The sequence below is a fragment of the Cherax quadricarinatus genome, chromosome 54 (assembly GCF_038502225.1).
Source record: "Cherax quadricarinatus isolate ZL_2023a chromosome 54, ASM3850222v1, whole genome shotgun sequence".
NCBI lineage: Eukaryota > Metazoa > Arthropoda > Malacostraca > Decapoda > Parastacidae > Cherax > Cherax quadricarinatus.
In genome coordinates, this window is record NC_091345.1 from 945,476 (window position 1) to 1,012,975 (window position 67,500).

The following is a 67,500-nucleotide window of genomic DNA, read 5'->3' on the forward strand; positions in this document are numbered from 1 at the left end:
GGATCACTTGGACAACGAAATATGGATCCCAGGTTACAACCTATACAGATGCGACAGTGAAAACAGGCAAAAAAAGGGGGGTGGGGCGGTTGGCCTGTACATTGCAGAGTCACTTGTTTGCACAGAACTGCTTAATGCCTCAAATGATGAAGTGGAAGTTTTAGCAGTAAAGATCGAGAACCAAAACCTAGTAATTGTGGTAGTCTACAAGCCTCCGGATGCAAAGTCCCAGCAATTCTAGGAACAGCTGTTAAAAATTGACCACTGTCTGGAAAATCTGCCAGCCCCTGCCCCCAACATCTTGCTCCTGGGGGATTTCAACTTAAGGCACCTAAAATGGAGGAATATAGCAAATAATGTTGTTGCAGTAATAACACCAGGAGGCAACTCTGACGAGAACTCACACACACACACGAGCTTTTAAATCTCTGCACAAAATTCAATTTAAACCAGCAAATAATAGAGCCTACTAGAATGGAGAATACACTAGACCTCATCTTCACTAACAATGATGATCTGATACGAAATGTCACAATATCAAAAACAATATACTCAGATCACAACATAATTGAGGCTCAGACATGTATACCCGGAGCCCCAGACCGACATAATGAGATTAGTCACGAGGAAGCATTCACCAAATTCAACTTCAATAACAAAAATATAAAGTGGGACCAAGTAAACCAAGTCCTAACCAACATAAGCTGGGAAGATAGACTAAGCAACACAGACCCCAACTTATGCCTAGAACAGATTAACTTGGTGGCACTCGATGTATGCACAAGGCTTATTCCTCTAAGAAAAAGGAGGAGTAGATGTAAAATAGAAAGAGACAGGCGCTCCCTTTACAGGCGACGGAAAAGAATAACAGAGCGGCTAAATGAGGCCAATATATCTGAAATGCGTAGGGAGCCACTGGTCAGAGAAATAGCAAGCATCAAACTTCAGCTAAAGGAATCTTACAGGAGTCAGGAATCGCGGGAAGAACTAAAAGCCATAAATGAAATAGAAAGAAACCCAAAGTATTTCTTTTCCTATGCCAAATCAAAGTTGAAAACAACGTCCAGTATTGGGCCCCTACTTAAACAAGATGGGTCCTACACAGATGACAGCAAGGAAATGAGTGAGCTACTCAAGTCCCAATATGACTCAGTTTTTAGCAAGCCACTAACGAGACTGAGAGTCGAAGATCAAAATGAATTTTTTATGAGAGAGCCACAGAATTTGGTTAACACAAGCCTATCTGATGTTATACTGACGCCAAATGACTTCGAATAGGCGATAAATGACATGCCCATGCACTCTGCCCCAGGGCCAGACTCATGGAACTCCGTGTTCATCAAGAACTGCAAGAAGCCCCTGTAACCAGCTTTTACCATCCTATGAAGAGGGAGCATGGACACGGGGGTCGTCCCACAGTTACTAAAAACAACAGACATAGCCCCACTCCACAAAGGGGGCAATAAAGCAATAGGAAAGAACTACAGACCGATAGCACTAACATCCCATATCATAAAAATCTTTGAAAGGGTCCTAAGAAGCAAGATCACCACCCATCTAGAAACACATCAATTACACAACCCAGAGCAACATGGGTTTAGAACAGGTCGCTCCTGTCTGTCTCAACTATTGGATCACTACGACAAAGTCGCAGATGCAAAAAAGACAAAAATAATGCAGATGTAATATATACAGACTTTGCAAAAGCCTTCGACAAGTGTGACGATGGCGTAACAGCGCACAAAATGCGTGCTAAAGGAATAACAGGAAAAGTTGGTCGATGGATCTATAATTTCCTCACAAACAGAACACAAAGAGTAGTAGTCAAGAAAGTAAAGTCTGAGGCGGCTACGGTGAAAAGCTCTGTTCCACAAGGCACAGTACTTGCTCCCATCTTGTTCCTCATCCTCATATCTAACATAGACAAGGATGTCAGCCACAGCACCGTGTCTTCCTTTGCAGATGACATCCGAATCTGCATGACAGTGTCTTCCATTGCAGACACTGCAAGGCTCCAGGCGGACATCAACCAAATCTTTCAGTGGGCTGCAGAAAACAATATGAAGTTCAACGATGAGAAATTTCAATTACTCAGATATGGTAAACACGAGGAAATTAAATCTTCATCAGAGCACAAAACAAATTCTGGCCACAAAATAGAGCGAAACACCAACGTCAAAGACCTGGGAGTGATCATGTCGGAGGATCTCACCTTCAAGGACCGTAACATTGTATCGATCGCATCTGCTAGAAAAATGACAGGATGGATAATGAGAACCTTCAAAACTAGGGATGCCAAGCCTATGATGACACTCTTCAGGTCACTTGTTCTATCTAGGCTGGAATATTGCTGCACACTAACAGCACCTTTCAAGGCAGGTGAAATTGCTGACCTAGAAAATGTACAGAGAACCTTCACGGCGCGCATAACGGAGATAAAACACCTCAATTACTGGGAGCGCTTGAGGTTCCTGAAGCTGTATTCCCTTTAACGCAGGCGGGAGAGATACATGATTATATACACCTGGAAAATCCTAGAGGGACTAGTACCGAACTTGCACACGAAAATCACTCACTACGAAAGCAAAAGACTTGGCAGACGATGCAACATCCCCCCAATGAAAAGCAGGGGTGTCACTAGCACATTAAGAGACCATACAATAAGTGTCAGGGGCCCGAGACTGTTCAACTGCCTCCCAGCATAATAATAATAATAATAATAATAATAATAATAATAATAATAATAATAATAATAATAATAATATCTTTATTTACTACAAGTGCATGTACAAGGTATACAGTCCTAGCTGACAACAATGGTGGCTAAAGCTCCCGCTTCACGCACGGAGGGCCCGGGTTCGATTCCCGCCGGGTGGAAACATTCGACACGTTTCCTTACACCTGTTGTCCTGTTCACCTAGCAGCAAATAGGTACCTGGGTGTTAGTCGACTGGTGTGGGTCGCATCCTGGGGGACAAGATTAAGGACCCCAATGGAAATAAGTTAGACAGTCCTCGATGACGCACTGACTTTCTTGGGTTATCCTGGGTGGCTAACCCTCCGGGGTTAAAAATCCGAACGAAATCTTATCTTATCTTATCTTATAGAAACTCCCTTGTTATGCTCCGCATTTCGGGCAAATTAGGTCAGTGTCCCAGGATGCGACCCACACCAGTCGACTAACACCCAGGTACCCATTTTACTGATGGGGAACATAGACAACAGGTGGAAAGAAACACGTCCAATGTTTCTACTCTGGCTGGGAATCGAACCCAGGCCGTCGCCGTGTGAAGCAAGAGCGTTAGCCACCAGGCCACCAGAGCATACATAAGGGGGATTACCAATAGACCCCTGGCAGTCTTCAAGCTGGCACTGGACAAGCACCTAAAGTCGGTACCTGACCAGCCGGGCTGTGGCTCGTACGTTGGTTTGCGTGCAGCCAGCAGTAACACCCTGGTTGATCAGGCTGTGATCCACCAGGAGGCCTGGTCACAGACCGGGCCGCGGGGGCGTTGATCCCCGGAACTCTCTCCAGGTAAACTCCAGGTAAACTCCAGATAGAAATGAGTAGGGAAAATTAGGTACACAGAGACACCTAGCGGTCCTCCAGTGCACTAGCCTAGAGAGCGAAGGACGCTGGTAGCCATCTTTTGGACAAGGAGTTAGTAAGTAAGTAAGTTTCTTCAGGTATACACAAATACAGTTACATAGAATTATTATACATAGCAGCATATGTGTAGATTTAGATTTTGCCACCGAAGTGGCAAGTTTATTGTGCACCCCATATGCATCCTGCGGACGGTAGCGCGAGAGCATATGGATACACAAAAGGCCTAGGAACTAGGCCCCAAAGGGTTAACTGGAATACATATGGATTTATATCTACATATCTATAGTTCACTTATCTGTTACAAGCAAATTTAGGAAATTTGCTTAGTATATCTGGTATCTTATTTACATTAATAAGATATCTTGACATGTCACGTAGGTTATTATACTGTCTGTCTCTGTATTCCTCAATAAGTGGACAATTAAGCACATAGTGCTCAAGAGAGTGACCATATACCTGATCACATAATTTACATTTAGTTTGATCATCATCTGTGTGTCTCCCAAACTGCCAGAAGTACTTGTAACCAAGCCTAAGCCTGGCCACTACAACAGTTTTAGTTAATATGTTTATTATGCACCCCATACCCATCCTGTGGGCGGTAGTCAAAAGATTACAGAGGTACATCCCCTACAACATCAGTCAGTCTGTTCACATTGCACGTTGCTCCATAAACATATCTACGTTCATGTTATCATAGTGGGTTATAGATCTACTCAGGCTTCTAACTGCATTCCTATAACAATCATTTTCATTATTTACTTCTCTCCTAATATTATTCCTAATGCCAAAGTTATATTCTACATTCTCCTTCTGTGTACTCTTCTTGGCTAACATATCAACTTTATCATGAAGGAGTAATCCAATGTGTGATGGGATCCATAGCAATTGTACATTAATTCCTTTGTCCCTAATTTTTGAGTATCTATTCCTGGTTTCTCCAATGAGCATGTTGTTGGAGTCATTACATGAGTCAAGAGCCTTCAATGATGACATAGAATCAGTAATGATGATAGAGTCAAGCTCAGTGTCATAGGTTAGCTTTAGCGCCATTAGGATTGCAAACAATTCAGTTTGCAGTGTAGACACCCAGTTGTTAATTCCTATGCCTAACTCAACAAATTTATTATCGTTTTTAACAAGGGAGGTGGCAACAAGAGCAGATGCAGCCCTGCCAGAAGACTCCTGTTTAGATCCATCAGTGTATATAACTTGTGATAATTTATTACTACCAGCTAGGTGAGAAATTTCTTCTTGAGCAGTTGCTCTAACAAGAGATTTAAGGAAGGGATTACTAGCAATAAGCTTCTTGGGAGGGACTTGCAGATATGTGATATTAAATGAACATATCTTCCACGGAGGGGTGAAATGCTCTTGTTGCCTACAGTGATACAGTTCATGCAGGTTATAAAACTGCATATATGTAGAGAACCTGGGATAACCCAAAAAAGTCAGACAGTGACTTCTATCTCTTGAGTCTCACACGGTTTCCCAACGTTACCTGACAATTAACAACGTGCTTCAGAGGCCTTACAACGAATCGTGGATTCAGATCTCTGATCCAAATCCGTTGGAGACAATTTCTTAATTTAACCCCCAAGTCACGTGGCCACAAAACTGGGTGGGGAAATTCATGGATAGTTAACTTACGGTTAATAAGCGTGCTCATGACCAACCATTAGGTAATTTGTAATCGATATTTACTACCATTTACAGTTTTTACTCCTGAAAGTGTTTTTCAAGCCTCTTGTGAGACAGATGTTAGGAGTCTTGGTGACGGTGTCAATAGTCCTTGCTAGTGAGAGCTTCTCATAAGGAAGCAGATGTTACACACATTTTTATACGTGTGTACCAGTGTCTTATTACCATACTGGTAAGTATATTCTACTGTTGATATAATGATATACATAAAATATTCATGACTGGTGGTCAACAGGAGAAGAAATGAAACCTTAATTAATGACACGTCGAGACTCCTTTAGTGTTTTGCAAGCTATTAAAAAAATTGACTCGCCTCATCCCCTAGTTCTTCGCATACAACTTTGGTTACGTCACATTACTAGCAAAAATAAAGAAACCGTTTTTTGTTGGGTTCCTGGTCATGTTGATGTTCAGGGCAATGAGCTGGCAGACTCTGCTGTGCGATCTGCAGTACATGACCTACCAGTTTCATATAGAGGTTGTTAGGTAAGACACATATGCAACAGTTAGACAACTTTATTCCGAAACGTTTCGCCTACACAGTAGGCTTCTTCAGTCGAATACAGAAAGTAGGCAGGAACAGTAGAGATGTGAAGACGATGTAATCAGTCCATCACCCTTAAAGTCGTAGAATTTGAGGTTGTCAGTCCCTCGGCCTGGAGAAGTTCAGTTCCATAGTCAGGAACTATCTGAAGATCAAGCGACAGTGCGGAGACTTAAATACTGTCGGAAGGAGAGGTGCAGGGTAGTAGTAGTAGTAGTAGTAGTAGTAGTAGTAGTAGTAGTAGTAGTAGTAGTAGTAGTAGTAGTGAGAGGCCACTGAGAGGTCATGTCCCTCTCAGATCCAACACTTCTCACTTGAAAAGCTTGTCCAAGGTGTTTTCTGTACCAAGATGCCACGTGTTGCAGTGTCTGACAAGATGAACATCAAAATGGTATACAATACCGACAGGTTGTTAGGTAAGACATATGCAACAGTTAGACAACTTTATTCCGAAACGTTTCGCCTACACAGTAGGCTTCTTCAGTCGAATACAGAAAGTAGGCAGGAACAGTAGAGATGTGAAGACGATGTAATCAGTCCATCACCCTTAAAGTCGTAGAATTTGAGGTTGTCAGTCCCTCGGCCTGGAGAAGTTCAGTTCCATAGTCAGGAACTATCTGAAGATCAAGCGTCAGTGCGGAGACTTAAATACTGTCGGAAGGAGAGGTGCAGGGTAGTAGTAGTAGTAGTAGTAGTAGTAGTAGTAGTAGTAGTGAGAGGCCACTGAGAGGTCATGTCCCTCTCAGATCCAACACTTCTCACTTGAAAAGCTTGTCCAAGGTGTTTTCTGTACCAAGATGCCACGTGTTGCAGTGTCTGACAAGATGAACATCAAAATGGTATACAATACCGACAGGTTGTTAGGTAAGACACATATGCAACAGTTAGACAACTTTATTCCGAAACGTTTCGCCTACACAGTAGGCTTCTTCAGTCGAATACAGAAAGTAGGCAGGAACAGTAGAGATGTGAAGATGTAATCAGTCCATCACCCTTAAAGTCGTAGAATTTGAGGTTGTCAGTCCCTCGGCCTGGAGAAGTTCAGTTCCATAGTCAGGAACTATCTGAAGATCAAGACAGTGCGGAGACTTAAATACTGTCGGAAGGAGAGGTGCAGGGTAGTAGTAGTAGTAGTAGTAGTAGTAGTAGTAGTAGTAGTGAGAGGCCACTGAGAGGTCATGTCCCTCTCAGATCCAACACTTCTCACTTGAAAAGCTTGTCCAAGGTGTTTTCTGTACCAAGATGCCACGTGTTGCAGTGTCTGACAAGATGAACATCAAAATGGTATACAATACCGACAGGTTGTTAGGTAAGACACATATGCAACAGTTAGACAACTTTATTCCGAAACGTTTCGCCTACACAGTAGGCTTCTTCAGTCGAATACAGAAAGTAGGCAGGAACAGTAGAGATGTGAAGACGATGTAATCAGTCCATCACCCTTAAAGTCGTAGAATTTGAGGTTGTCAGTCCCTCGGCCTGGAGAAGTTCAGTTCCATAGTCAGGAACTATCTGAAGATCAAGCAAGCAAGCGAGCAACTGTATGAAGATCAAGCGACAGTGGGGAGACTTAAATACTGTCGGAAGGAGAGGTGCAGGGTAGTAGTAGTAGTAGTAGTAGTGAGAGGCCACTGAGAGGTCATGTCCCTCTCAGATCCAACACTTCTCACTTGAAAAGCTTGTCCAAGGTGTTTTCTGTACCAAGATGCCACGTGTTGCAGTGTCTGACAAGATGAACATCAAAATGGTATACAATACCGACAGGTTGTTAGGTAAGACACATATGCAACAGTTAGACAGCTTTATTCCGAAACGTTTCGCCTACACAGTAGGCTTCTTCAGTCGAATACAGAAAGTAGGCAGGAACAGTAGAGATGTGAAGACGATGTAATCAGTCCATCACCCTTAAAGTCGTAGAATTTGAGGTTGTCAGTCCCTCGGCCTGGAGAAGTTCAGTTCCATAGTCAGGAACTATCTGAAGATAAAGTTGTCTAACTGTTGCATATGTGTCTTACCTAATAACCTGTCGGTATTGTATACCATTTTGATGTTCATCTTGTCAGACACTGCAACACGTGGCATCTTGGTACAGAAAACACCTTGGACAAGCTTTTCAAGTGAGAAGTTTTGGATCTGAGAGGGACATGACCTCTCAGTGGCCTCTCACTACTACTACTACTACTACTACTACTACTACTACTACTACCCTGCACCTCTCCTTCCGACAGTATTTAAGTCTCCGCACTGTCGCTTGATATTCAGATAGTTCCTGACTATGGAACTGAACTTCTCCAGGCCGAGGGACTGACAACCTCAAATTCTACGACTTTAAGGGTGATGGACTGATTACATCGTCTTCACATCTCTACTGTTCCTGCCTACTTTCTGTATTCGACTGAAGAAGCCTACTGTGTAGGCGAAACGTTTCGGAATAAAGTTGTCTAACTGTTGCATATGTGTCTTACCTAACAACCTGTCGGTATTGTATACCATTTTGATGTTCATCTTGTCAGACACTGCAACACGTGGCATCTTGGTACAGAAAACACCTTGGACAAGCTTTTCAAGTGAGAAGTGTTGGATCTGAGAGGGACATGACCTCTCAGTGGCCTCTCACTACTACTACTACTACTACCCTGCACCTCTCCTTCCGACAGTACTTAAGTCTCCGCACTGTCGCTTGATCTTCAGATAGTTCCTGACTATGGAACTGAACTTCTCCAGGCCGAGGGACTGACAACCTCAAATTCTACGACTTTAAGGGTGATGGACTGATTACATCGTCTTCACATCTCTACTGTTCCTGCCTACTTTCTGTATTCGACTGAAGAAGCCTACTGTGTAGGCGAAACGTTTCGGAATAAAGTTGTCTAACTGTTGCATATGTGTCTTACCTAACAACCTGTCGGTATTGTATACCATTTTGATGTTCATCTTGTCAGACACTGCAACACGTGGCATCTTGGTACAGAAAACACCTTGGACAAGCTTTTCAAGTGAGAAGTGTTGGATCTGAGAGGGACATGACCTCTCAGTGGCCTCTCACTACTACTACTACTACTACTACTACTACTACTACTACTACCCTGCACCTCTCCTTCCGACAGTATTTAAGTCTCCGCACTGTCGCTTGATCTTCAGATAGTTCCTGACTATGGAACTGAACTTCTCCAGGCCGAGGGACTGACAATCTCAAATTCTACGACTTTAAGGGTGATGGACTGATTACATCGTCTTCACATCTCTACTGTTCCTGCCTACTTTCTGTATTCGACTGAAGAAGCCTACTGTGTAGGCGAAACGTTTCGGAATAAAGTTGTCTAACTGTTGCATATGTGTCTTACCTAACAACCTGTCGGTATTGTATACCATTTTGATGTTCATATAGAGGTATTCCATTCTCTGACTATTTTGTTATAATCTCTACCCACCTTTGCAACCGTTGGCAGCAATGTTGGTCTGATATGACTCCTAGCAAATTACATTCTATCAAACCAAGTTTGGGTTTCTGGCCTTCTTGTCATCGATACCGAGGTTGAGAGACAACACTCTTTGGTCTTCGCATCGGACACACTTGTCTAACTAATGGGTATCTCCTGTTTCACTTTGTGAGAATTGTCTAGTTCCTGTTTCAATTTCCCATATTCTACTGGTTTGTCTTGTCTATCAACGAAAACAGAATTTTCCACCGACGGCATCACCGCTCTAACACCCTCACTTTATTTTCCCTCCTCGCTGACGGCCCCACCTTTGACACAGACTCCGTCGTCGACTTTTTGACAGCAAATGATTTGTTATACAAACGTTGATAATCCTTCCTTTAGCACTCTTCACAGCCCCTCCTAACTTTACCTTTATTGTCATCTCCACCCTTATTTGTCCTTAGAACCTGCATCAGTTCCTACCCTGCAGCGCTGTATGACCCTGGTAGGTTTAGCGCTTCCTTTTGATTATAATAATAATGCTTCAAAATCCCAGGACAAACAAGGCCACTAGGAAGCCTGGGCCTTGACCTGGCATACTAAGATCATTGTAGCAAGATGACACTTACCATTGTCTTTTAGAAAGGTGGTATTAAGTGACACTTACCATAAAGTCATCTTTTAGTAAGTAGTGTGAGGAAAACACTTATTATTAAGCCTTCTCTCACTAAGTTGCTCTGAAGATAACTTACCATAAGGTCATCTCTTAGTAAAGTGGAGTTAGTGAAGTAAGGGTCGAGGTCGTTGTGAGTGAGGAGGAAGGTCAGTCTGGTGACTCCCCAGTAGTAACCAGAGAAAGTGAGGCTCTTGTTGACTTCTTCACACACTTCCTCCGCAGTGAAGTTGACATTGGTATCCACAAAGTCCAGCTTCCATTCTTTGTCAGGCACCACCGTCACCACCAGCTGCGCCTCCTTCAGGTCACTTCCATGATCACAAATAACCTCAGTGGCGTTGAAGCCGAGAGACAGTGTAAGGTTGTGGAGTGTGTCCTCTGGCACCTTCCACACACCACTTTGGAAGGTCTCCAGGTAAACTCCTCCCTTTGCAACTGCGCCAGTGACCAGGTGCGCACACCACCACCACAACAACAACAACCAACACTGCATTTGGGAATAAGTTAAGAGGAGAAATTTCGTCGCACTACACAACGATGTCAAACACTTTACCCTGTGTGTCGGGCTGACAACTATGAACAAAGGAAGTTCTGTCAACTTATTTTAAAATTCATATGGAAGTATCAGTATTTCAGTGCGTGAGCTCATTTGTGCATTATTCACCTGCGGCAATCCAATGCTATTTCTCAATAAAACTTGATATATTACTGCCACTAAACTTACAATAATAATAAAACACTGCAGCCCAGCGAAGCTTACAATTTAACAGAGCACCACACGTCACCAACAGTAACTGATGTGCTCTCCTTGCAACGAATAACCTGGAGTGTACTGGTGTGTCCCTGGTTGAGTAACTCGCTTACGTCTTGATAAAAAAATCCCATGGTAAGGTTGTTGAAGAAAGTTTATGTTATCGCTACGAAGATAAACCAAGTGAGATCTGCAGATAATGTCATATATTTACAACCGAAGTACGTACTTGATATTAAAGCATCATTGTAAAGATAACGGTATATTTTTTTTTTTCGGTAGGAGGCTGGGATTTACATTCCACGAAGAGCATCATTATTACCATATTGGCTGTATTTCTTTGTTTACTGAATGATATTAAAAGGTTATAAAAGTCGCCATACAACTGGTATACGTGGCCCGGTGGCCTGGTGGCTAAAGCTCCCGGTTCACACACGGAGGGCCCGGGTTCGATTCCCGGCGGGTGGAAACATTTCGACACGTTTCCTTACACCTGTTGTCCTGTTCACCTAGCAGCAAATAGGTACCTGGGTGTTAGTCGACTGGTGTGGGTCGCATCCTGGGGGACAAGATTAAGGACCCCAATGGAAATAAGTTAGACAGTCCTCGATGACGCACTGACTTTCTTGGGTTATCCTGGGTGGCTAACCCTCCGGGGTTAAAAATCCGAACGAAATGTTATCTTATCTTACGTTTGCCTCATTGTAGTTGAGAACATAAGAAGAGAGGCACTGCAGTAGATCTACCAACCCAGTGTGGGAATAATACACATTTCATTATCAAGGCATTTACTGAAGATGACGTTTCGTCAGTGGTGGTTTTATTAATTGTAATATATCATATTACAGGTGGTACATAATATCTGTTGGGAAGGGAGGGTGTGAGGCTCTCCCGTAGCGCTAAGATGAGGATACCGTGTATGTATCCTTTCATGAAATCAGAATAATTGTGCCTGGGATTCAGGGAAATAACGTCAGTATGTTGGCCTGGTTTTTGGATTCCTGTGGAAAATTTGAAGGGGGCTGTAGAGCAATTTTCCGCGCGCTCTCAAAAAATCGAAAAAATATGGAAATTGAGTTATTTATACCGAAAAATAGCTTAACTCTTTGGCAACACAATGGTTCATTACCTCTGTAACTTGCTCAGCTATCAAAACTTTGGAGTCCAGTCCCTGGACCAATTATGTACCTCTGTAATCTTTTGACTACCGCCCACAGGATGGGTATGGGGTGCATAATAAACATATTAAACTAACTAACAATGGTACCAGAATTAATGTTCTACGACGTTTCTACAAGAAATTATAGTCATTTATATCAGGTATGGTGACGGTGATGTGGGTAGCGAGTCTGCTCACAGCTCATATATTTTTTGGAATTTTTTCCTTGTTTTTTATCTCTTTTTCTTGCATTATTCTTTCTAATATAATAACTGACTATTTGGCATCATAAAACAGTAGGCAGAGCTTATCCATAGACTTAGAGCCAACCAGGCACAATATGGGAACACTCGGCAGTGTTCCCGCTCCAGAGAGTGCCAGGAGAAATCACTTCATTATTACGCTTATATCAGCTTATATATCAACTCTACGGCTTATTTATCTATCAGAATTGATCTAATATGATGTAATAAACACTATAAATAACATACAAACATGCTATATACTCTAGACTGAATAAAATAAGCCATAATATGGCGAGAGACTATCGGGAATATTTCGATATAAATGAGTGAATCCTCTCATGTCGTATTCTTTGGTCTTTAAGTAAGAGAAAACGGTGTTTTGAAGAGGATAACTACACTAGAACATCAGTTTACTAAGAAATACACCCAATCAAACGCGATCTTCGCGAATTTTTTTTTTTCGAGACGGTGGGCCGGCCGGCGTTCCAGGAAAATATCTTGGAAGTAACTTATTCACCTAAATTCCATAATTCTTCCTTTATTACTTAATTAAATGGAATAATATTCACAGAAATTGTAAAATAATGATTTCTCTATTCACTAAAGTTTTTTTTTTTTTTTTTCCTCAAGGAAGGTTCCTTGATGTTGGTGAGGGGCTCTTGACTTAGGGAATTGGATCTGTGCTCCAGTTCCCCGAATTAAGCCTGAATGCCTTCCACCCCCCCCCCTCCCCTAGGCGCTGTATAATCCTCCGGGTTTAGCGCTTCCCCATTGATTATAAATAATAATAAGTTATTTTGGGGGAAATATTCCAATTATTTTGGGATTTATGTGGGAGTAAAGGGCAGATATTTTGCAACATTCCAAGAACAAACAAACTTTATTTTTTTGTGAAATAAAGATAAGACATTTAGAGGACATTATAGCTTTAGAAAGTCGTATTAACATTGTTCTCTCGGCACCAAGTGTCCAAACAACCTTACGTCGTCCCATATAGGATTAAATTTGGCTACAAGGGCATTTTCGGTAAGTTAGTCCTTTTTCAGTCTTTTCTCAGTTGTTGTTTGAAGTATATTTTTGATAAATATTTTTAACAAAGAGTGAAAACACTTTGTCTTGCGCACCAAAACTGGAGGAAATCGGACGGTAAACAAAAGAGCTACAATTTTTTGACCGATGACCCCCCTGAAGTTCCTGAATCTGCATTCCCTGGAACACAGGCGGGAGAGATACATGATTATATACACCTGGAAAATCCTAAAGGGACTAGTACACGAAAATCACTCACTACGAAAGCAAAAGACTTGGCAGACGATGCAACATCCCCCCAATGAAAAGCAGGGGTGTCACTAGCACGTTAAGAGACAATACAATAAGTGTCAGGGGCCCGAGACTGTTCAACTGCCTCCCAGCATACATAAGCGGGATTACCAATAGATCCCTGGCAGTCTTCAAGCTGGCACTGGACAAGCACCTAAAGTCGGTACCTGACCAGCAGGACTGTGGCTCGTACGTTGGTTTGCGTGCAGCCAGCAGCAACAGCCTGGTTGATCAGGCTCTGATCCACCAGGAGGCCTGGTCACAGACCGGGCCGCGGGGGCGTTGACCCCCGGAACTCTCTCCAGGTAAACTCCAGGTACATGGTATACAGTCCTAGCTGACAACAATGACATACTACTACATAGAAAGCCACTTGTTATGCTGAGCATCTCGGGCAAATAAGGTCAGTGTCCCAAGATGCGACCCACACCAGTCGACTAACACCCAGGTACCCATTTTTTACTGATGGGGAACATAGACAACAGGTGGAAATAAACACGCCCAATGTTTCTACTCTGGCTGGGAATCGAACCCGGACCCTCGCCGTGTGAAGCGAGAGCGTTAACCACCAGGCCACCAGAGCCCTAATTGTCTTCAGTAATCCATGCAGCAGGTAAGATAAGATAAGATTTCGTTAGGATTTTTAACCCCGGAGGGTTAGCCACCCAGGATAACCCAGGAAAGTCAGTGCGTCATCGAGGACTGTCTAACTTATTTCCATTGGGCAGTGAAACCAAGACTTAATCTGTTTTTGGAGATGACTGACATAACAGCAGCAGCTCTTTCTGATCTTCGCTTTAAGTAGGATTGATTTCCGTCGGAAGACAAATGGGGAAAAGATGCTTTGAGAGATCAGGACCTTTGTTGCAGTCAAATCGTAGAATGAGGAAACAGAGTGTACAAGGGTCCAAAAGAAGAAACAATCAAGAGTTAACATGTTAGGTAAAAAGACACAAGTGCAACTTTTATGACATTTTACTGTGGCAACGTTTCGCCCTCCAGGAGCGAAACGGTTTGACAAAGCTCCTGGATTCCCTGTATTCCCTGGAACGCAGGAGGGAGAGATACATGATTATATACACCTGGAAAATCCTAGAGGGACTAGTACCGAACTTGCACACGAAAATCACTCACTACGAAAGCAAAAGACTTGGCAGACGATGCACCATCCCCCCAATGAAAAGCAGGGGTGTCACTAGCACGTTAAGAGACCATACAATAAGTGTCAGGGGCCCGAGACTGTTCAACTGCCTCCCAGCACACATAAGGGGGATTACCAACAGACCCCTGGCAGTCTTCAAGCTGGCACTGGACAAGCACCTAAAGTTCCGGATCAGCCGGGCTGTGGCTCGTACGTTGGTTTGCGTGCAGCCAGCAGCAACAGCCTGGTTGATCAGGCTCTGATCCACCAGGAGGCCTGGTCACAGACCGGGCCGCGGGGGCGTTGACCCCCGGAACTCTCTCCAGGTAAACTCCAGGTAAAATAAGAAATAATGTAAATACAATTAATCCGTTTCTGACACTCAGAAGTATTAAAACAAAATTTTTTTACATGAAATATACATGTAGTACATAAACAATACAATGGGAAATGATGAATGAAACATTAACAGCATAACACTTACCTTTATTGGAGATTCTTCTTAGTGTATGGGAGACTGGAGGAGCAGAGAGATTGGATTGTTTACAGTTTGGAAGGGGAATCCCCTTCTAGCAACACCTCAGGTACCAATTGCTTCTCTGGGGTTGCTTCTCTTCTGTTTCTTAATGCCACTAGGACCACCTTGAGAGTCACTCTAGTCCTGTCTCGCAAAGTAACTGTGGAGAGAGCTCTGTTTCTGGCGTCTCTTTAACACTTCCCTAAAATGGTACAAGACTTTGTCACTGTACATATTTCTCACCTTCTTTACCACAGGCTTGGCACTAGGAGCTTTCTTTGGAGCCATGGTAGCTTATTTAGTACTTGCAAGCACTAAAATGAGTGGAATATTATGAAATATTTCGTAGGAGCACTTGAGGGGACCTTCACTCACTGGTAAACAATGCTAGACTGGCTGGGTAGGGAGGCCTTCCCTGCTGACACCGTGCATAAGCGTCCTGGACGAACTACTATTCGCGAGTCAACCTATGAAAAGCGAGTCCATGTTTATACAAAAATACCCCTATGATTGGCGAAATTTACGATTGCCGAGAACTACGAAAGGCGAGGGACCACTGTATATATATAATATATATATATATATATATATATATATATATATATATATATATATATATATATATATATATATATATATATATATATATATGCAATAAGATCACAGTAAACAGGTGATTTCAAAATATGCAAAACAACCACTCTGAAAGAATAGAGAAATTCCAAGCGCTTTCGTGACTACTCACATTATCAAGGAACTATGAAAGTGAAGCATCCAAGGAAGCTATATATCTATATATATATATATATATATATATATATAGATATTTATATATATATATATATATATATATATATATACATATATATATATAGATAGATAGATAGATAGCATGAGAAGTTAGGTAAATAAATACTACCTGACACTAAGTTAGATTGACATCCATCCTACACACACGCACACACCTCTAAACCACTCTAATTCACTTCCTTCTGTTTAGCTCATTAACAGAGCTATGTTTGGGCTTTAAAACCAGGTTCTTCCTAGATATGGTTAAATTGGTTATTTTTCCAAAAAGTTGCCTAATAAACTGGTCTCAAAAATAGCGAATAACTACATGAACCTTCTGTATAACAAAGTCATTCTCTGGTTATTGCATAGAAACTGACGTAATAAAACAAATCAACATAGCACTAAACATCTCGCCCTGGCAGACATAACTACCCATCAAGGTAAGGAAATTTCTAGCTAGAGTTTATCATTTGTTTTATTTGCTAATGCCATGTAGTTACACTATTTATATATTAATTATACTATAATTTACACATGTTCGTTGTACGTGTAGTCCAGGTTATGGCGCATACTACACATTGTAATATTAATACACTAGTTATACAGTGGCTTGATTTCAGTCACATTTTCCAGCACTGAGTTAGTTTAATATGTTTATTATGCATCTCATACCCATCCTGTGGGTGGTAGTCAAAAGATTACAGAGGTACATAATGGTCTAGGGACTGGGCCCCGAAGTTTTGATAGCTGAACAAGTTACAAAGGTAATAACTCAGGTAGATCTGGTCACAATCATGACAAGTTACAAAGGTATTTATAGATTACAGAGGTACATAATTTGTCCAGGGACTGGGCCCCAAAGTTTTGATAGCTGAACAAGGTACAAAGGTAATGAACTCACAAACACTGACAAAGATGGTTCGCAACTATCCACAACAGAACAATCCACTCAACTTTCTGTTACGGTCACATAGTAATTACCATCGGTTTCCATTAGTTTCTTCTTAGTCATTCCTAGCAAAATGATGGCGTAGGGATCTTTCTCCTTTTGTTTGATGACTGGTGTGGCAAGTCCATCAGCGGCATCGGGAAGTAGTTTAACGATTTCCTGCGGAGTGTCACTGAGTGTCTCCTGAGGGAGGGTCACTGTCTGGACCTCAGGAGTGACGGGGCAGCAACCACAGAAGCGGTGGAGCAGGGCATACACTATGTAAACAAGAATTATTGGTGGGCCTGTCATCATCATGGTAGCCATGGCTGGTAGTGCTGCAAGGTCACTGCAATAAACAGTTTGTTAAAAAATTAGAATTATGTATTTTTTACATCATTTACGCAGACTTTGCTGCTTACTGTCAGCTTTGAATTAATCCATGAGACGGATAACAATTAAAATATATAGATCATAATTTTTAGGGATAATAATACACCTTTACACATATTAAAATCTATACTTACAATCATTATCTCAAAATATGATATTTAATCATTAAACTGCCGTTGACATAAATTTATGCCAAAATTCTAGATCCTCCAAAATAGTCCCAGTTAGCCTGATGTGGAGAAAACAAGTGCTAGGCATTATGGGAGCTAATAAATGCTATTTACATTTGTTGACGTATGTTTAGTGTGACTGAACAGTTAATATAAGTGAAATATGATACGAAAACATAAATATAGGTGTTAAAAATATGGCCAATGAAAATTGAAGAGAGTACCTTCCTCCAGGCGGAAGCACTCATTCTGCCATAAAACAAGTCACAAGCGTCACCTTAAAACCTTCATAACTCCGTAAGTAATATTCAGATTTTACTCATTCTTATAAGATTTGTTGGGATTTTTAACTCGGAGGGTTAGTCACCTAGAATATTCCAATTAAGTCAGTGTGTCATTAGGGTCTGTCTGTCTTATTTCTACTGCAATTCTTTAATCTTGTCCCCACCAGTCGACTAACACCCAGGTACCTACTTACTGCTAGGTGAACAAGGACAACAGGTGTACGGAAACATGCTCAACGTTTCTACCCTTGCCGGGGATTGAACCACCGGTTGCCAACCGAACCACGGGACGCTTCTAAAATCAGGGAGAAATTTCCGATAAGATTGTTTATTTTTTTGTCAAAATCGATCAGACTGAGTAACCCTTGATCTGCCGAAGAGCACTTTCATAGTCACTCGTTCTATCTCTGGAGAGCATCAGACACCCACTACTTCTCCAAATGGTTCCCAAGTGTAAATATTTAACACTGAGGAGTCTATGGTGGGTAAGAAATCCAAGAGTTCATAGTGATGATACAGGTTGGCAAAACATTCGGCATAAAACTTGTAGGTTTGTAAGAACCCCAATGTAAATAAATCACTCTGACTTTTTGGGTTATCTTAGATAATGTACACTTGTTATTGTTAATGCACTACGCAGAAACAAGCGGAGGTATATACAGAGAAAGACTGCAGTCAGCAGGATTGAAACCCACCTGAGGGGAGTGGCATAGATCCCTAATGTGACCCTTTAGACTCAGGGCCGGATTACCGCATAGGCAAACTGGGCATTTGCCTAGGGCCCCGCGCATTTGGGGGCCTCGCTGTCCAAGGGGTTTAGGGGCTCATCCAAGACTGCGCACATGGCGCAAGTGCAAAGGGGTCCCTACCTAAAAAGTTCAAGTGTTTGGAGAGTAAAATGCATGATTTAACAAGATAGTTATAATGGCTGTTGGTAAATGGTTTTGGTTGTCTTGATGTACTTTCCCTATTAAATTTAATCTAAATAGCCAGAATGTATTTAATTAGACCTTAAACAGGCTCACACCGACCCCCCCCCCCACCCCCAAGCTGGAAGGGGTCACTTCGCTTACCCGTAACTCAAAGGGGCCCCGCCAATTTGAATAGCCTAGGGCCCGGAGACTTCTTAATCTGGCCCTGTTTAGACTACTACTCGGCTACAGTGTGACTGACTGGTCTAAAACGCCACACTGGGGTATGTGTCACTCCCCTCACGTTGGTTTGAATCATGGTGACTCCGATCTTTCTCAGTATATCTTACTATGTATGATAATTGTACTTACGTGGATTTGTACCTAAATAAACTTACTAGGCAATGGCTGAATTGCCAACGGAAAGATTATTTAAGCTGAGGGATGATGAAGACAAAGAGGAAAAACCTTCACCCTAGCAATATGGCAAATGCCAGAGTGAAGAACTTAATATGTGAATAGAGACAAATTAGAACATATAGGACATTAATGGAGTACGGGAAAAAAACTATAAATGGAAACGTTTCAGTTGGTTGACAAGGTTTTTAAGTCATCAACAAAAGAACAAAAATAAATTTACATACAAGAGAAAAGTGGAAGAGAGTGGAGACTGGTCAGTTATATCATGTTTATTTTCACAATGTCTGCTACAAAGGTGAGGTACGAAGGAGTTTTTCTATTTGGAAGTTATCTCGAGTGTGGAAAGTGTTGTTGATATGCTGATCAGAGTCGATTCTAGGCACTTTCTAATGTATTTTCCTCCCTTGTTTTAGCTTTTCTTAGCTTTTGCTCAGTTATAGGTGCCTAGGATAAGAAAACAAAAGTATTTTTGTGCTGTGAGTTCTGCTTGCGTATTTGAATTCCTTGATGCTTGTGTTGATGTCCAGTGATGCTTCTATCACGAAAATTGTGTTGCAGACTTTACTCGAAGAAGTACAACCCAGTTTTCTTTTGATATTAGTGATTGTGTTTGATTCATCTGAGCTTGTTGATAGTGACAGACCTAACGACAGCGATGATGTTCCTGCTCTTTTTAACTGGAAAGATTAATGGGAATACTGCATGTTGGGAAAATAATGAGTCAGTCACTGATTTTCTTAGTTGTCGGTGCAGATGCTCTTAAATGTTCTATTTCTATAACCTCGAGCGACGTGTGTGAGTAAATGAAGCTTGGAGAAAAAATATTTAATAATTTGTCATTCTTGTTCAAGAAACTCTGAGCTTCAAATCCTGTAAGTTCTGAGAAAGAACCCTGGTAGTATCCCTCTCTAGGTTCAAGTGTGATCTAAATAGAACATGGTCGTGTTGGTTGTCGTGTTTGCAGTAGTCCTTTAGTTTTAAAGGAGTGTCTAATTTGCATAGTAATGAATTTAAGAAATAGGGAGTGTTATTAACTTCTTTCCAAATTCATTGTTTTGATGATTCTTTCGACATTAAGTTTCTCTAAAAGGCTTCGAGATTGAAAATTTTCAGAGCACTGATCCAAATTCCATCGCCGTTCATCATCCAGGACACGTTAGTAGAGGCGTTGTTGCAAGGCATTCTTCTTGTTATTAATAAAGTTCTCCACACTTTATCAGTCTCATTGGTTTCAGCTTGTCGGAATTCACATTCTGTTTCAGTTACTCAGTGGCGGTCACCTGAAATCAGTTATACGTAGGACCTCAACCCCGTTGTGATATTCCACTGTACCACTGAGAGTCACAAGAATTCACCACCAGACTCCAGGATAAGTTAGTAATAGACACTAACCGGACCCGATTACGAGCTTTTTAGAAAAACCTAAACCCAAAATTGCAACTACTGACTAGTTGTCATTTTTAACATTCGTAATGTGCAAAATATAGAATTTATTTTCCGGAGAGGAGTTAGAGTACAGTAACAACTAGATGACTGAACTAAAAGAAATATTACACAATGAAGGTAGGAATCAGACATATAGAGGTTGCAGGGCAGGTGGCCCATGATGAACTGACAGACTTTATGAAGAAGATGAGAGTCGATAAAAGCATATAACAGCGACAAGAAACTGGAGTGGCAATAAACGGACGTCTGCTTTTTCGGCAAAGTCGACCCTTGCCAAATAGGTCAAACTGTACGATTCGGCTTATTAGGAAATAATGAAGCATTTACCAGTAGCTACAGAACTGTGGGTGCTGTCTTTAACGAGAATGAAACAGTGATGTGTCAACAGCGTGAACTATATGGGAATATAAGAACTGCAGCAGCAGGCAGACACACATGTTCCAGAAAATTTATGACCAGAATATACCATCCTGGAGTGTTTAGTCCATCCCCACAAGGCGTGAAGATGGGTTAGTAGTGTCCGGGCCATGTTGGTGTCCCAGCAAATGAACGGGAAGATGCTGAGGTGAAGGCTGCTGTAAAGAGTTCACTATATACCAAACTTCTTCCTCACAGTGACTTCATGGACCATATACTATTATGCAGGTTAGATACGTCACTGGAAAGTGGCGTGTCCTGTGGGTGTAACAGGCAAACTAGCAAGTTATGAAAGACACAGCAGGAAGCAGGTGACAGGGTCTCATTATTCAGAAAGAATGGTTACCCTTTCGGTCGTTTTAGGACTAGTCACACGCATCTCAGCCACACTCACCCTCCCTGCAGCTTCTCCAGCCCTCATCTGTGTGGCTCGTGGCATGCAACACATTTTAACTGTTTCCTCCCGACTTAGACCTTCATCCTTTCGTCTTAAGTTTTATCACTACGAAAAAATCACCACATGTTCGTGGTTTTCTTTTGTGTTGAACAATATTTTATTACACGTAAACTACATCTTGTATACTGCAGAAAGAAATAAAGTTTGTTCGTTTCGGTTGTTTACGGTGCTTGTAGAAACGTTGGGAATAATTTTAGGAGAGTTATTTATCAGTGACTATTTAATGGCAATTATAACTAATGCTAGTTATTCTAGATTAGTGTGATAGTATTTATTTGTATTATATATTTCATTAATTCCAGAAGCTTTTCGTTATTCATTTTACCTTTGATTTCCGTAAGTGTGATGGATTTATTTTTTATTGCTAAGAATGCTCAGCTGTCTACCCAGTCATATCTCAGAATTATCTGTTTACAGGTAAAAGAGATATGTAATGTTCACATTCAGAGCTCTGCAAAACACGATCTCTGACTGAGAACCAAGTTTATAGATCGCTTTATCGTTTTTTTTTTTTTTAGAAAAGTGTTTTTCTTTTCATTAGTTATTAAGTATACTCATTCCTTACCATCATGAATATCCCACCTTGAATATCATACTCTTCATGACCCAAAGCACTTTAAAAGGGAGGTCACCTGTCTGGGCTGGGAAGAGAGAGCTTGAGAAGGATGAAGGCGACTCCGGGGTTCTGGAGAGCTGTCTCGATGCTGATAGCGATGACCTTGTCGGTGGAGAGGCACCAGAGCTTAGCGAAGATGGCACCGAAGCTGTAGCCGCAGAGAGCAACTAGGGATCCCGCCACCACCATCTGCCAGGTCATCATGGTAAACACCTTGTACGAATTCAAGGTGCCCAGCTGTGAGACAACAACATGTTTGATGAATTAGACACATGTGCAACATTAGTAGACGCTTCGCCATCCAGTGGTTCTATCAATACATGGACATAATATGGAGACTAGAAATATATACAGAAGACCGTGGAGGACGACCGTGTTTATATGTTAGTTTTGTCGTTTTAGGAAGACTCGGGTAATTTCTAGGCACTTGCTTCGTACATAATGAATTATATATATTTTTGGAGGTTGTTATTACTGTATGAGAAGCTTAAAGGATTTATAATGGCTTCACATATTATAAAGAGATTGCAGTCACGTGACGCGAGCTACTATCTCCGCCATTTTGGCGGTCAAATACGCTGTATTAGAGAGTGACTAAGCTACAAAATCAAAACTTACAAATTATTATGTCACACGGATGTTATTAGTGTATATACAAATGTAACACAAACACTTAATTTAGTACAGCAGTAACTAAGTCTACGTACATGCAATTACAGCTAGTTTAGTTGTTTCTAACTCCCTGACGTCATTACTTGCCTTAAACAACCTAAGTTCTGAACCTAAAATGTACATGTATAACGCAAGACACGTACACTGCACAAATAAATGACTTGAATTAAAGTTATAATTACGAATCTTCCCTCTCACACAGGCCTCCAGAAACGTGGTCAAAAGTGTTAGAAAAAGATTGAGACAACGAGTAAGAAGTAGAAGAGTACAGATGAGAACTCTCAGATCCATTGGTCCCTAGTAACCAACTGTATCAAGTAAAACAAGTTTATGGAGAAAGTAACAAGATCAGCAGACTACAGGAGGTACTCGCTGCTAAACCAAATATCTCTGGCAGTTCAGTTTACATGGAGCTGGCGATCACATAAACGTCAAATGTGTGCACGGAGACAGGGGCTACACACCAGAATATTATGTTTTCTGTATCCAAACATCAAATTATTTAATAAGACGTCCGAGCAAACCCTGTGGGTCGCGGTATATCACTGACTCTATTAATAAGAAAATGTCAAATCCATCACTTTCTAACTAAACTTTGCTACAGCTAGATGAAGGAATCTCTTATTGGATGGGATTGTAACCTAGTGAGTAACCAGTGCTTATATTAGTAATGATAATGTGAGAAACAATCAGGCTGCGGCATAAGGGTTAAAAACAGCAGTTATTACCGGGATACCTCAGGGATATGTTTAAATGACAATATGCAATATAAAGTTGCTAGTCAACATGACTCTATGACCGCGGGTTCAATCCCGGCCGGGGGTATGGTTTTAAAGTTGCTAGTAATGGCAAATCAATTGATCAACAAACAAACAAAGATAGTATTGGGCAACGAGTGACTAGCTCCCTTAAGGTTTACTATACAAATAGTAGGAGTCTAAGAAATAAGATAGATGAGCTAAGATTACTTGCAAGTGTAGGTAATATAGATATTATTGGTATAACAGAGACCTGGTTCAACCTGAAAGATAGAGAAATGCCTTCTGAATGCAACATACAGGGTTATAAACTATTCCACACTGATAGGGTCAACAGGAAGGGTGGTGGAGTGGCGATGTATGTCAGAGAAAAATTAAATTGTTGTCTTAGACATGATATAAGATTAGAAACATCGAACACAGAATCTGTTTGGCTACAGTTTCTCGAGGGACGTGAAAAATTAATTTTGGGTGTGATTTATAGGCCCCCAAACCTTGATAGGGAGGGCAGTAAGCTGTTATGGTACGAAATGCATAAGGCATCTAGATATGAAAATGTTGTGATAAGAGGAGATTTTAACTTTAGACAAATTGATTGGAACAATATGACAGGAAATCTTGAGTCTAGTGACTTTCTTGATACGGTTCAGGATTGCTTTTTAGAACAGGTTGTGACAGAACCAACTAGAGGAAACAATCTGCTTGACTTGGTTCTTGCCAACAAAGATTCACTAATTAATAATCTTGAGGTTAATGATGAGCTTGGAGAAAGTGATCACAAATCACTTAGTTTCAATATATCATGGAATTACCCAGATAACTGCAATCAAATCTCTGTCCCAGATTTTCGCTTGGCCGACTTCATGGGACTGAAAAATTACCTGGGTGGGCTTAATTGGGATGTCCTGATTATGGGTCAGGTAGGTGATCTTGGTTGCCAATATGACGTTTTTCAGAGCATAGTTCTAGCTGCCCAGACAACTTTTGTTCCGAGTAGGGAAATTAGATCTAACAAAAATGATCCCAAATGGATGAACAATAGATTAAAACATCTCATTGGCCAAAAGAAAGGCATATATAGGCGTATCAAAAGAGGGGATGGGCAGTTAAGAAATCAATATATTCAATTAAAGAGAGAAGTAAAGAAAGGAATAAGAAAAGCAAAAAGGGATTATGAGGCTAACGTCACAAGGGATTCAAAGACTAACCCAAAAGGGTTCTTTTAGGTATACAGAAGTAAGATTAGGGACAAGATTGGCCCAGTTAAGAATAACTCTGGTCAGATCACTGACAGTGATAAGGATATGTGTGAAATTCTCAGTACCTACTTCCTCTCAGTTTTCACCCAGGAAAATACTAGCGATTTTCCTGAAATAATAGATTATATAGAACAGGATAATAAACTATGTACGATTGCAGTAACTAGTGACATGGTCCTCAGACAAATAGTATCTTAGAGAAGGCTGTCATTATTTACCCTCTCCAAAGTCCTGGTTACTCTTGCAAGTTGTTAAGGCTTGCATTACCCCACTGGCGTAATTATAATGAATGAATGTAATGTATGATTAAGAAACCATATCCAGTGGGATGTCACAAAGACCCATTTTATGATCTATTTGTTTCCTTGGTGCCGCTCCTCACAGGGTGAACACAATCCTTCCTCCACTAGTCACACAAACTTTCTTATGTACGACAATGTAAACACAAGCTACAATAAAAATAAATTTTGCAGTACTTTAAAATTCTTACATAAACAGTAAATTTGTACATATTTCTATTATTATTATTTTAATTATTATTATTAATTAGGAGTAGTAGTAGTTACTTTATTTCTCGACAAATAAACATTTATGTTCCAACTCTCTAGAGGTAAACTTCATCGCTATTACACGTTTGACCGCCAATATGGCGGAAACTTACCCTGTGACAAACTCACTATAGCCACCGAGAAGTGAGGTGTGACACAGATTTTACCTGGAATCTTAAAGAATGGATCTCGAAGCATTCAAAGTGCAAACCGTGATAGTTCTGGTTTCCCAGTTAAGTCTCAGGATTGTTAGATGATAGAAAATAATTAGTTGTCGGATTTCCAAGAGACAAAATGAAAGAGGAAATTGACTACTTACGACCATGAAGAATAATATAACGATGAAGGTGAAGGGTTTGATGATGCGTGCTCCCTTCTCTGCCCAACTGGGTCGCTTGTACCTGCAACAGGTCACACCATGACAGGTCACTCTCCGCTTCACAAGCAGGTAGTCATGAAACTCTCTCAGCTCTTATTTGAGTGAGATGAAATTAGGTAATTTTGGATTTGGAATATATGTTTCGTTTGAGATTCCCTTAAATGGGAGACATCATCACATCAATGCCATCATCAATGTCATCATAACATCAATAGCATCATAACATCAATGACATCGTAACATCAATGACATCGTAACATCAATGGCACCATAACATTAATGGCATCATAACATCAATGGCATCATAACATCAATGGCATCATCATATCCATGGTATCATAACAGCAATGGCATAATAACATTAATGGCATCATAATATCAATGGCATCATAACATCAATGGCATCATAACATCCACGGTATCATAACATCAATGACATCAATGACATTATAACATCAATGGTATCATAATGTCAATGGTATAATAACATTAATGGCATCAAAATATCAATGGCATCATAACTTCACTGGCATCATAACATCAATGGTATCATAACATCAATGACATCATAACATCAATGGTATCATAACATCAATGGTATAGTAACATTAATGGCATCAAAATATCAATGGCATCATAACTTCACTGGCATCATAACATCAATGGTATCATAACATTAATGACATCGTAACATCAATGGCATCATAACATCCACGGTATCATAACATCAATGACATCATAACATCAATGGTATCATAACATCAATGGTATAGTAACATTAATGGCATCAAAATATCAATGGCATCATAACTTCACTGGCATCATAACAACAATGTCGTCACAACATCCATTATATCATAACATCAATGGTAACATAACATTACTGGCATCATAATATCACTGGCATCGTACGATTGCAGTAACTAGTGACATGGTCCTCAGACAAACAGAGAAACTAAAACCTAACAAATCCCCAGGTCCTGATGAACTGTTTGCAAGGGTGTTAAACCCATCTGTTTACTGGTGATTATTTCATTGCTTCCCAGTACTAGTAGCAATAGTATTAATAGCAGCAGCAGTAGTATTACTATTAGTAATAGCAGTAGTAGTAGTAGTAGTAGTAGTAAAAGCACTTTAGTGGTGGTAGTAGTAGTAGTAGTAGTGTTACTAATAGTAGTAGTAGTAGTAGTAGTGTTACTAATAGTAGTAGTAGTAGCAGTAGTATTAATATAAACAGTAGTAGCATCAGTAAGAACTATGAACAATAACGGGAACACAAGAATAATGAATACTTAGATGATGACCTTATGAAGATGCCGACAGCGACGGGCAATGTGAGGCTGATGAGCGATCCTGCCAGGTTACCATAGGGAATCTTAAGATTAGCGTTCTCCTCCAGCAGCTTCCCTCCCAGGGTGTACATCCATAGTGGCATCATCCCTGACGAAGAGGAAAATGAGTAACTAGGGTATCATTTCATTTTTTTTTTCTCGGCGTTATTGGAAAGTGGAATTTATCTGGCTGACTTTGTGGAGGTAAACTATATCAGTGGTTCACAGTCTTGGGTCCATGGAAAACAAGGGGCCAATGACAGTTTTTTGAAGGATGGGGGGTTGTGTTGAAGTTATGAAGATATTTAAAAAAAAATCAAGAAAAACTGAGAAATTAAAAAAAAAAATGTGAAAATATGAGGCATTGAAAATCAGCAACGTGAAAGTCTCAAACTTAAGTTTTGATAAATTCAGCTTGAAGGCTCTAACTCTATTTTTGGTGAGGCAAAGGTAAGCAAGGATGGTGTCTGAGACAGTGACACTCACTGGCTCACACCAGGCACAACACCAGTGACACTGACTGGCTCACACCAGGCACAACACCAGTGACGCTCACTGCCTCACACCAGGCACAACACCAGTGACACTGACTGACTCACACCAGGCACAACACCAGCGATCATTCCATTACTTACTCAGATCTCTCTTCTATTTTATTTTATTTTAAGGCATCCTTGTGTCACTACAAGATGAGTGGCTGTTGCTACTGTTGAAATAGCGGAATTTTACAGTTCGTGGGACGGCAGGATAAAAATATTATTACAACCGAGCATTTTAGCAAACTTGTAGACACTCAAAATATAAAAGTAATTAAACACCAAGCCAGCACCATATACTACCTGGTAAGATATGGCAGCCATTTCGATAAAGAAGTCTCTCTTCTGTAAGTTCATTATATACTCAAATGGTGAGGAGTGCATGTGGATGCTATTCAGATAATAAGTGTCCAAACAGGCCTAAGGAATAGCTAATCATTTGAATTTGTCTGATTTGACATGAGATATCGACGAAAGCCGGGTATCTAGTGGTGGGTGGCTGGTACTAGACTGTACAAGAATGGTATACAATACCGACAAGATGAAATTAAGACACATGTGCAACATCTGGGTATCTTTATTGTTGGCGTTTCGCCATCCATGAGCTTTATTATGCCTCTTCTTAAAGCTATGTATGGAGCCTGCCTCCATTACATTATTTCCCAGACTGTTCCACTTCCTGACAACTCTGTGACTAAAGAAATACTTCCTAACATCCCTGCGATTCATCTGAGTCTTCAACTTCCAACTATGACCCCTCGTTGCCTTGTCCCATGTCTGGAACATCCTATCTTCGTCCACTTTGTCGCTTCCTCTCAGTATTTTAAATGTCGTTATCATATCCCCCCTATCTCTCCTTTCCTCCAGTGTCGTCAGGTCGATTTCCCTTAACCTCTCCTCGTAGGACATACCCCATAGCTCTGGGACTAGTCTTGTTGCAAACCTTTGCAATTCTCTACTTTCCTCACGTACTTGGCTAGGTGTGGGTTTCAAACTGGTGCTGCATACTCCAATATAGGTCTAACGTGTGTGCTCACCTACTCACTTATTTGTGGTTGCAGGGGTCCATTCATAGTTCCTGGCCCCGCCTCTTTACTGATTGCTACTGGGTTCTCTCTCTCTCCCTGTTCCATGAGCTTTATCAAACCTCGTCTTAAAACTATGTATGGTTCCCGTATCCACTACGTCACTTTCTAGGCTATTCCACTGCCTGACAACTCTATGACTGAAGAAATGCTTCCTAACATCCCTTTGACTCATCCGGGTCCTCAACATCCAATTGTGACCCCTTGTTTCTGTGTTTCCTCTTGGGAGCATCCTGTCTCTGTCCACCTTGTATATTCCACGCAGTATTTTGTATGTCGTTATCATGTCTCCCCTAACCCTCCTGTCCTCCAGTGTCGTCAGGCCGATTTCCCTTAACCTTTCTTCATAGGACATTCCCCTTATCTCTGGAATTAACCTTGTTGCAAACCTTTGCACTTTCTCTAATTTCTTGACGTGCTTGATCAAGTGTGGGTTCCAAACTGCCGCTGCATACTCAGGTATGGGCCTGACGTACACGGTGCACAGTGTCTTGAACGATTCCTTACTAAGGTATCGGAACGCTGTCCTAAGGTTTGCCAGGCGCCCATATGCTGCAGCAGTTATCTGGCTGATGTGTGCTTCCGGAGACGTACTCGGTGTTATATTCACCCCAAGATCTTTCTCCTTGAGCGAGGTTTGCAGTCTTTAGCCACCTAGCCTATACTCTGTCTGCGGTCTTCTTTGCCCTTCCCCGATCTTCATGCCTTTGCATTTGGCGGGGTTAAATTCGAGAAGCCAGTTGCTGGACCAGGTGTCCAGTCTGTCCAGGTCTCTTTGAAGTCCTGCCTGATCCTCATCTGATTTAATTCTCCTCATTAACTTCACATCATCTGTAAACAGTGACACTTCTGACTCTAACCCTTCCATCATGTCCTTCACATATGCCGAAAATAGCACTGGTCCTAGGACCGGCCCCTGTGGGACCCTGCTCGTCACAGGTGCCTACTGTGATACCTCATCACGTACCATGACTCGTTGTTGCCTCCCTGTCAGGTATTCTCTAATCCATTGCAGTGCCCTTCCTGTTATACGCGCCTGATCCTCTAGCTTCTGCACTATTCTCTTGTGAGGAACTATGTCAAAGGCCTTCTTGCAGTCCAAGAAGATGCAATCAACCCACACCTCTCTCTCGTGTCTTACTTCTGTTACTTTATCATAAAATTCCAGAAGGTTTGTGACACAGGATTTGCTTTCTATAAATCAGTGCTGGCTGGCATTTATACTCTTGTTCCATTCCGGATGCTCCACCACTCTCCTCCTGATAATCTTCTCCATGACTTTGCATACTATACACGTCAGTGACACAGGTCTGTAGTTTAGTGCCTCTTTCCTGTCTCCTTTTTTTTAAAATGAGAACTACATTTGCCGTCTTCCATACCTCAGGTAGTTGCCCAGTTTCAAGGGATGTGTTGAAGATTGTGGTAAGTGGCACACACAGCATATCCGCTCCCTCTCTAAGGACCCACGGGGAGATGTCCAGTCTCATTGCCTTTGAGGTATCAATGTCCCTTAGCAGCTTTTTCGCTTCCTCCTCAGTTGTGTGTATGTCATCCAACATTTGTTGATATATTCCTTGCTGGTGTCCCCCTCTGTTCTGTCACCCCAGAGGCCTTCCTGTCTCCAGTGTAAATACTTCCTTAAATCTCATGTTGAGCTCCTCACATACCTCTTGATCGTTTCTTGTGAGTTCCCCACTTTCTTTCCTCAGCCTGATCACCTGGTCTTTGACTGTTGTCTTCCTCCTAATGTGGCTATACAGCAGTTTCGGGTCGCACTTGATTTTTGATGCTATGTCGTTTTCGTACTGTCGCTGGGTCTCCCTCCATACCTGTGCATACTCGTTTCTGGTTCTTCGATTAATCTCTTTATTTTCCTGGGTCCTTTGCCTCCTGTACCTTATCCATTCTCTGGTACACTTTGTTTTTGCCTCCCTACACCTTCGGGTAACCCAAGGACTCGTTTAGGTCTTCCCATTATTTCTATTGCCCTTGGGAACAAACCTTTCCTCTGCCTCCTTGCATTTTGTTGTTACATATTCCATCATCTCGTTTACTGACTTTCCTACCATTTCTCTGTCCCACTGAACCTCCTGCAGGAAGTTTCTCATACCTGTGTAGTCCCCCCTTTTACAGTTTAGCTTTTCCCATTCAATTCCTGTTACCCTCTATACTTGTAACTCTTACTATATATTCAAAACTCAGAACCACGTGATCGCTAGTTCCATGGGGCCTCTCGTAAGTGATGTCCTCAATGTCTGAACTGCTCAGGGCGAACACAAGGTCCAGTCTTGCTGGTTCATCCTCCCCTCTCTCTCTGGTAGTGTCCCTGACATGTTGATGCATGAGGTTTTTCAGTACCACATCCATCTTCTTGGCTCTCCATGTTTTGGGACCCCCATGTGGCTCCAGGTTTTCCCAATCGATCTCCCTGTGGTTGAAATCGCCCATTACCAGTAACTTTGCTCTGCTCGAGTGAGCTCTTCTTGCCACCTCAGCCAGTGTGTCCACCATCGCTCTGTTGTTTTCTTCATACTCCTCTCTTGCCTCCTGCAGTTTTGTGGTGGGTTACACATCACTCCAATAACTACTTTATGTTCTCCAGACTGAATTGTACCTACTATGTAGTCCCTTTCTCCAATCTCGCCCATGCCTTCCATTTCTTCAAATCCCCATCGGTTTTTTATGAGTAGTGCAACCCCTCCTCCCCCTCTACTCCTTCCATCTTTCCTTAGGGTCCGATATCCCGGTGGGAAGATTGCGTCTGTTATTGTCTCAGTGAGTTTCGTTATTGTGACTGCTATGATGTCTGGGGATTTCTCATTGATTCTCTCGTGCCACTCATATTTATTCGTTATCCTGTCCGCGTTCGTGCGCTTGTGTGCGTGTGTGTGTGTATGTGTGTATGTGTGTGTGTGTGTGTGTGTGTGTGTTTGTGTGTGTTTGTGTGTGTGTGTGTGTGTGTGTGTGTGTGTGTGTGTGTGTGTGTGTGTGTGTGTGTGTGTGTGTGTGTGTGTGTGTGTGTGTGTGTGTGTGTGTGTACTCACCTATTTGTGGTTGCAGGGGTCGATTCATAGCTCCTGGCCTCGCCTCTTCACTGATTGCTACTAATGTGTGTGTGTGTGTGTGTGTGACCCAATTAATATTTGCACTAATAACTCATTACAGTTGTGATCGGGTGTGGATGTGTGAATGGCTCATTACTTTGCCATTTGTTCATGATTGCAACCATATATAGACGTGTAGATGGTTCATTACCTCGTAACTTGGTCATGATTGTGACGAAATCTGCCTGGAGTTCATTACCTTTGTACCTTGTTCAGCTATCAAAACTTTGGTACATAATGGGTCCAGGGACCCATTATGTACCTTTGTAATCCTTTGATTATCGCCCACAGGATGGGTATCTGGTGCATGTTTTGTCTGTTATATATTGTCTGTCACATGTTTGTCTGTATCGCATGTTTGTCTGTGACACATGTTATGTAATGCTATGCATAGTATAAGTGGCTTTGGCATACTGCTCTTTTCTGTATTTTTTGTACCTCTGTATGTGTGCACAAATTTTTAAATAAATAAATAAATAAATAAATAAATGTCTGTGTCACCTGATCACACACTGGTGACAGGTAACTCTTAGATATATTTCGCAGAACTGGAAGTAAGAACATGAGAACTACGGAGCATTACATCACACCTACCGGCCCATGCTGGTTAGGTTAGGTTAGGTTAGGTTAGGTAAGGTTTGTCAGGAAACGGGACATGTGTTTTCTGACGCGGGTCTTAGTTATATCATGACATGCAGCATGAACGTTTGATCATCTGACCGAGGTAGGGCAGCACTTTCTTCAAAGCAAACACAAAACAATTTAACCATCTTACCTGTTAAGGTGATAGGTGTTAAAGAAAGAACTAACTTAGAAGTGCCTTCCTCTGGAGAGGCATTGGATTCGCCTGACCTTCCTCAAATTATAACAAACTTGCAGAAAAAAATTGAGCAGCTTGAACAGATGCTGACAAGTTTAATAAATATATGTAGTCAGGATGATTCTCCTGAGTACGTTGATGATGTCAAAAGAACAGCAATCTACGTTCAGTTTCAAGCAATTTGTAAGAAAGAAACCCATGACTCATGGCTTCAAGACTTGCCTTGGAACTGGCTGCCAAAATGCCGAAAAATGCTTAAAGTAAAAGGTTCTGAAGATAAACACGTTCAAACTATGCTATTTGCTCTTAAGTGCCTGCACACTGTAGCCAAAGCATAATAGTTTTACCATCTTATGAGCAAGAGATTGTAATAACTCACTACAATGGATACTTTACAAATCTTTTCAAGGAACATTGCTTCCATCAGGAAGCCGTTGCCTGACTTACATCATATTAATGCAATCAAGAATGTTGATGTTATCTGTTTGCAGGAATGTAGACTGAAAAATGGAGCACCTCCACCAAAGTTGCCTGGATATGCAGCTTATAACCTAAGGTCAACCAACTGTTGTGTGATGTATGTCAGAAAGAACTTGCCACATTCACTCCTTGCTCTGCAGAGTCGAGTAAACATGCAGTATCATGGTGTCGAAGTATATGCAGGCGATTTTTCCATAAACATTTTTAATTTTTATGCCCCAGCGAACCAGCTTCGACCTGATGTTTTACCAGATCACTTCAATAATGAACCCACCCTCATTCTTGGAGACTTTAATGCCAGACATAAGAATATTGGTGGGTCTATAACAAACACCAGTGGAACTAAACTAGTGAAATTTCTAAATGAGCATGATAATGTTCGAATTGTGGGCTCTGATCCACCAGGAGGCCTGGTCACAGACCGGGCCGCGGGGGCGTTGACCCCCGGAACTCTCTCCAGGTAAACTCCAGGTAAACTACTGAGCCTACTCACATATATGGTGGCATACTAGATCAGTGCCTTGGATTTAATACATCATATACGATACATGACTCGGTCATAGTTGATGATCTTCTATCTGATCACTTCCCAAGACTCACAACTGTCAATCTTGATCACATCTCCAGCAATCAAGGAGCTAAATACAGAAGGAGGAAACTTATTCTCAACCCAGAACACAGAGATAACTTTATTAACCACTTGGATCAATGGTATAAGAATTATGAGCCTATTGGCACAAAAATTCAATGATTTAGTTGCTACTATTGAGACTGTCATCACAGATCAAGTGGGCAGGAAAAGGAAACATAGACCTTCCACTATAAATAACAATAAAAACCAATGTAAATACTATAATGATCCACAGCTACGCAATCTAACACATGCAGCATACCGTGAATGTAGAACCCTAATCCTGCTCAGAATGTTCCAAGCTGCACTAACAAGTGAAAGGAATAGAAAACAAGGACTTAGGCAACAGGAATGGGAACAATTTGTTAGTGGATTAAATAGGAATACCCCTTTAAGTTTGGCTTGGAAAGGTATAAACAAAATAACCAGAAAAAAGACTGGCAAAGTTTATCATCCCTTTCCTCTTGAAAAAGCAAATGACCTCATAAATGACTGGTCCAAAACATCCAGGCATGAAAACCTTCCATCTCATATTAGAAAAAACTTAGAGACTGCTTCTGAGAAATGTTGAAACTGATTAATTTTATGAGCCAAAATGCTGATGAGAGTGATTGCCTATTGAGGAAACTTAAGGCACACGGAATAGGAGGAGAATTTTTTTCCTGGGTAGAGGCATGGCTGAGAAATAGGCAGCAGAGAGTTTGCATAAATGGGGAGAAATCAGAATGGGGGCACGTCACAAGCGGTGTTCCACAGGGGTCAGTGTTGGGCCCCTTGTTGTTCACAATTTACATAAAGGACATAGATGATTGAATAAATAGCGACATAAGCAAATTTGCAGATGACACCAAAACAGGCCGGCCAATTCATTCTAATGAGGACACTAGAGTACTCCAGGATGATTTGAATAGACTGATGCAATGGTCGGAGAAGTGGCAGATGCAGTTTAATATAGACAAATGTAAAGTTCTAAATGTTGGACAGGAAAATAACCATGCCACATATAAACTAAATAATGTAAATCTTAATACTACTGATTGCGAAAAGGATTTAGGAGTTCTGGTTAGCAGTAATCTAAAACCAAGACTAAGTAAGTAAATAAGTAAGTAAGCTTATTCAGGTATACACAAATACAGTTACATAGAATTATCATACACAGACAGCAGTGCATTAGTGTTTGCAATAAAGCTAACAGAATCCTTGGTTTCATACCTAGAAGTATAAATAATAGAAGTCCTCAGATTGTTCTTCAACTCTATATATCCTTGGTTAGGCCTCATTTAGACTATGCTGCACAGTCTTGGTCACAGTAATACAGAATAGATATAAATGCACTGGAAAACGTACAGAGGAGGATGACAAAGTTGATCCCATGTATCAGAAATCTTCCCTATGAGGATAGACTGAGGGCCCTGAATCTGCACTCTTTAGAAAGGCGTAGAATTAGGGGGGATATGATGGAGGTGTGTAAATGGAAAACAGGAAAAATAAAGGGGATGTAAATAGCGTGCTGAAAATTTCCAGCCAAGACAGGACTCGCAGCAATGGTTTCAAGTAGGAAAAATTCAGATTCAGGAAGGATAAAGGAAAGCACTGGTTTGGTAATAGAGTTGTGGATGAGTGGAACAAACTCTCGAGCACAGTTATAGAAACTAAAACATTGTGTAGTTTTAAAAATAGGTTAGGTAAATACATGAGTGGGTGTGGGTGGGTGTGAGTTGGACCTGACTAGCTTGTGCTACTAGGTCTGATGCCTTGCTCCTTCCTTAAGTGGAAGTGACCTGACTAGTTGGGTCATTGGGCTAATCGGGGGGGGGGGGCATGGACCTGCTTCGCATGAGTCAGTAGGCCTGTGGCAGTGTTCCTTTTTTCTTATGTTCACAATTCACACTGGCTGTACATATTGAAAATAATGACCGAAATTTATCCCATGTCCCCTCTCAGGATGAAAGTTACCCATGGCAGCAATGGTGGAGACGGCTGTCATGGTGATGGAGAGGTTGATGTCACCGTTGAACATAAGAGTCCAGAAGTTGGACATCACACCACCGGGGCTGCAGCCCAGTGTGAAGATTCCCAGGCGATGTAGCGGATCATCGAAGAAAATTCGGCCCATTATGAACGTGACCTGAAATTTATTAAAAATATATATATTTTTTTTGGCTGCTGAAATTAACATTTTGTTGCGTGTCCTTTATAAATCTTGTGGAGGATTGTGCAAAACATGTGGATACAGCAAGACCTGGGAAATAGGCCATGCATAAAAATTAAAAGGAGTATACATAGGTATGTCATTTCTGTTGCAAAATTAATACAAAAGAGCATTAAATAGGCAGCAGGGTGTTGTGGGCGTCATACTGGAGAGATAATGTATACCTTAGGTAGGCCTCCCTGGTGAAATAACAGCTCTTAGTTAATAAATTCAACCTTGTAAAGAACATTTTACAGATACAATGTACATTGTACATTGTACAGATACATTGGTCTGTACATTTTACAAGAGCAAGAACTAACTTTATCCTTCACACTAATCACGTAGGATGGTACTTACAACATACACCATCACTCAAAAATATTGTAATCTGGAAGCCTCAAAAGCTGGGAAATTTCAATAGGGAGACGTGGATGCCATCAAAAATAATCCATAGTGAGTTTAGAAAGGTCGGTAAATTTCAAACTTTCCTAATATCAAGACTGTCTGTCTTTTACGTAAAAATTAATGTTCTGGATTTTCTATCACAGACACGTTTATTGAAAACGAGGAGGATGTGGTCATTAAGAAAAGTCACACACACACCAGCAGGGCCAGGAGCTGTGATACGACCCCAAGAACCACAAATAGGTAAATGCACACACACAGTGATTTAAAAAAATAATGTAACTTTTTTCTTGATTCCAAGTGAAGTTGCTCGACAGTGGAGAGAATGTTAGGGTGATAAATCCTGGTCCAGTCTAGAAGCAGACTGGACCAGGTGTTTCATGTGATTAGAAGCAGACTGGACCAGGTGTTTCATGTGTCTAGAAGCAAACTGGACCAGATGCTTCATGTGTCTAGACACAGACTGCACCAGGTGTTTCATGTGTCTAGAAACAGACTGCACCAGGTGTTTCGTGTGTCTAGAAACAGACTGCATCAGGTGTTTCGTGTCTAGAAGCAAACTGGACCAGGTGTTTTATGTGTCTAGAAACAGACTGGACCAGGTGTTTCATGTGTCTAGTAGAAGACTGGACCAGGTGTTTCATGTGTCTAGAAACAGAATGGACCAGGTGTTTCATGTGTCTAGTAGCAGACTGGACCAGATGTTTCATGTGTCTAGAAACAGCATACCTCCTGGGCAGCATACCTCTTGAGCAGCATACCTCCTAGGCAGCATACCTCTTGAGCAGCATACCTCCTGGGCAGCAAACCTTTTGGGCAGCATACTTCCTGAACAGCATGCATCCTTGGCAGCATACTCCCCAGGCAATATATTTCCTAGGCAGCATACCTTATGGTAAGCATACGTACTGGGTAGCATACTTCCTGCATCCCATGTGACACGCACTCGGAAGACTCATCAGGTCACAGCTAGTAGTTTAAGGCTCCCCATAATGCTCTGTATACAAGGAGCATAGTTAAGGCTCCCCATAATGCTCTGTATACAAGGAGCTTTTGGCATGTACACCCAACTACAATAATTCCTTGTACAACTATGTATCGTGTTCAAATAAAAATTATTATTATTATTATTATTATTATTATTATTATTATTATTATTATTATTATTATTATTATTATTATTATTATTATTATTATTATTATGTAATTCTACAGTAGGCCTATACTGAGTACTGCACGTATTTAGAGGATAGCAACACAGATGTTATGTTACAGGAAGAGTAAGAAATGCGGTTTGTCCCCAAGTATGATTCTGGTACATTATCCTGAGAGTTCACCTAATTAATGGTTAACGTGAGAACGATACGAAAAACTAGACTTCCAACTTTCTTAGGACTTGACCGAGATGGGGCCTTGGTTCTTCACCTTGGGATACACTTAATACGCAAGATGTATTCCAGTTTTCTTGTGCAATATAGTATCACTGAAAGAGCGCCGTCCTAACATCTATGAAGAGTTAATGAAAGGCAAATTTGTTGTCGAGACATCAGGTATATCCTCTGCCACGGCTGTTGACCAGGCCCTAAGCAGAATAATGCATCAGTTAAAGGTGATTGTAGAACTGTAGGGCTGACAGAAAACCCAGTAGCTATACATCACTGTATGGTATACGACAAGAATTTGAGAATTCAACTGACAACAGCGGAAACATGAATGGCAGCCATTATGAACACACATGTGGAAAATTGCATTTATCTGAATGTAACTAATTATGTACATAACAGTAAATTATAACAAAGATAATTATTATTTATCAATGTTACATAGACAAGTAGGAATTTGGGACACCTAGGTCGCAAAAAATGTCCCCCTTCGATACCTACCACTGTCATAACCACAAGTTGCTCTGGACCTATTAATTAACTGAACTATACATACACCAGGAATACTGGTAAATATATAAATTTGTGGACTGTATATTGAAAATAATAAATGGTTATATATATACACAATTACATAACAGAAGGAAAATATATCTTAATATCACTCACCAATTTGACTGGAGATTAATGTGTATCATACTCAGAAAACCTCACTAACTAAATTTATGAAAACACTGGCCAGAATTATACACAAATCTAGAGAGCTTATCTGAGGTTCCTGGAGCTGTCTTGTCCACTCGTCTGATATCTCAAGTTATGCAGGAATGCATGTCCAACAATTTCACCTCTTATTTAAGAGGTGTAAGCCCAATTTTAACCTCTAGAGCACGAAAATTCCTTCCCATTACACTAATTGAACTTTTCATGTCAGAGGAAAGAAAGTCTCCCTGATAACATTGAGTATACATAGTGTATAGTGTATACTACAGTGGCTCCCTAGTATATTGATGATAAAGGCTAAAGTGTCATTTGAAAACAGGTGAATTTGTAAATGAAGTGATAAGCCTATAGAGGCAGGTGCCAGAAGTCGCCAGAACTTACCACAGGTCAGCTGTTTTTTTAATAATCTTCCTGGCTTGCCAGTGTACTCGCATATAATCTAGTGATACCAGTGATTAGCAGAATACAGTGTTGTAGTAGCAACTAACCAGTATTATAATGGTACTTAGTGGAGTGGAGTGACTTTCATTAGTTTCTTTTTCTTGAAATACGAGACGTTACTGTGAATTTCATATAACCTGTAGTTACCAGCAGTCGCAATATACACAACGAGAAGCAATTATTACTACAGAAAAAGCGTCCTTCCTCCAAAATTTGCACCAGTCAACTATAGTGATAATATAGCATTTATTGTGGTGGAGACGGAAAAAAGAAAAAAAAAAAAAAAAAAAAGAGAAAAGCCAGATACAGCGATTGATAAACAAGGAGGTGACCGTTCGTCATTGTAGGAGCTGCCAGATATCACCGGCTCTTCAACACGCAAGTTATACTTTTGTATCAGTCAAATCACATATTACTCGGGTAGATAATTTCCAGTAGATCCTTCATGTGTTAGCTCAAATCACCGACCAGTATGTTTTAAATAAGTGACCCACTGATCAGAGCAGATCGACTGGCCCGAACCCTTGCCTGGTCCGAACCCTTGACTGGTCCGAACCCGGGACTGGTTTCAAACAGTTTCGTTGGACAATAAAGCAGACTGTAAACGGATGGGGTTGTAGGCGCCCTATAAACACAAACATTAAAAAATCAGGAACGTGACGGTAAGCTGTCCAATATACAAAAAGAGTTAGAAACAGAAATACAAATAGCTAGAGCTTCATTTAAGGTTATTAATAGAATTTTCAAGAGGTTGCTAGTAGAATTGCAGTAAATCAACCATTCAAATCATTATGAAGCCCTGTGTAGTCTGTGGTCAGTCAAACAAACGGGCTTCCACATGGATAAATTGTCATTTTTGTGGAAATTGGTGTCACGCCCCTTGTGCAGATATCCCAGAACTAGCTACAAGCAGTATTAAAACAGAGAAGTGTTTTTGGGTATGCTCAAATGAGGAAAATCTGTGGACTAAAATCACAAGGGTATTAAAAGAGGACAACATCAAAGCTGCTTTCATAGAAAACCTGGAAGCTTTCTACAACAGATGGGAACATAAAATGTCTGGGCTGAATGGTACTGCCCTTGATACTGGCCATGTAGTCATAAACTGTAAGGCTGGAGGTGATGTCCTGGTAGTCAGTAAATGTGGGGCTGATAGTGCTGTCCTGGGAGACAGTAATGGTGAAGCTGGAGGTGCTGTCCTGGGAGACAGTAATGGTGAAGCTGGAGGTGCTGTCCTGGGAGACAGTAATGGTGAAGCTGGAGGTGCTGTCCTGGGAGACAGAAATGGTGAAGCTGGAGATACTGTCCTGGGAGACAGAAATGGTGAAGCTGGAGGTGCTGTCCTGGGAGACAGAAATGGTGAAGCTGGAGATACTGTCCTGGGAGACAGTAATGGTGAAGCTGGAGGTGCTGTCCTGGGAGACAGAAATGGTGAAGCTGGAGATACTGTCCTGGGAGACAGAAATGGTGAAGCTGGAGATATTGTCCAGGTAGTCGGGAATTATACGCAGGAAGGAATACATATAAATGACCTCATAGGGGACAGGAGCCATAGTAGGGAAACAAGTGTAGTCAAAGATAAGATAAAACCAATATTGCAAACTAGAAATACCGCAGGAAATAGCAAACAAGAGGACTCCAATAGCAATAGTGAGGATAAATTACCAAAAACAACTGGTGGGAGCTCCATTGTTGGTGCTAGGGAGGATAGAAGTAAGACAGGGAAACATGCACCAACAGGGAATACAGTCACAGAAACCCAAGGCAAGCGGAAACCAAGCCTGTGCACATACTATGCACTTGGTATCTGCTGGCATGGGAAATCTGGAAAAACAGATGGGACATGCAACTATGACCACCCTAGAAAATGCCATGCCCATATGAAAACAGGAAAATGCAAACTCCCTTCCTGTAAGCTTTTTCACCCTGAAATGTGTACCTCTTCAGTACAGGAAAGACTGTGCTATAACTTAAATTGCCAGGCATACCATCTAAAGGGGACAAAAAGATACAAAACATCCAGGCCATGGGAAAACCTGGGTAGCCACAGCCACTCAAGAGGGAGAGGTTTTTTAGTGCCAGGAAGGAAAAAAAACTGGCAGGAAATGGCAGAAATCGTACACCAAATCCAGTCATTCCTGGAGTGGAACCACAGTCGATGGCCTCCACTCCAAACCAACAGATACAGATACTAATGCCGGAAAAAAAATCCCCCCCCAGTACCAACAATACCACCAGTCCGATAACATTCTTCTTTGCAAATATACAGGGTCTAAAGCCAGCTACAAACAACAAAATACCTTTCATCCGTGGACTGCTTGCAGAGGCAAAGGCAATGTTCGCGGCTTTCACTGAGACCCACATAAAGGATCACTTGGACAACGAAGTATGGATCCCAGGTTACAACCTATACAGATGTGACAGAGTGAACAGGCAAAAGGGGGGGGTTGGCCTGTACATTGCAGAGTCACTTGTTTGCACAGAACTGCTTAATGCCTCAAATGACGTAGTGGAAGTTTTAGCAGTAAAGGTCGAGAACCAAAACCTAGTCATTGTGGTAGTCTACAAGCCTCCGGATGCAACATCCCAGCAATTCCAGGAACAGCTGTTAAAAATTGACCACTGTCTGGAAAATCTTCCAGCTCCTGCACCCAACATCTTGCTCCTGGGGGATTTCAACTTAAGGCACCTAAAATGGAGGAATATAGCAAATAATATTGTTGCAGTAATAACACCAGGAGGCAGCTCTGATGAAAACTCACACTCACACGAGCTTTTAAATCTCTGCACAAAATTCAATTTAAACCAGCAAATAATAGAGCCTACAAGACTGGAGAATACACTAGACCTCATCTTCACTAACAATGATGATCTGATAAGAAATGTCACCATATCAAAAACAATATACTCAGATCACAACATAATTGAGGTTCAGACATGTATGCATGGAGCCCCAGACCGACAAAATGAGACTAGTCACGAGGGAGCATTCACCAAATTCAACTTCAATAACAAAAACATAAAGTGGGACCAAGTAAACCAAGTCCTAACCGATATAAGCTGGGAAGATATACTAAGCAACACAGACCCAAACTTATGCCTAGAACAGATTAACTCGGTGGCACTCGATGTATGCACAAGGCTTATTCCTCTAAGAAAAAGGAGGAGTAGATGTAAAATAGAAAGAGACAGGCGCTCCCTTTACAGGCGACGGAAAAGAATAACAGAGCGGCTAAAAGAGGTCAATATATCTGAAATGCGCAGGGAGACACTGGTCAGAGAAATAGCAAGCATCGAACTTAAGCTAAAAGAATCCTTTAGGAGTCAGGAATCGCGGGAAGAACTAAAAGCCATAAATGAAATCGAAAGAAACCCAAAGTATTTCTTCTCCTATGCCAAATCAAAATCGAGAACAACGTCCAGTATTGGGCCCCTACTTAAACAAGATGGGTCCTACACAGATGACAGCAAGGAAATGAGTGAGCTACTCAAGTCCCAATATGACTCAGTTTTTAGCAAGCCGCTAACCAGACTGAGAGTCGAAGACCAAAATGAATTTTTTATGAGAGAGCCACAAAATTTGACTAACACAAGCCTATCCGATGTTATCCTGACGCCAAATGACTTCGAACAGGCGATAAATGACATGCCCATGCACTCTGCCCCAGGGCCAGACTCATGGAACTCTGTGTTCATCAAGAACTGCAAGAAGCCCCTATCACGAGCCTTTTCCATCCTATGGAGAGGGAGCATGGACACGGGGGTCGTCCCTCAGTTACTAAAAACAACAGACATAGCCCCACTCCACAAAGGGGGCAGTAAAGCAACAGCAAAGAACTACAGACCAATAGCACTAACATCCCATATCATAAAAATCTTTGAAAGGGTCCTAAGAAGCAAGATCACCACCCATCTAGAAACCCATCAGTTACACAACCCAGGGCAACATGGGTTTAGAACAGGTCGCTCCTGTCTGTCTCAACTACTGGATCACTACGACAAGGTCCTAAATGCACTAGAAGACAAAAAGAATGCAGATGTAATATATACAGACTTTGCAAAAGCCTTCGACAAGTGTGACCATGGCGTAATAGCGCACAAAATGCGCGCTAAAGGAATAACAGGAAAAGTCGGTCGATGGATCTATAATTTCCTCACTAACAGAACACAGAGAGTAGTCGTCAACAGAGTAAAGTCCGAGGCAGCTACGGTGAAAAGCTCTGTCCCACAAGGCACAGTACTAGCTCCCATCTTGTTCCTCATCCTCATATCCGACATAGACAAGGATGTCAGCCACAGCACCGTGTCTTCCTTTGCAGATGACACCCGAATCTGCATGACAGTGTCTTCCATTGCAGACACTGCAAGGCTCCAGGCGGACATCAACCAAATCTTTCAGTGGGCTGCAGAAAACAATATGAAGTTCAACGATGAGAAATTTCAATTACTCAGATATGGTAAACATGAGGAAATTAAATCTTCATCAGAGTACAAAACAAATTCTGGCCACAAAATAGAGCGAAACACCAACGTCAAAGACCTAGGAGTGATTATGTCGGAGGATCTCACCTTCAAGGACCATAACATTGTATCAATCGCATCTGCTAGAAAAATGACAGGATGGATAATGAGAACCTTCAAAACTAGGGAGGCCAAGCCCATGATGACACTCTTCAGGTCACTTGTTCTATCTAGGCTGGAATATTGCTGCACTCTAACAGCACCTTTCAAGGCAGGTGAAATTGCCGACCTAGAAAATGTACAGAGAACTTTCACGGCGCGCATAACGGAGATAAAACACCTCAATTACTGGGAGCGCTTGAGGTTTCTAAACCTGTATTCCCTGGAACGCAGGAGGGAGAGATACATGATTATATACACCTGGAAAATCCTAGAGGGACTAGTACCAAACTTGCACACGAAAATCACTCACTACGAAAGCAAAAGACTTGGCAGACGATGCACCATCCCCCCAATGAAAAGCAGGGGTGTCACTAGCACGTTAAGAGACCATACAATAAGTGTCAGGGGCCCGAGACTGTTCAACTGCCTCCCAGCACACATAAGGGGGATTACCAACAGACCCCTGGCAGTCTTCAAGCTGGCACTGGACAAGCACCTAAAGTCAGTTCCTGATCAGCCGGGCTGTGGCTCGTACGTTGGTTTGCGTGCAGCCAGCAGCAACAGCCTGGTTGATCAGGCGCTGATCCACCAGGAGGCCTGGTCACAGACCGGGCCGCGGGGGCGTTGACCCCCGAAACTCTCTCCAGGTAAACTCCAGGTAAACGTTGTATCCAATTCAAAACCAAGATGGCGAGTCCTGTCTGTGCAGGCGCAGGTCCAGTTTCCCATTTTCGATAACATACTTCTTTTAAAAATACAATATAGGGCATCTATTTATCTATAAATTGCCGTATTTCCGGAAAATATACAGTATTTTCCACAACACACAACACTTTAAAGTTGGCATTTGGAAAACATGGGAAGTCTCTGACACAAGCAGTTAAAGAGTGAATATCCTTTTAATTGAAACAGCATCGATCTTATTGTCCTGGAGAGTAGAGATACGGCAAATCCAACGGTGGCAGAGATGCTGCAGAAGACTGAGATACTTAGAGTTGACCAATATTAGACGTACATTAATAAACTTATCAACCGAGTTAAATCTGTCACAGATCAAAGAAAACGGAACGAGCTCTATATTTTAAGCCGTCCTTCAGTCAGAGAGAAGTCAAGTAAACAGCTACGATTGGTATAACTGAATAATGACTGTTCCTTACTCTGCAGGCTTGACATTGCTCCCCAGATACTAAGTAGTGAGTTGCATGATTTTCTTCACCATAAAAATCAAGTCTAACAGCCACAACAGAAGTAAGGTAGAGAGGAAGAGACTTTGGTCTTGTTCAACGTTTCCTTGTTGTCTGTTTCTCTGTACCTTATTTCTATGGTCTTCCTAAAACTCCTTTCCACCATCAATTTCAAATACGTACGGGGATCCTCAGAATCGGAAAGAAGCCAATATTTTTTTTTCTGTACAGCTTGGAAGACCTCGCGCAAGTTAGATCTAATTTCTCTACTCGTGTGGTGCAGGTTGTCGTTCTTGATGGAGATAATGCTGTCAACATGCCACAATACTCCAGGATTATGCTACTCATGTTTTCCTGCCATACGTAAAACCTCAGCTTCGTCATGTAAAGCGATTAGATATCATTCACGATGTGTATACTGCATGTCTGAAAGCTTAAAGAGTGAAACACGGACAAAGAGGGGCAAAGGTATTAAGAGACACGCCATACTGTCAAATCTAGTTCATGAAAACTGGTAGTAGTTTTTCCACGCTGATGAGAACAAAACCTAATTGGTTTTTTGTTTCTGGCATTGAGGACTGCTGGCAATGACATTGACAAACAAGTCATCACCGCACACAAAACCAGCGTCTTTTGTGTAAATCTCCAAGATGTCAAGGGACTGGCTTCATCCTCCCATGAAGAGGCAAACATTCGCATCTTACTCCAGTTATGCGATACTCTGAAACAACAGTGCTGATAAAAAAAGTTGACTCCGACGTTGTAGTCCTGGCTATAACATCAACACAGCGCCTTAGTGTTAATGAGTTATTGGCTGAAATTGGTGCTAGGAAGAACTTCCTCTGTCTTGTCACTCATGATATTACCTGGAGAGGGTTTCGGGGGTCCTGACCGGTCTATTGCCCTGCCAATGTTCAACTCATTTACTGGCTGTGACAGTCTCATTTTTTTGAAGGAAAAGGCAAAAGGATTGCATGGAACACGTAGAATGTTCATGGGGACGTCATCCCCATGTCTCGGGTGGTAGGTCAGCCTCACACTCAACAGAGGAATGATTGCAGTCACTGGAGCTGTGTCGTGAGGAACACTTTATTGAGACAAGAAAGTAATTTTTCACCCAGAAAGTAGAGGAGCTGATGATCTGTCTTTTACTCAAGCTGCACTCATCAAGCGTATCAAGATTATGAGTAAAATTATATTAAGAAAAGGGGATTTGGCCTAAGATTAAAGAGTAGTTTTTTAAACCATACTGTAGACATAATGCTTAGCTACAGTTACAAACTGGGACTCCATTTTAGTGGTCATTAAGCTAAGGTTGGTTTGTTAATGGGATTTACAACCTATCAACTAGACTAGGGTCATTAAGGCTGCATGTTAACATTTCAACCACCAGACGAGAATACCTGAGTCCCTTAAATAGGCATTAAAGTAAATTCTCAGCACATATACGCTGAGAAAAATACTCATCTCAGTGTATATATCTTGGGAAGCTTAGAAAGCCATCTTATGAAAAACCTTCAAGTTTTTCAGTTAATATTTTTCCTGTTTTATCCCTCGTCTCAGATTTTTAGAATACTGAATAATTTTTAGCCAATAACTGTAAGTTAAACTCAGATTATAACTGAAGTCGACTGAAAAATAAAGTCCCACTCACCAGAGGCATAAAAGCAAACTGAGATATGAAGCCACAAACTGGACCCAGAGGCCGACGAAGAACATCCTTGATAATCTGCAAGTCCAGCTGGGCGCCCATGTTGATGTTGTTGAAGAGCATGAAGACTGAGGCGAAGATGATGAAGATAAGGTCCAGCGCGTGAGCCTTGCGGTCCACCAGGATCTGCAAAGTTATGATAATATAAATATAAGATTTTATTCGGATTTTTAACCCTGGAGTGTTAGCCACTCAGGATAACTCAGTAAAGTCAGTGCGGTATTGAGGATTTTCTGTCTTATTTCCACTGTGGTCCTTCAATCTTGTCCCCCAGGATGCGACCCACACCAGTCGACTAACAGCTAGGTGAACGGGACAACAGGTGTAAGGAAACATGTCCAGTGTTTCCACCCTTGCCGGGAATCGAACCACGGACACTCAGTGTGTGCAGGTTAATCCAGGAATGTAATCATCACTATTACATTCATGGGGGAATGCTAAATCCGTAGGGGTCAAACAGCGACTGAGGAATGAGGAGGTAATCAGGAAGAGAAGGTCAGTGTATTAGTGGTTGTAGCAAGAGTCTCAGCGGCCACAAGAAACCTTCCTTGAGAGAACGAAAATAATATTATTATTATTACTAAAATAAATGGATGCTTCTTATTCCAGAATTCCGGTATCCCAGTATTCTGGTATCCCGGTATTCTGCTTCCCAGTATTCTGGTATCCCAGTATCCTGGTATCCCAATATTCTGGTATTTCAGTATTCTGGTATCCCAGTATTCTGCTTCCCAGTATTCTGGTATCCCGGTATTCTGCTTCCCAGTATTCTGGTATCCCAGTATCCTGCTATCCCAATATTCTGGTATTCCAGTATTCTGGTATCCCAGTATTCTGCTTCCCAGTATTCTGGTATCCCGGTATTCTGCTTCCCAGTATTCTGGTATCCCAGTATCCTGCTATCCCAATATTCTGGTATTCCAGTATTCTGGTATCCCAGTATTCTCCTTCCCAGTATTCTGGTATCCCGGTATTCTGCTTCCCAGTATTTTGGTATCCCAGTATCCTGCTATCCCAATATTCTGGTATTCCAGTATTCTGGTATTCCAGTATTCTGCTTCCCAGTATTCTGGTATCCCGGTATTCTGCTTCCCAGTATTCTGGTATCCCAGTATCCTGGTATCCCAATATTCTGGTATTCCAGTATTCTGGTATCCCAGTATTCTGCTTCCCAGTATTCTGGTATCCCAATATCCTGGTATCCCACTATCCTAGTATTCCAGCCTCCAAATAAATTTAGCAGACAGTTAAATATCATCCGTGACGATGTGGCACTACAATCACCAGTTGCTTAAACAAGTTATTGCAGATAACTAATATCCCAGATTCCACCACAACAATCACAAGTGGGCACCTAGACATTACATGTGTTTCGGTTCTCTGCTCGATCCTAGAAAGGTATCCCCGTATCCCATAAGCCCAGCCCCCTCTATCCCAATGCATGAACAAATAATGGAACAGAACAATCATAAAATTCTAATATATAGCAAAATATAGAAGTATGTATGCATGTGTGTATGTATTACCATGAGTGTGTATCCTTATGTATGCATGTTTTTGCATATTTATGCGTATATGCGCAAACATGCGTGCATTCATATATGCTTTTATAACCTTGTGACTTTGTAATTGGTCCAAGTCAGACCGAAACGTCGTCGTAAGCTCCTTTCTCCTTCTCCTATGTGCGGGTTATTTGTGTATATGCTTATGTGATTAGCCACACAGTGGATCAATAGTTTTCTTTTCTCAAAATCCATGCAAAGAAATATTATCTTGACCTACTTCCAGGTTTCTATCTCGCTCAGTAGTTTCTCTATCTCTTCTCCTGTTGAGAAGAGATAAAATACTCGTTAATGCGCTCTTCTTCTTCTTGGGCTCTAGGATAATGTCCATATTTTTTATGAAAATATCTTAAATATTTTGTTCAGCTCCTCGTAGACTTCCTAATCATTTCTTGAGAGTTCTCCTAATTTCTATAGTCTTATTAATCAGTCCTCTACTGTTGTGGTTACAAAGTGTTGCTGGCTCAGGTTTTGTGGAAAATTAAATTTACCTGGATGTAGCTCATAAGATACATACCAGTAAATGGTAACAAAGATAATTATTCTTTATCAAGGTTACAGAGACAAGTAGGAATTTTAGGACACCTAGGTCGCAAAAAATGTCCCCCTTCGATACCTACCATAATCTATCACTCCATAAGTCACTCTGGACCTATATTAATTTCAAATGAAATATACATCACCAGGAATTCTGGTAAAAACATTACTATAAACATGTGGACTGTAAATTAAATTTAAAATGTGAATACATATACATTGAAGGAGAATTTATAATAATAAGACTCACCAATTAGTCTGGAGATTACGGTGTGTCATACCCCTCCTGCCTAAATATGAAGAAAATACTGGCCAGAATCTCAACATAAATATTTACCTGTAACACAGGTAAGGCTACTTCAGCAAAACCATCATTATTAACATTAGCAACAATTTTTACATTAGCCACTGTTGTGTCAGGATTGTCAACATTATCATTATTATCAACATTATCATATAGACCCTTACACATGACTATATGGTGTCTTCCCTTGTAACATTGATAACAGTTGTTTAATTTGGCATGACAATCCTTTACATTGTGATTACCTAGACATCTGATACATCTGTCAAGCTCTTCCAATCTTTCAACTTTATCATTCCATGAATTGTATGCACTCAATTCTTAAAAAAAAATAGTACCCTTGCAGAAAAGACAATCTCTCTTTTCTTTGACTGGTTTCTTATTAACTGGGCTACTCTTAGGAGGGTACTTATTTCTGATTCCTGCTACTTGATATGTACCTATGCAGCTCTTATTAGTAGATGAATTCTGATTATTAACATTGGGATCATTTTTCCCTTTGTGAAACTTGACAGATACCTCAGAGTTATTATGTGTTGCATCTTTAAAATGAGTTGGTTGGCTGGTCTGCAACTGAACAATAAACTCTTGTAGACCTAGTCTTATTTCCTCCAGACCAAAATAATCTTTATGATACTTGTTCGAGATTCATTCAAGTGTTTTACAGCTTAATTTATTCTGTACAATGGCACTCAATAGCCAGTCTGATTCCTTCAGATTATATTTATTACTTAAAGTTCTGAGAGTGCTCTCCAGTTTAACTCTAAACTGCTGTAAACCTTTGTAAGTGTGATCTGGAGGTTTTAAATTAACAATGCTATTCACTAGATCCAACCTACTTTGTTGTATATTACCATAAGTGACCTTCAACAAGTCAACTGCTTCCTTGTAAGAATCATCTACATTGGGAAAGGCTTGTATGAGCATGTGAGCATCTCCTCTTATCTGCCCTTTAAGGTAAAATAATTTAGTTACACAGGCTAGGTCACTCCTATCATGTACAGCTGCTTTAAAAATTGGCCAAAACTGCTCCCAATTTTCTCCAGGATTAAATACAGGTAAACATAATTCTGGGAGTTTTGGCAGAGACATTTTATTTGTTGGAACAGATTGATTAACTGCCTGGTTTACACCTTTTAATTTATTCAAAGCCTGACTTTTACAAGAAAGAATCTTTTCTTCTAATTCATAATACTGGTTAATCATAAGATCTACTTCAGTCTCATCTACACAGTTTACTAACAAATCTCCTTCATATTTGTTATAATATAATTTGTATGAATCATATCTATTCCCTAAAGCATCTAAATACAATTTTAAATCATCAGTATTCACAGTTTCTTGATTCATCAATTCCAAACATCTATTATATGCAGAGGGCAGACGCAGGTTCAAGCTTCGTGGCACCTTTGATGACAGCGGTCTTGGGTTTAATCCTCACACGATGAGACATCGTGGAAGACGAGTCTCGGAGACAGGTAGAGGTTCCCCTCCCTAACGGGGAACTGTATCCAGTGTGCCGTATATATCCATTGTAGACCGAGATGTATTGTGATGTTTGCTTTATATAACGATGATGAACAGTTTTCCAGCTACTGCAGTTTCATCATCAGTTAACTGAGGTTTGTTGAATATTAAATCAGTGTTTTGCAAAAGATGATCATCCTTGACAACACTGACCGTTTTCATTTTCCAAGTATATAAAAAGAGGATGTGTATCTGCAGCAACTGAATTTGTGACGTTGTTTGTTGTTATTTAAGATGGTGAAACACTGAAGGTGTCGAGAACTATACAGTCGTTCTTGGAGATTTCCTTTTCCTTCTTTCAAGAGCATAGTATCTTAATTTTCTGTAGTAAGATCCACATGCTGACTCAAGTTCATAACATTGTTTGTAGCGTAGTGATAAACAAAACTCAGATCATCATGACAAATGACAAGTCAAATATTTTTATAAAATATTAAACGAAATCTATGGATGCGTATGATTTGTGCGTGTGGAAAGTACCTCTAATATTTACAGGAAGTCCTCACTTAACGTCGTTTCATTTTAACACTGATGAGAAAAATCAATTCCGGCAAGGAATGGAAAATACGGAAAAACTTTTAATATCTGGATAGAGGACATGGCATCGGCGTAACTCTTCATGTCCGCTTATGTCATTTCCTCCCATATGGCTGTTTGTACTCAGTTTTTATGAAATATTGTGTGTTTCTTATATATTTCTGGAAAACATGTGATACTTAAAATAATAAAAATGTTAAGAACAGGGTAAATATACGACTTTATAGCGTCCCAAAGTAACACACTCTATAGTCATGGCGCCTGCAGCACTACTGTCCTCCCTCTCAGCTCTCCCTTGCCGCACGAACTTAACTCTTGTTTATAGGAATTAGTCTATGGTAAAATTGGTTTCGTTATACGTCGTATCTCTTAAAGTCGCAGTTTCCAATAACCTATCGACGACTTTAAGTGAGGACTTCTTATATGCAACGTTACATCGGTACAGACAAAATATCGTTTTCGGTCGATATGGTTTATTATCAATGAAAAATGTGTAATAAGTGGTTCGATTTGCTATGAATGTCACGACCAAAAGTTATTCCCTTCCCCTCCTGCATTAGGTCGTCTTATAGTAAGGTGGAGTGAGGAAAACATCATGATGCAATATCTCAAGATGAAGAGGACTTACCATTAAGTCGTCTCTTAGAAAGGTAGTGTTAGGATGACACTTACCATTAGCACGTCTCTTAGAAAGGTGGTGTTAGGATGACACTTACCATAAAGTCTTCTTTTAGTAAGTAGTGTGAGGAAAACACTTATTATTAAGTCTTCTCTCAGTAAGTTGCTCTGAAGATAACTTACCATAAGGTCATCTCTTAGTAAAGTGGAGTTAGTGAAGTAAGGGTCGAGGTCGTTGTGAGTGAGGAGGAAGGTCAGTCTGGTGACTCCCCAGTAGTAACCAGAGAAAGTGAGGCTCTTGTTGACTCCTTCACACACTTCCTCCGCAGTGAAGTTGGCTTTGGTATCGACAAAGTCCAGCTTCCATTCTTCGTCAGGCATCACCGTCACCACCAGCTGCGCCTCCTTCAGGTCACTTCCATGATCACAGATAACTTCACTGGCGTTGAAGCCGAGAGACAGTGTAAGATTGTGGAGTGTGTCCTCTGGCACCTTCCACACACCACTCTGGAAAGTTTCCAGGTAAACAGCGACCATAACGGCGGCACCAGCCGCCTGGTGAGCACACCACAACATCACCAGTATCAATGACTTCATCATAATTAACTTTTCCAAGCCTACTGAAAATATGTGAAGACAGATGGAGAATTGAATATCAATATATTCTTTTGTGCGCTGTTTTATGTATGTCTATATAAAATTCTCGGAAATTCTTTATGTATTGATAGTTCTGACGAGACTATAAGTTCAACCATTATTATCACCACTGATTGTGACGTTTAGCCATTTGATCTTGCTTACACGTTTATTATTCAAAACAATTTTGCAGAAAACTGATCTTTGAGTTAAATGTTAATGGTCCTGGTGTGAAGGTTGACCGTAGCAAGCAACAGTCAGGCAGCTCCTCCACACACTAACAGGCTACACCTCAACACGGCTGACACTCGGCTCCTACATACACTAACATAGGCTACACCTCAGCACAGCTGTAATCGCAAATACTACCTTATCATCATGACCAATGTATGATAAGAATAAAGGATAAAAATAAACTGCAGATAAAATATCTCATAACTTTTACCAGATACGTTGTGTTTTAATTGATCACTTTGAGTTATTGTTTGTTTCAAAAATTTCTCATAGTGGTATTCATGACTATTATGACATGAGGGTTTTATAGTATATCTATGGGAAACAATTCAGTAGTTAATCACGTGAGAGAAGGTGGACCACAATTTCTATCTAATGAAAAGTTTGTGGGTAACTCAATTTAAATATGGAAATTCCTTCCACTAGAAACCTAAGAAATGATTTTTCTAAACTGGCTAGGAAATTAGTATTTGTAGGACGAAGTCTAAATGAAAGAAATCTATATGAGCGTCTTGAAACGTATACTTGGAGGGTGTTCCAGGGGTCAACTCCCCCTCGGCCCGGTCCATGACCAGGCCTCGCGGTGGATCAAGGCCTAACCAACCAGGCTGTTACTACCGGCCGCATATTTCTTTCACTTTCAAATGACTTCGAACAAAAATTAAAAAAAAAAAAAAGAATCAACGAGACACTAGACTTGTTTGAATTGTTTCAACTGCTCAGTGCGAGAGTAAATATCTGAAGTCTCACGTAACTCCTCACACTCTTTATATATAGGCACTCAAAGAAGTACAGTAACTTTACCCGGAGAGGATTTCGTGGGTCAACACCACCGCGGTCCGGTCTGTGACCAGGCGTCATGGTGGATCAGGGCCTGAACAACCAGGCTGTTACTGTTGGCCGCATGCAACTCGACGTACGAACCACAGCCCGGCTGGTCAGGTACTGACTTTAGGTGCCTGTCCAATGCCTTCCTGAAGACAGCCAGGGGTCTATTGGTAAACCCCCTTATGTATGCTGAGAGGCAGTTGAGCAGTCTTGGGCCCCTTACACTTATTGTGTTGTCTCTTATCATTCTAGTGGCGTCCTGCTTTTCAATGGGGGATGATGCATCGTCTGCCGAGTCTTTTGCATTTATAGTGATTTTTCGTGTGCAAGTTTGATACTAATCCCTCTAGGATTCTCCAAGTGTATATAATCATGTACACCTCCAGCCTGCGTTCTAGAGAGTACAGGTTTAGGAACTTCAACCGATCTCAGTTACTGAGGTGTTTTATCGCTGTAGTGTGCGCCTTGAAGGTCCTCTGTACATTTTCTAGGTCAGCGAAATAAAGTAGAGAAGCTGCAGCTCAGTTAGCTTAAAAGACCTTAGAGTTATACAATAACTTTTAAAAGATCCAGAAGCTTTAGCTCAACACAGTAAGGAAGACAAACACCCATAGCTTACAACATTCAATGGCTATGGCTTACATCTCTGTCAGATATAAGGATGAGGAACAGGATGGGAGCGAGCGCTGGGATGAAGCTCGTTCTAAGTATTCTGTACATATACATTGCACAGCAGTTGGTGTGCATGTGCTGAATGAGGAGTAAATTGAGTCTTTCGAATAGTGACGGGTGTGTATTGTCTGAAAGCACATTGAGTGATTATCCTAACCGCTGATTTCTGCTGAGTAAGTATAGATTTCAGGTGATTTTCAGTATTTTATTTCCAATCATAGATACTATAAGTGAGGTAGGGCTAGATTAGAGAGTGATTAATGTCGTTTGAGGAACATAATGTAATTTTGATAAATGCCCACATACTGGTTATATATATATATATATATATATATATATATATATATATATATATATATATATATATATATATATATATATATATATATATATATATATATATATATATATATATATATATATATATATATATATATATATATATATATATATGTTGGATGTGGATGTTAACTTCCAAGTTACACTCTTCTTGTCTTTCTGTGCTTAAATTATTTTGTTTACATTAAAATAAGTATTTTCAGATTATTTCACAACATGTAGAGAGTCTTGACAATATTGAGAGTTAGTTTGTTGGTTGCCATCCAGGTAGAAATCTTCACCATCTCCTCGCTGATATGACAAATGTTTATATTACAAACAGGACTGGATGGAGTTTCTGGGAACCATTTGGTACGTCACTGATATAGATGAGGAATAATAATGAGCCAAGGACGTTACCTTGTGGTATCAAAATATTGATATGACAAATGATGAGGTTGTGTCACTGATAGTCTGTCTGTAAGTGAGAGGACTTTATGTGAGAGCATAGACTTTGATTCCATAATGTTCACATACCAGGGGATCGATCCCCGGACGATCCCCTGGTATGTGAGTTGAGTTCGCTGGCGTTCGAGCTACGATGGGAATGATCTCTTACCAACGGTCAGTGGTAACAAGAAAGACGATTAGAACTTGAACCTTCTATTACGATAAAGCCTAGTAATTGATACCAAATGGTTTAGAAAAACATATGAGAGAACACTAGGATATATTAAAAACGTTTCAGCTCTGGGGCCTTAATCAAGGCCCCAGGAGCGAAACGCTGTGTGATAAATATGTCCTAGTGTTTGCTCAAGTGTCTTGTTTTATAGAGCCTTGCACTGTGACTTACACTAACTTGATTCTTAATAATATATGTTTGCTATTGGTGTCCCGTGGCCTGGTGGCAAAAGCTCTCTCTTCACACGGTGAGGGGTCTGGGTTCGATTCCCAGCGAAAGGGTGGAAACACTGGACGTGTTTCCTTACACCAGTTGTCTATGTTCACCCATCAGTAAAAATGGGTACCTGGGTATTAGTCGACTGGTGTGGGTCGCATCCTGGGACAAAATTGACCTAATTTGCCCGAAATGCTCAGCATAACAAGCGTCTTTCTGTAAAGTAGTATGTCATTGATGTCAGCTAGGACTGTATACCTTGTACATGTACTTGTAGTAAATAAAGATATTATTATTATTATTAGTAGTAGTAGTAGTAGTAAGAGGAAGAGTATGTGGAAATACATAGTGTATATGATTTGTGTAGTGTATGTATATTGAGAGGTAGTCTCTCAACTCATACGTGGAGACTACGTGAAGATCTATATATTCTATACTCTCTCTGCACTTAAATCTGCATAGCACATACCTTACATAATATATGTTGTCAGTCAGTTGGAGATGTTAGAAGCATATAGAAGTTGTACAAGCTAGGAATATTTTACTGTGTAGTTGTATATTTATGTGTATTACAGTAAAGAGTTTACTCAAAGTACAAATGTATAGCATAAAAAGTTATGCAGAATTTTAATTGTTACATGTACAGTACAATATATGTACAGTATTGTGCCCTAAATGCTGAAACATGCTAGTGGCTTTCTTTGCCTTTTGCAGTATTTTACGGCATGTAAATTACACACTGTATACTACTCAAAGAAGTAAAATTTTGAATTTCGAATTTATTACAATAACCTTTCATTAATTTAGCTGTAATAGTTTTAGTAATATCTAAGAATTTAGTTTGTTTTAGCAGATAACGAAAAGTTTTACTCAGAGGAGACTGTAGATCACTAGCTGGTATGTCTGTTCCTCCTCTTCTTTTCAACCTTCAGTTTATAATACATTTTCCATATTGGATTTAAATATTAATAATGGTTTGTTTAGAAGTACTGTTTATAATGAGTCCAGGTGAGGTCGAAACTTTATATGTAAAATAAAGGTGTGTTGAATGCTCCAGCGTCTGAAACTGCCTGATGTAGCCTGGAAACGTAAATTGTAGTAGGCAGTATAAGGAGAGGCTACAGTAGCACAGTGCTCAGGTGTTAGTAGTCAGAGTATTTAGCTCCAAGTAAGAGAGGAAAATATAGCCTAAGTTACCACCAATAAACAACTTCTTTAAGGAGTCCTTTCCCGTGGAGACTGTGCTGTTGATCAGAAAAATTGTGCCACTTATCCCTTTCAGATCGCTTCTAAATACCCAACCATAGGAAAATTTTCCCTTTTGTAGAATGCAGTGAGGAGATACCAGTCCTTACTATCCTCATCTCGTTATGCGGATACTAAAGATTTCCTACTAGAAAGTGAGATATGACATTCAAATAAGAATGTTTATCATACTCTCAAGATGTGACTCAGCTACATCAGTAAGATAATAATTAACACGTGTCTCTAGTATGGAGTGGCGTGACCCCCTGAACTGCTACTGATGCTTTGTAATAACGTTATTCATCAGCATAACCCTCATCAAGTACTTGCCTTTGATTTTCCTACATCTAGTCTATCATTCACTGAAACTACATCCCGAGCTACATAGTCTTCACCAATCATTCCTGTGATCGTAAAGGCCTAAAACAAAAAAGCAAAACTATATACCTTGGTACAACTCTAATATTAGTACACATATTTTTTTTTTAAGGATGGACTACTCTCAATTCTTATCCATTCTACGTCTAGGACTGTCACGGAAACGCTTGATCCCTCTACAGTCCTCTCCTACCCTCCCCAGACGCTAGGAGTCAGTCCTTCCATTACAAACTTCTATATTCCTTGAGACACCAAACCCATCGCAGTTGCCTATTACCCTGACGAACACCAATGTATCCAATCATATAGAGCGATAGAGCACTCAGCTCACACACTGTGGTCCGGGGTATCGATCCCCCCGGCACGGCTGAAAAACATTAGGACGTGTTTCCATAAGTCACTTAATGTCCAGTGTTCACCCATCAACAAAATGGGTACGTGGGTGTTAGTGGACTGGTGTGGGTCGCATCCCAGGACAAAATTGACATAATTTGCCCGAAATGCTCTGCATAACAAGCGGCTTTCTATACAATAGTATATCATTGATGTCAGCTAGACCTGTATACCTTGTACATGTATTTGTAGAAATAAACATGTAATTATCATCATCTTTACATCTTTTTTCTTCTTCTGTACATCACGTCTTGGGCTTCTCTAACACATGAGACAACTGAAGTCATATCAGCATATCTTGAAGAAAGTTTCAGGTTTGAACTTTGATAAAGTCAACAATAAACAACGAAAATCTACAAAACAGTCATCCGAGGCCTAATTTACTAAAATGTCCCAGTGGTCAGCAGTTAAGTTTTATCTCAGAAAGTACCTCACTACCATCTGCACTGTCAGACCTCCAACTGTGCTTCTAATGACGCTAAACAATGACACTAAACAATGGCACTAAACAATAACACTCAACAGTAACTCTAAACAAATCTTTCGTTAGTAGTCCCTGCCTTGACAAACATAGGTTGACTTCATTGACTGGTTGTGATTCACAGGCCACGAAGTTAATACACAGTCACCTCGTTGTGACTCACAAGTCACTAAGTCAATTCACAATCTCCTGGTTGTGACTCACAAGTCACTAAGTTAGTTCAGTCTCCTAGCTGTGACTTACAAGTCACTGAGTTAAAAGTCTTCTGGTTATGACTCACAAGTCACTAAGTTATAACAGTCTCCTGGTTGTGACTCACAGGGCACTAGCACTTGTATCCGTCCTCAGAATTAAGATACCAGGAGGCAGACAGTGCTTCAACTTGGTCGTACTGGAAGACGATACAACGTTAATTATGCAAATCGCCTGAAAAGAGGACTCTGGAAATCAGCAACTGGGCATCTGTTATGAGTTCCACTAAGCAAAAGAAAATAACAAGTGTCTGAGATGTGGAAATAAATATCTTAATTTTGTGAGGGAACAATTAATAATAATAATAATAATAATAATAATAATAATAATAATAATAATAATAATAATAATAATAATAATAATAATAATAATAATAATAAGAAGAAGAAGAAGAAGAAGAAGAAGAAACATTCTAACAGTCTAGGAGGAAAACCCGTCCATGTCATCTTGCACAATGTAACCTTCAGCGTACACGTGAAGGTTAAAGTAGCCTCGACCAGGAACTTGATAGAGTGGATGCTGCTATCAAGGTTATTAAACCTTCTCCAGATAAGAGAGATATATCTAGCTGTGCATTACAATTTAATCATGCGAATAATTTAAACCGACTCTAACACTTGACTTACTATTGCAACTACATACACCACATAGGAAACTTTAGGTATTTCTGTCCCTGCGCTGTCTGAGAAATGTATCCTTGTGTTCTATAAGCCTAGCTTCCTCTACCTCAACACATGGATCACTTACAATATAAGGCACTCATAAAATTCCAATGCAGTAAAATCTTAAAAATATGTATATGTACGTGTGTATATGAATTTCTGTTCGCATGAGCACTTTCGTGAGTATAAAGTACATATGTGGATGTATATGTGCACACTCTGGATCTCTTAAGTTCACAGCACTTATGCCACACAGTCAAACCTTGATAAGTAGGGGAGCCTAGCGAAGCTATGCGTTATTTCACATATCCCGGGATACCAAGCTTGTGATAACACCAAGCTTGACAATGCTTAACAATTCTTAAACAATTTCGCTGGTTCGCGAGATGTATGGCGGTCTAGCCGAAGCTTGGTGGCTAAAGGAACTTGGTGGCTAGAAACCTTTATGAAGTAATTGCTGAGCAGGAGCTGTGAATCTACTACCAGCAACCACATATAGGTGAGTACAGGAATATGAGTACATAGTATAGTTGAGTACATATTAGTAAGATTGTATGGAAAAGAATTGAACCTACCCGTTTGAATTCCACTTTCCACCATAGCTGAAACCGAAGGCATTTTTTTATAGTTTTAAAGCTAGGCCACTGAGGGTTTAGAAGTTATCCCGACCATTCCCGGATGCTGGGAATGGCGTCAGTAACTTTGTTCATAGTGCACCTTCACAAGCCAGTTGATCTAAGAATCTGGTTCTCGTCACCGTATACAAGCGTTGTAAATTTGAACCCGATTGGCTGAGGGGTTCTTGAGGTACGATCGAAATGAAAATAAAAATGCAGGATAAAGAAAGTAAGAAAAAAATTCAGGCATTCACTTTAATGTCCTCCTTTGAGGATACCTGACTATTAGAACCACTTTCATTCCTTAGACGAACATTTAAACCACCTAGAAACCACTTACACCACTTCAACACCTAACAGAACCATGGACACCACTCAGACACTTAACAGTACCACCTTCACGACTTAGATACCAATTGGAACCTACTACTTCCCCCTAGACCATATTGGTGTGTAAGTTATCTTTGAGACAGACAGGAAAATTATCTGCTATCTACACGGGGACAGTATCTGAAGGTTAACTTGTTATCTGTTAACACATTCAGGACTGACTTATATTATATATATATATATATATATATATATATATATATATATATATATATATATATATATATATATATATATATATATATATATATATATATATATATATATATATATATATATATATATATATATATATATATATATATATATATATATATATATATATATATATATATATAAATATATATGTGGAGAAATTTTCCCCAGGAGGGGGTTATCAGCCCCCTTCAGCCCCTTTCAATCCCTTTCAGCCCTGAGGGGCCCAGCCCTCTCAGAAGGAGCAAACATCTTGTTTACTGCTAGCAAGTAATTGATCCCAGATACAGCACGAGTATACGACGTGGTCAAGCGACCGACGCTCCTTGCAAGACTCCATTGTTGCAAAGTGTAATTTAATAAAAGACAGTCCATCTCTTACCTTAGCAGGACAATTAAGGAAAATCCTGCTCTCACTTTATTACCATGGTAAAGATAGTGTACATTGTTGTCTATGCTTAAGACAGCAAGAATCAAGCATTCTGCTTTGCTTCATGGAGGAAATTTGGCAAGGAAGCAAAAAGTACTAGGTCAGCTTTTCCTTTATGTTGAGGGGCATGGAGCGGCGTAGGGCGCTGTGAGGTCAGATTACTTTTGACTCTACTGAGAGTCACACTGACGCCAGGATAACCAACAAAGAACACTGATCCATGCATTAGTGAGAACAAAGTGTCTCACAAAACATAATAAACACTTACAGAGAAGTGTGATCAGCTTCTTTAGTGATAAGATTGTGAACAATAAAGACAAATCTTGTGGAACATAGTGTACCAGTGTGCGTATTCCTAGACTATGGAAAACGTGGACATTCAAGGACACTTCAGCTTCTATCAAGTCACCGATACCTGTCGAGGGTGTGAAGAACACCATAGCTCATGCTACAAGAGCAAGGTAGGTTACAGATTTCTTGTAGAACGGGGGACTGCGCACTTCTTGTTTCGCAAGGAGTTTGTAATTGACCTATAGTCAGCAGTGAGGTGCGGACTTTTGAGTCCACACAAGTACATACGTCAGCCATCAGTGAATGAAATATGCTGACATAACACCCCCTAGGGGTAATTTATCATACATAACATAATATAATCTTTTACAACCAGTTGTGAAATGGACGATACAGCTTCTCAAGACCTCGTCCGCAGGGGCGGCTGTGCACGCGATGAGCTGTCTTTCTAAGCTAAGTTTTCCCTATCTTTAAACTTGGCTGGTAAACCATTTCTCAACATATACATATATATATATATATATATATATATATATATATATATATATATATATATATATATATATATATATATATATATATATATATATATATATTATCACACTGGCCGATTCCCACCAAGGCAGGGTGGCCCGAAAAAGAAAAACTTTTAGCATCATTCACTCCATCACTGTCTTGCCAGAAGGGTGCTTTACACTACAGTTTTTAAACTGCAACATTAACATCCCTCCTTCAGAGTGCAGGCAATGTACTTTCCATCTCCAGGACTCAAGTCCGGCCTGCCGGTTTCCCTGAACCCCTTCATAAATGTTACTTTGCTCACACTCCAACAGCACGTCAAGTATTAAAAACCATTTGTCTCCATTCACTCCTATCAAACACGCTCACGCATGCCTGCTGGAAGTCCAAGCCCCTCGCACACAAAACCTCCTTTACCCCCTCCCTCCAACCTTTCCTAGGCCGACCCCTACCCTGCCTTCCTTCCACTACAGACTGATACACTCTTGAAGTCATTCTGTTTCGCTCCATTCTCTCTACATGTCCGAACCACCTCAACAACCCTTCCTCAGCCCTCTGGACAACAGTTTTGGTAATCCTGCACCTCCTCCTAACTTCCGAACTACGTATTCTCTGAATTATATTCACACCACTCATTGCCCTCAGACATGACATCTCCACTGCCTCCAGCCTTCTCCTTGCTGCAACATTCATCACCCATGCTTCACACCCATATAAGAGTGTTGGTAAAACTATACTCTCATACATTCCCCTCTTTGCCTCCAAGGACAAAGTTCTTTGTCTCCACAGACTCCTAAGTGCACAACTCACCCTTTTCCCCTCATCAATTCTATGATTCACCTCATCTTTCATAGACCCATCCGCTGACACGTCCACTCCCAAATATCTGAATACATTCACCTCCTCCATAGTCTATCCTTCCAATCTGATATCCAATCTTTCATCACCTAATCTTTTTGTTATCCTCATAACCTTACTCTTTCCTGAATTCACTTTTAATTTTCTTCTTTTGCATACCCTACCAAATTCATCCACCAATCTCTGCAACTTCTCTTCAGAATCTCCCAAGAGCACAGTGTCATCAGCAAAGAGCAACTGTGACAACTCCCACTTTATGTGTGATTCTTTATCTTTTAACTCCACGCCTCTTGCCAAGACCCTCGCATTTACTTCTCTTACAACCCCATCTATAAATATATTAAACAACCACGGTGACATCACACATCCTTGTCTAAGGCCTACTTTTACTGGGAAATAATTTCCCTCTTTCCTACATACTCTAACTTGAGCCTCACTATCCTCGTAAAAGCTCTTCACTGCTTTCAGTAACCTACCTCCTATACCATACACCTGCAACATCTGCCACATTGCCCCCCTATCCACCCTGTCATACGCCTTTTCCAAACCCATAAAGGCCACAAAGACCTCTTTAGCCTTATTTAAATACTGTTCACTTATATGTTTCACTGTAAACACCTGGTCCACACACCCCCTACCTTTCCTAAAGCCTCCTTGTTCATCTGGTATCCTATTCTCCGTCTTACTCTTAATTCTTTCAATAATAACTCTACCATACACTTTACCAGGTATACTCAACAGACTTATCCCCCTATAATTTTTGCACTCTCTTTTGTCCCCTTTGCCTTTATACAAAGGAACTATGCATGTACATTGCAGAGTCACTTGTTTGCACAGAACTGCTAAATGCCTCAAATGATGTAGTGGAAGTTTTAGCAGTAAAGGTCGAGAACCAAAACCTAGTCATTGTGATAGTCTACAAGCCTCCGGATGCAACATCCCAGCAATTCCAGGAACAGCTGTTAAAAATTGACCACTGTCTGGAAAACCTTCCAGCTCCTGCACCCAACATCTTGCTCCTGGGGGATTTCAACTTAAGGCACCTAAAATGGAGGAATATAGCAAATAATATTGTTGCAGTAATAACACCAGGAGGCAGCTCTGATGAAAACTCACACTCACGCGAGCTTTTAAATCTCTGCACAAAATTCTATTTAAACCAGCAAATAATAGAGCCTACTAGACTGGAGAATACACTAGACCTCATCTTCACTAACAATGATGATCTGATAAGAAATATCACCATATCAAAAACAATATACTCAGATCACAACATAATTGAGGTTCAGTCATGTATGCGCGGAGCCCCAGACCGACATAATGAGATTAGTCACGAGGGAGCATTCACCAAATTCAACTTCAATAACAAAAACATAAAGTGGGACCAAGTAAACCAAGTCCTAACCGATATAAGCTGGGAAGATATACTAAGCAACACAGACCCCAACTTATGCCTAGAACAGATTAACTCGGTAGCACTCGATGTATGCACAAGGCTTATTCCTCTAAGAAAAAGGAGGAGTAGATGTAAAACAGAAAGAGACAGGCGCTCCCTTTACAGGCGACGGAAAAGAATAACAGAGAGGCTAAAAGAGGTCAATATATCTGAAATGCGTAGGGAGACACTGGTCAGAGAAATAGCAAGCATCGAACTTAAGCTAAAAGAATCCTTTAGGAGTCAGGAATCGCGGGAAGAACTAAAAGCCATAAATGAAATCGAAAGAAACCCAAAGTATTTCTTCTCCTATGCCAAATCAAAATCGAGAACAACGTCCAGTATTGGGCCCCTACTTAAACAAGATGGGTCCTACACAGATGACAACAAGGAAATGAGTGAGCTACTCAAGTCCCAATATGACTCAGTTTTTAGCAAGCCGCTAACCAGACTGAGAGTCGAAGATCAAAATGAATTTTTTATGAGAGAGCCACAAAATTTGATTAACACAAGCCTATCCGATGTTATCCTGACACCAAATGACTTCGAACAGGCGATAAATGACATGCCCATGCACTCTGCCCCAGGGCCAGACTCATGGAACTCTGTGTTCATCAAGAACTGCAAGAAGCCCCTATCACGAGCCTTTTCCATCCTATGGAGAGGGAGCATGGACACGGGGGTCGTCCCACAGTTACTAAAAACAACAGACATAGCCCCACTCCACAAAGGGGGCAGTAAAGCAACAGCAAAGAACTACAGACCAATAGCACTAACATCCCATATCATAAAAATCTTTGAAAGGGTCCTAAGAACCAAGATCACCACGCATCTAGAAACCCATCAGTTACACAACCCAGGGCAACATGGGTTTAGAACAGGTCGCTCCTGTCTGTCTCAACTATTGGACCACTACGACAAGGTCCTAAATGCACTAGAAGACAAAAAGAATGCAGATGTAATATATACAGACTTTGCAAAAGCCTTCGACAAGTGTGACCATGGCGTAATAGCGCACAAAATGCGTGCTAAAGGAATAACAGGAAAAGTCGGTCGATGGATCTATAATTTCCTCACTAACAGAACACAGAGAGTAGTCGTCAACAGAGTAAAGTCCGAGGCAGCTACGGTGAAAAGCTCTGTTCCACAAGGCACAGTACTCGCTCCCATCTTGTTCATCATCCTTATATCCGACATAGACAAGGATGTCAGCCACAGCACCGTGTCTTCCTTTGCAGATGACACCCGAATCTGCATGACAGTGTCTTCCATTGCAGACACTGCAAAGCTCCAGGCAGACATCAACCAAATCTTTCAGTGGGCTGCAGAAAACAATATGAAGTTCAACGATGAGAAATTTCAATTACTCAGATATGGTAAACATGAGGAAATTAAATCTTCATCAGAGTACAAAACAAATTCTGGCCACAAAATAGAGCGAAACACCAACGTCAAAGACCTGGGAGTGATCATGTCGGAGGATCTCACCTTCAAGGACCATAACATTGTATCAATCGCATCTGCTAGAAAAATGACAGGATGGATAATGAGAACCTTCAAAACTAGGGAGGCCAAGCCCATGATGACACTCTTCAGGTCACTTGTTCTATCTAGGCTGGAATATTGCTGCACACTAACAGCACCTTTCAAGGCAGGTGAAATTGCCGACCTAGAAAATGTACAGAGAACTTTCACGGCGCGCATAACGGAGATAAAACACCTCAATTATTGGGAGCGCTTGAGGTTCCTAAACCTGTATTCCCTGGAACGCAGGAGGGAGAGATACATGATTATATACACCTGGAAAATCCTAGAGGGACTAGTACCGAACTTGCACACGAAAATCACCCACTACGAAAGCAAAAGACTTGGCAGACGATGCACCATCCCCCCAATGAAAAGCAGGGGTGTCACTAGCACGTTAAGAGACCATACAATAAGTGTCAGGGGCCCGAGACTGTTCAACTGCCTCCCAGCACACATAAGGGGGATTACCAACAGACCCCTGGCAGTCTTCAAGCTGGCACTGGACAAGCACCTAAAGTCAGTTCCGGATCAGCCGGGCTGTGGCTCGTATGTTGGTTTGCGTGCAGCCAGCAGCAACAGCCTGGTTGATCAGGCTCTGATCCACCAGGAGGCCTGGTCTCAGACCGGGCCGCGGGGGCGTTGACCCCCGGAACTCTCTCCAGGTAAACTCCAGGTAATGCTCTCTGCCAATCCCTAGGTACCTTACCCTCTTCCATACATTTATTAAATAATTGCACCAACCACTCCAAAACTATATCTCCACCTGCTTTTAACATTTCTATCTTTATCCCATCAATCCCGGCTGCCTTACCCCCTTTCATTTTACCTACTGCCTCACGAACTTCCCCCACACTCACAACTGACTCTTCCTCACTCCTACAAGATGTTATTCCTCCTTGCCCTATACATGAAATCACAGCTTCCCTATCTTCATCAACATTTAACAATTCCTCAAAATATTCCCTCCATCTTCCCAATACCTCTAACTCTCCATTTAATAACTCTCCTCTCCTATTTTAACTGACAAATCCATTTGTTCTCTAGGCTTCCTTAACTTGTTAATCTCACTTCAAAATTTTTCTTATTTTCAACAAAAATTTGTTGATAACATCTCACCCACTCTCTCATTTGCTCTCAATTTTACATTGCTTCACCACTCTCTTGACCTCTCTCTTTTTCTCCATATACTCTTCCCGCCTTGCATCACTTCTACTTTGTAAAAACTTCTCACATGCTAACTTTTTCTCCCTTACTACTCTCTTTACATCATCATTCCACCAATCGCTCCTCTTCCCTCCCACACCCACTTTCCTGTAACCACAAACTTCTGCTGAACACTCTAACATTACATTTTTAAACCTACCCCATACCTCTTCGACCCCATTGCCTATGCTCTCATTGGCCCATCTATCCTCCAATAGCTGTTTATATCTTATCCTAACTGCCTCCTCTTTTAGTTTATAAACCTTCACCTCTCTCTTCCCTGATGCTTCTATTCTCCTTGTATCCCATCTACCTTTTACTCTCAGTGTAGCTACAACTAGAAAGTGATCTGATATATCTGTGGCCCCTCTATAAACATGTACATCCTGAAGTCTACTCAACAGTCTTTTATCTACCAATACATAATCCAACAAACTACTGTCATTTCGCCCTACATCATATCTTGTATACTTATTTATCCTCTTTTTCTTAAAATATGTATTACCTATAACTAAACTCCTTTCTATACAAAGTTCAATCAAAGGGCTCCCATTATCATTTACACCTGGCACCCCAAACTTACCTACCACACCCTCTCTAAAAGTTTCTCCTACTTTAGCATTCAGGTCCCCTACCACAATTACTCTCTCACTTGGTTCAAAGGCTCCTATACATTCACTTAACATCTCATAAAATCTCTCTCTCTCCTCTACATTCCTCTCTTCTCCAGGTGCATACACGCTTATTATGACCCACTTTTCGCATCCAACCTTTACTTTAATCCACATAATTCTTGAATTTACACATTCACATTCTCTTTTCTCCTTCCATAACTGATCCTTCAACATTACTGCTACCCCTTCCTTTGCTCTAACTCTCTCAGATACTCCAGATTTAATCCCATTTATTTCCTCCCACTGAAACTCCCCTACCCCCTTCAGCTTTGTTTCGCTTAGGGCCAGGACATCCAACTTCTTTTCATTCATAACATCAGCAATCATCTGTTTCTTGTCATCTGCACTACATCCACGCACATTCAAGCATCCCAGTTTTATAAAGTTTTTCTTCTTCTCTTTTTTAGTAAATGTCTACAGGAGAAGGGGTTACTAGCCCATTGCTCCCGGCATTTTAGTCGCCTCATATGACACGCATGGCTTACGGAGGAAAGATTCTTTTCCACTTCCCCATGGACAATAGAAGAAATAAAGAAGAACAAGAGCTATTTAGAAAAAGGAGAAAAACCTAGATGTATGTATATATATATATATATATATATATATATATATATATATATATATATATATATATATATATATATATATATATATATATATATATATATATGCATGTGCGTGCCTGTGAAGTGTGACCAAAGTGTAAGTAGGAGTAGCAAGATATCCCTGTTATCTAGCGTGTTTATGAGACAGAAAAAGAAACCAGCAATCCTACCATCATGCAAAACAGTTACAGGTTTCTGTTTCACAGTCATCTGGCAGGACGGTAGTACTTCCCTGGGTGGTTGCTGTCTACCAACCTACTATATATATATATATATATATATATATATATATATATATATATATATATATATATATATATATATATATATATATATATCAATGCCCCGGCTAGTTTCCCTTGCCTTGATGTTACATGAGTCCAGGGAGCGGTCTCACAGCTTCTTCGCCAGAAAACATGACTCACGAAATCGTAATGACATGATTGCAAACAAACCATACCACGGCCTCATGGCCGTGGTATGGTTGCTTT

The 67,500-nt window shown here is 40.7% G+C and overlaps 2 protein-coding genes across 2 annotated transcripts in view; both read right to left on the bottom strand.

Annotated features, from left to right (window-relative positions):
* LOC128699107 (hepatic sodium/bile acid cotransporter) overlaps positions 1-10,810 on the bottom strand; it is a 54,769-nt gene extending 43,959 nt beyond the window's left edge. The window contains exon 1 of the mRNA XM_053791625.2: positions 10,030-10,810. Within this exon, the coding sequence (XP_053647600.1) occupies positions 10,030-10,446 (417 nt within the window). The 5' untranslated portion in view covers positions 10,447-10,810. The remainder of the gene's footprint in view (positions 1-10,029) is intronic.
* Positions 10,811-16,335: 5,525 nt separating this feature from the next.
* On the bottom strand, positions 16,336-52,249 carry LOC128699109 (hepatic sodium/bile acid cotransporter). Its single transcript, XM_053791627.2, has 7 exons — positions 51,452-52,249; positions 46,127-46,309; positions 35,480-35,651; positions 26,841-26,976; positions 25,477-25,558; positions 21,937-22,157; positions 16,336-17,155 (listed from the first exon to the last, which is right to left on the bottom strand). The coding sequence occupies exons 1-7, from the start codon at positions 51,866-51,868 to the stop codon at positions 16,828-16,830; spliced, it is 1,539 nt and encodes a 512-aa protein (XP_053647602.1). The 5' UTR covers positions 51,869-52,249; the 3' UTR covers positions 16,336-16,827.
* Positions 52,250-67,500: the final 15,251 nt, after the last annotated feature.

Excerpts from the sequence above, each read along its gene's own strand:
- LOC128699109 (XM_053791627.2), bottom strand. The coding sequence starts at position 51,868 with ATGATGAAGTCATTGATACTGGTGATGTTGTGGTGTGCTCACCAGGCG. Across the intron at positions 46,310-51,451 it reads TACTAAGAGATGACCTTATG|ATCCTGGTGGACCGCAAGGC; the intron begins GTAAGTTATCTT and ends ATAACTTTGCAG. Across the intron at positions 26,977-35,479 it reads CTCCACCATTGCTGCCATGG|GGATGATGCCACTATGGATG; the intron begins GTAACTTTCATC and ends CCTCTTCGTCAG.